Source organism: Glycine soja, chromosome 14, assembly GCF_004193775.1.
Source record: "Glycine soja cultivar W05 chromosome 14, ASM419377v2, whole genome shotgun sequence".
In the NCBI taxonomy this organism is placed as follows: domain Eukaryota; kingdom Viridiplantae; phylum Streptophyta; class Magnoliopsida; order Fabales; family Fabaceae; genus Glycine; species Glycine soja.
In genome coordinates, this window is record NC_041015.1 from 26,601,350 (window position 1) to 26,673,438 (window position 72,089).

A 72,089-nucleotide genomic window follows, 5' to 3' on the forward strand; every position below is an offset into this window, starting at 1 on the left:
TTTATTTAAAATAAAGTTTTATTTTGAAGTTTCAGTAATGACTTTTTGTGATACCCATTTGATAATTTATTTGACGTGTTAAATTTTTTTTTTTGTAGGTACACGATGAATTCGGTTATAACAGTGTTGTATTTCAATGGAAGGGTATATGAAGATAATGATGGTGTAATATTTAAAGGCAGTAAAAAAGCGATTCAGATTAAACGTGGAATTAGTTTCAATGCTTTGAAGAAAAAAATTGGAGATAAGGTAAAGTTACAAAATAATGAAATTATTTCTGCTATCAGCTGTAGATTTTTAGTGTCAGGAAAATATATTGCCTTGCAAATTTGTGATGACGAAGACGTTGAAACGATGCTGGAAAGTTTTAAACAACAAGACCAAATGTCAGTTCTGGAATTGTACATAGAAAAGGATGTGGCTGGTGGTTCAATGTTTCATTCTGCAAATTCGCTTACATCAGGTGGAAATTATTTATCTAATGATGAGACACAACCGACAACAAATTTGAGCAATTTACATATTGACGAAGACGATGATGATGATGACGATGATTATGTTGTGTCTAACTCATACGTTGAAGAGTCTTTAGACGAAGATGACAGTCTTGACAGTATATCTGATACAGACGATGAAGTCACCGACATTCCTCAACCAGTAAGAATTGTTCACCCAGCAGAAGGTATAATTTGCTGTATAAAAAAATTACACAATATATTTATTATTTAATGACAATTGTATTTAATGTTAAATAAGTATTATTTGATTTTTTATTTTGAACTGTTAGGTGCACAACGAATTGAAAATCCATTTTGGAATGATGCTTTACATTATAACAATATCAACTGGAGTTATCTTGATGAGGAGGACATTTGCGGTTTGGAGATGCCGTCGACCTTTAATGTTGGCCAAGAATTATATGTTGGCATGGAATTTGATAGTAAAGATGCGGTCAAAAATGCAGTCAAACAATATGTTATGAAGGTGCATCAAAGCTTCAAAGTTGTTGAAAGCAAAACGAACAAGTATGTGGTTTGTTGTGTGAATAAAAATGCAGAGTGTCCTTGCCCTTTCTATATGAGGGCAATTATATCTAAAAAAATAGATATGTGGAAAGTCACACAATGGGGTGGACCACACACATGTCTGAATATGACCATGACACAAGATCACGAGAAACTTGATTTAGATTTAATTGCCACTTGTGTAGTAGGTACGTATTTTATGTTCATATTATGTTCATTTTTTGTTAATTATCATTTAAATTTTGTTATGTTATTGACAGGCATGATCAGAGAAGATCCATCAATAAAAATTTCTTTGATTCAAGAGAGGATTAACAGTGAATTTGCGTACAAGGTGTCGTACAAAAAAGCTTGGTTGGCGAAATAGAAAGCCATTGCAATTGAATATGGCGATTGGGATGAGTCATATGCGAAACTTTCGTCGTGGCTAACACACATGCAAAATCATTCTCCTAGATCATATTTTCAAGTACTACATGACGATTTTATCGTTGGGAATACGGTTAGTCGCGAACACCGTCAGTTTTCATAGAGTTTTTTGGACTTTTGGGCAATGTAAAGAAGCTTTCAAGTACTGTAAGCCAATCATACAAGTTGACGGCACACATTTGTACGACAAATACCGTGGGACCCTCTTAATGGCCACATCACAAGATGGAAATGGTGGCGTCCTTCCTCTAGCATTCGTGGTGGTTGAAGGTGAGACGTTGACAGTGTGGTCATGGTTTTTGGCACACTTGCGTGAACACGTCACTGATAAAAATGGTATTTGTCTCATTTCTGATCGACACGCGAGTATAAAGTCCGTTGTCGCTAACGAAGCACTTGGTTGGCAACCTCCTCACGGTTATCATGTCTATTGCGTGCGACACATAGCAAGCAACTTCAATCGAAAATTCAATAACGCCAAACAAAAAGAAATGTTGAAGAAGTTGGGTAAGATTTCATATTTGATGGTCACGTTTATTTAACTTCCATATATACTTAAAATTGTTATTCATAACTAATTTTATGCAGCCTACACTCCTTGCAAGCACATTTTTAATCAAAATTTAGAAAAATTTCGTGAGCTAAGTCCAGCCATAGCAACATGGATTGATCGCATTTCAAAGAAAAAATGAACGATGGCTTATGATAGAGAACGACGTCGATATGGCCACATGACAACCAACCTCTCAGAATGTATCAATAAGGTTTTGAAGGATTGTCGCAACATTCCCATAACAACATTGGTCAAATCAACGTATAGTAGGTGTCGAAAGTACTTTGTTGAGCGTGGCCGCCAAGCCCAGAGACAGTTAAATGAAGGGCAAGTATATTGTTCAAAGCTTGTTAAAGAACTTCAAAAAAATCAAGAACAAGCTTGTTCGCACATCGTTCGTGTGTATGACATCCACTCCACAAGGTTTGAAGTTGAGGAGACCTTCAATCCTATTACGCAACATGGCGGACAAAAGTGGACAGTTAACTTGAATGCTCATTATTGTCAATGCGGAAGGTATTCTACGCTTCACTATCCATGTTCACATATTATTGCAGCTTGTGGTTACGTGAGCCTGAACTACTACCAATATATAGATGTTGTTTATACAAATGAGCACATTGTAAAAGCTTACTCCGCACAATGGTGGTCGCTTGGGAATGAAGCGGCTATTCCTCCTTCTAATGACGCATGGACACTTATCCCTGACTCAACAACAATTCAAGCGAAAGGTCGGCCAAAATCAACAAGGATAAGGAATGAGATGGATTGGGTCGAACCCTCTGAGCACCGACAAAAATGCAGTAGATGTGGAGCCGAAGGGCATAACAGGCGTCGTTGTCCAATGCAATCTGAGCGTTGGAGTTGTTCAACTCGTTGATTTATGTATGTTAGTCGAGTGACTTGTATTTGTTTAAGTTCTCTTCAATGTATTGAATTTGTGGGGTTCAATAAATTTATTTGTTAAAAACATAACTTATTTTGGTTTGTGTACATTAGCTATTTGTGGGGTTCAATGAATTCGTTAGTTAAAAACATAATCTTAATCCCTACTTGTAAACCCTAAGCCTTAAAACATAAGTTCCAAACCCTAACTCTACCACAAAGACCTCAACCCTACCCCTAACCCTATCCCAAAACATCCTTAACCCTAATCCCTAACACTAAACCCTAACCATAAAACCCAACCCTACCCCAAAACATCCATAACCCTAAACCCTCACCCTAAAACCCTAAACCCATAAGCCCTAACCCTAAAACACTAAGCATTAAACCCCTAAGCCTCTAACCCTAATACCCTAACCATAAACCCCTAAGCACTAACCCTCAACCTAAACCCTACCCATAACCCCTAACCCTAAAACCCTAAACCCCTAAGCCCTAACCCTCAAACTAAACACTAAGCATTACACCCCTAAGCCCTAACCATAAACCTAAACCCTATCCATAACCCCTAACCCTAACCCTAAAACCCTAAGCCCTAACCCTCAACCTAAACACTAAGCATTACACCCCTAAGCCCTAACCATAAACCTAAACCCTAACCATAACCCCTAACCCTAAAACCCTAAACCCCTACGCCATAACCCTCAACCTAAACACTAGGCATTACACCCATAAGCCCTAACCCTAAACCTAAACCCTAACCATAACCCCTAACCCTAACCCTAAAACCCTAAACCCCTAAGCCCTACCCCTCAACCTAAACACTAGGCATTACACCCCTAAGCCCTAACCCTAAACCTAAACCCTACCATAACCCCTAACCCTAACCCTAAAACCCAAAACCCCTAAGCCCTAACCCTCAACCTAAACACTAAGCATTACACCCCTAAGCCCTAACCTTAAACCTAAACCCTATCCATAACCCCTAAACCCCTACCCATAACCCCCAACACTATACAATAAACCCTAACCCATAACCCCCAACCCTAAGCCACATCCATAAACCCTAAAACCCAACCATTACCCCTAACCCTAAAACCCTAACCCCTAAGCCTACAACCCTAACCCCCAACCCTAAGCCAAATCCATAAACCCTAAAGGGGGACGTCCAATGCTGTAGTTAAGGGTATTCAAAATGATACTAAAGGACAAATATCTACAATGATGAACTATGATCTAGTTTTGTTTGGATTTAGTTACTAAAACTACTTATTTTTCGTTTGTCAACTTTAGTTTTATTTATTTTTAAACTTTGTTTATTATTATAGTTTCATGCGCCACAAAAACTCTATACATTAGTAAGCCAAGATAAATGAGATGCGATACATTAACTGTCAAAATCAAATGTCTTACAAACAATAACAAATTTACACAGAGACATCAAAATCAGTCATTATGGTGTCCGTGATGTCGTGAGGATGTGCCACATGGTCGATCCCATCTTCGCGCTTGACGATCAGGATTTCTTCTGCCACGTTGTCTCCCCGCTTCTGCTTGCTCAGCCTCAGCAGAAAACTCCTGACGCAAATCAACACCTAATAAGTCGCCCATATCAGGTATTGCTCCGGGTACATTCCATTGCGGAGCAAATGGGGCGTTAGGTGTTGCCATGGGGGCATCGTGCTGCTGTGAAGGAGTCATAGTGGGTCATGAAAAAAGAGGTTGTGTTTCCGCAACACCACCGAACGAATGTTCGCTCGCAGAAGTATCAGTGTGATGACCTTCAAAAGGATACTGATACATCTGTGAAGGATATTCGGAAAATGTCACTGGCGTGTAATACATTCCATGACCACGCTCCATCATTTGTTGGGAATATTGTTCCGCTTCAACAAGCTCCCTTCGTCTGCCTATGCCCCGAGTTTCAACACTTGACTGAAGAATGTGAAACTCTTGTGCTGGAAATTCACGCTCTGATGCTAGACCATGTGACACTGGCTCAGTGATTCTCTCTTGCTCTTCTGATATAATCGCTAACTTATCCACATAAGGCACGAGATCATGAACTGTCCATGTGTTTTGACCTTGTGGTGACACCATATACTGTAGAGTCTCCACAACGTCACCCTGCAATTATTAGCGTCAACAAATTAATGCTCATGCTTAAGAAAATAATTAGAAGTTAAACATTGAAAAACAGATACATACCAATGCAGCTGTGTTTGCATTGTTTGGGTCGACAAACATCTTTGTTTTACGCCTATACCACACCATGTAGTCCGAGTTATAACCCATTAGGCCCTCCTGTCGAGGATAAACGTCGACCCTAAACTCTGTTCGATTGTTCCACTGACTAATCATTGGGGCCAACAGGTGGAACCAATTCTCATCTTGTTTGCCTTTGAGCGTTATGTCATGGAGATTCTGCGGTAGCGAAGGACACCCGGGAATAGGTTGTTGCAATCCAAATTGCCGTAAAACTCTATTGGGTTGGTGCCACTCAACAACATGGAAACAAATCAGTGGCACCACCGCGAACCAGGCTACACTTCCAACCACACAAATTGGAGGCAACGCTGCCATCACAGTTGGTGTGTATGGCTCCCAGACAAACTGCATACAACAACACACTTGTCAATTTTCAGTCAAACATAGCATATTAACATTTCATTTAACCAATACATTACGATGTTCTTACCTCATGTCGTTTCATCAGATCCAATTTGCGACGGAAAAGTCTAAGATCATCATTGCCAATATGCTGATTTCCACGTCGCAGCCACCTACAATAAAAATTAAATCATCATTGTCAACACGTTCCATCATTAAATATTTTCAATTCAAATCTAATTTTTTAAACAACAAACTTGTGTCCCAGTGGTTTATTTTCTATGACGGGAGACGTCCTCTTTGGAGCCAAAGTCATGCATCGTTCCCATGCCCACATTTGGATTAAGATGCACATACCTCCGATTGATTTAACTTTGTAATCGGTGGCGCTGCACATCTCTCTATATAAAGACGCAAGCACGGTAGGTCCCCACGCATACGTGCTGCACTGTTCAAAGTCACGTAAAAATTGTAGGTACCTTAAGGAAACTCTGCTACTGGATTTGTTAACAAAGAGGACACCTCCTATGAATCGAAGGATCCACGCACGGGTAAACCTTTGTAATTGCTCAACGTTACCCTCATCAATATTTATGTGAGAAAAATGGTGAGCCAACCAACTTAATTTGACGACACTGCCTTCAATTTCGCTTTCCTGTGGTCTAACTCCTAATAATTCTTCACACAAATCGGCCCAAACAAGATTTGTTGAACCAATTAATGGTGCCCCGTCAGTACGTAGACCTAACAAAACTAACACATCTTGAAGAGTAATGGTTGCCTCTCCGCATCTCAGGTGAAACGTGTGGATTTCGGGCCTCCATCTTTCAATGAACGCAGTAATTAAGGCCGCATTTATCTTTAGGTATCCCATCTTCATGATCCAATAAAACCCACATTGCCGAAGCAAAGGAACAATTTCCTTTGGGATTTGTTCTTCACCTTGATATGTAGGGACTGCTCGTCTGATGTGTAGTTTCCTGTCTGGTTCCCCATTTCAAACATGTTCTGAAACATGCTTGGGTTGCATCCACAACACGTCACCATCAAGTGGACCAGACCTAGTTTGTATACTTGAGGGGCATGACGACGAAGATGCCATTGATCCTACAAAATAAAATAAAATACAATTAATTGACGATAAAAATTATACATACTCTCCAAATTTCAAATAAATAACAAATTATATTTTTCTAATTCCAAATATTTCAATAACAAAATATATTACACAATCAATAAAATTTAAATATTTTACAAATAAATTAAAACAATATATATATATATATATATATATATATATATATATATACAAAATTAATAACTTAAAATACTTACGAGTCAAATAATTTAGCATCAAATATTTAAACTAGATGTAATGTACCATATAAAAAATTTAAACTAAATCTAATCTAAAATTAATAATTTACGAAGCATATAAATATTTTTAATTTACTATATAAAAGATTTTAACTAAACCTAATCTACCATATAAAAATTTAAACTATTTCTAATTTATCATATCAAATATTTAAACTAGATGTAATGTACCGTATAAATTTTTTAAACTAAACCTAATCTAAAATTTATAAGTTACGGAACCTATAAATATTTTTAATTTACTATATAAAAGATTTTAACTAAACCTAATCTACCATATAAAAATTTAAACTATTTCTAATTTATCATATCAAATATTTAAACTAGATGTAATGTACCGTATAAATTTTTTTAACTAAACCTAATCTAAAATTTATAAGTTACGGAACCTATAAATATTTTTAACTTACTATATAAAAGATTTTAACTAAACCTAATCTACCATATAAAAATTTAAACTATTTCTAATTTATCATATCAAATATTTAAACTAAATGTAATGTACCATATACAAAATTTAAACTATACCTAATCTAAAATTAATAAATTACGGAACCTAAAATTACTTTTAATCTACTATATAATTTTTTTTAATTAAACATAATGTATCATATAAAAATTTAAACTATTTCTAATTTATCATATTAAATATTCAAACTAAATGTAATGTACCATACCAAAAATTTAAACTAAATATAATGTACCATACAAAAAATTTAAACTAAACCTAATCTAAAATTATATTTTTCAAAACCTCAAACTATTCTTAATCTACTATATAAACAATTTTAACTAAACCTAATGTACCATATAAAAATTTAAACTATTCCTAATTTATCATATAAAATTAATAACTTAGATTACCTAAAACTATTCCTAATCTACCATATAATTTTTTTTAACTAAATCTAATCTACTATATAAAATACAAAACTCAAACTAATAATATTAACAAATAAACTAACTCTAATGTATCCTATAATACAAATACTAACATACTAACTAAAATTATAACATATACATATAATATAAATAATATCAATATTTCAAATTACAACTTAAAATTTATAAATAACACCTAAGCATACATAACATTAACATATAAAACAAACTTAACCTAAACATATTTAACACATAACACTTAAAATTTATAACCTAAACATGCATCAAATTTATTATCAATTAAAATAAACTTACCAAGAAGTTACAAGCAGTAGAAACCAAAGATGCAAGGAACCAACCAAAGGAAGCAAGCTTGAAGAAGGCTGAGCAAACGGGTAGCACAATGCAGCACGAGAACTGCATATAAAAGGAAGAAAGCGCTCCTCGTGATGGCGCGTTGGACTTGCAAACGCAACCCGCAGGCTCCAATGGCGTTTCCTTCCTGCTTCCTGCAGCTGCAGCAGTCTGCTGCAGCACTGTGCACCCTGTCACCTTCTGCAAAGCTAAAACGCCAGTTTGACTGGCGTCTTTAGTCTCCCATGCACAACGCGCCAATGCACCTTGCACGTCCCACTCCATGTAAGCAAAAGGCCAAGCCGCTGCTGCTACTTGCGCGTCCCTCTCCACATGGCAGCTCCTACGCGGAAGCGCCAATGGTGGTGGCGCCATGCATGGCATTCACGTACCAAAAGAGCACCTGCCAGGAAAAACTTTTAGAAGAACCCCATTTGGGGAATTAGTTTGTAAAAGGGCACCAGTTGAGGATTTTTGCCCAACACTTTCACTATTTTTTTAACCACCATGGAGTCAATCACTCATCTTTATTGGAGAATATAGGTGACGGTCTTTAATAAGATTATTTCCTTTCAATTATATTTATTTCATGTATAAGACTCGAATCCATAACCTTACTTAAAAAGATCGAGTTCAATATCATTCAAATCAACGGTTTATTGATAACATTTTTCACTATTTATGATATAAAAGTACTCACCGATAAACTACTAATAATAAGATTCTCACATTGACCGTAAGATTAACTTGAACTTATGTGTTTGTAGGATACAAGTCCGATTATTATACCTTTATTGATAATATATCATTTTTTAAAGATTAAAAAATAAAACAATTCCGATTAGTATATTAATTTATATTTTTTTATTACTTTTACTAATAAGGTAAAAAAATAAAATAGGTATACTACTTTGGCAAGCTCATCATTTGTTTCGGCGAAGTAATGGCATACATTAACTCCCGGCCCGAAGGAAACTCAACCTTTTAATTTGATCATTAGTTAGTGAAATTAAAAGTCTCTAATCATTCTTTTCACTCTCCATAAATTCTAAAATTGGTCAATTTCATTCCTTCCGGCAAAAGGCAATGCTTTCCCGGATTCCTTGAGTTTCCAAATCGATCGCACGACAAAAGCCACAATATTAAAAAGCCAATAAATTCTTCATCTCCTATCACACCCAACCTTAAATTGACACACTTACGAATTACATATACCAAACAAAACGCTTATCTAAAAAAAATAAACATATACCAAACAAAAGATTGTCGACTCTGAAATCAAACCTAAACTATATTACCAAAATAATGAAAATCGTGTGTGCTCCTTCCTCCATGCCGTGGACTATATTACCAAAATAATAAAAATCGTGTAGCCACTATGCTGCCGAACTCCTTGACCAAAAATGTTAATGCATGGTAGTGCCATTTTGATAATGAAAAAAGTTTTAATTTTATACCGTAGTGTAGTGCACATTCTCTTTCCTAACTGGCCCGTACCGACTATGAGACCTTCCGTACTCATATACCCTAGAAATTTAGAAAACGACAACCAAATAAATTGTGGGGCCAATTGAATTGGATAGTATGCATTGTTAATAGCACGATACATGCCCTCTCGAAGTGACCTCTCATGAGAGCCATGCATGCATTTGGGAGTTGGGAGTTAATTGGAAACTGTCTAGTTAGTGTCATCTCATTCTTGCAAAATAAACAAATGATATGGTGTAACGAGTGACGAATTGTGAAGATATTGAGACTGTGATGGGGCAAGATGAAGTATGGGCTAAAGTACACTGAATGATTTTATATTTGCAAGGTTGTTGGGTCAGGGGAATGAAGAGGCAAAATCCATGTGGGGAGAGGGGAGTTTGATGAAAATATTCTTAAACTTATGAGTATTAAATCTCAAATTCCCTGTTTTGCTACAGGGAAGGGATATAGAGTGAAACTTCCAAGAAAAAATGTAGTACTACCAATGGTGTTGTCATATCAACAACCATATCCATAGTGATAGCCAGTGTTTGATAGCTGTTTTTATATCATGCAATAATATATGTCTTATGGGGCCAACGACAATAACTTCTTGAATCTTGATCCACTAGCAATAAGTGAGCTTCATATGCTACTTCGTACTGCACAAGATGATCCATTTTTTATTTTAAAATAATATCATCCCCTTTTCTTGTTATCCCATTATTAACATTGTTTTGTTTAAGTTGAAAGTTGGAGGGATGAAAATGAAAGAAGATTGAAAAGAGATGAAAGTTGATTTTGATTGTTGTTTGACTAGACTGAATTAGAAATAAAATATTTAAAAATTTGGTGGATCCACAAAATTTACTTTGTTTGCAAAAGTGAGATGAATATCGAGTTTTGGATTCTTTGCTGCCCTATAGTCCCTCCCCTGCAACAACATCTCAGTAATTTATAATTAACTATAAGAATATTATTATCCTTCACAATCAAATGTAAATCCAATGGTCAAGATTACTACTGTAGAGGCAGCACGCTTTAGAGACAGGGTCGGCTTAAGGCCCAAACAGCTCAAGAAAGGATTTTAGGTTAAAAAAAAGTTCTAATTTTTTTTAGTATTAATATACCTAAAAAAAATTTATTATAAAATTATATTTAAAATAAATTTTAATTAAAATATTATAAGTAATTGTTAATTTTTTTAGTGGTAACATAAGTAACAGTTAATGAATAATAACTCTTCACTAATATCTTATCTTGATTTAGAAAAAAAAGATTTAATAGTTAATAGTTAAAAAAACCTAAAAGTTTTTCTTACTAATAGATAGATGAACATTAATTTTAATAAACTATTCTATAAATAAATAAAAAGCGTCATTTTTAAATTTATTTTAGATCTTTCAAGTTTTTGAGTTGTCCAGTATAAAGGATCCATAGGATGAAAGATTAATGAAATGCATTATGCCTCCTTAATTCCAAAATTGTCCCTCCTTTATTCCTTATGCTCCTATCTCTTGTGGTCACCATCAATTGCATACCCGTAAGCTTTGCCTTTTTTTTTTTTTTTGTTAAACCGTTATTTTTGCCTTCTCCTAGAACTCTCCTCGCAAATCCTGTTAAATAAAATCAATTGTTTACAAAGGCACATAATAATCGATTATGTCTTGACTATATCCTTTTATATATTTTAACTAATAATAAAAGTTTTCAGAGGCATATAACTAATTATGCCTGGATCGATTATATCTCAATGGAAACTTTTATTACCAGTTAAAATAAAAGGCATATAGTCGATTATGCCTTATAATCGATTATATGACTATTTATTAAAAAAATCATATAAAAAATGAAATAAATATTTTTTAGTTGAGAGTAAAACAAGAATTTGATTAATGCTTAATTTTTTTTTCCTTTTCTTATCTACTTAGCCCTTTAATCCAAATATTTTATCTTTTATTCACTCTCTTTTATCTAAACCAAACAACCTTACTTTTTACTCTCTTTCAACTCTTTTTATTCCTTTTTTTTGTTCTCACACTTTCATTCACTTCTTTTCATTCTATCAGACACAAGCTAAATGAAAGGAAACTAAGAATTTTTTAGTTTGAAAAAAATATTTATTTATTTTTATTGTAAAAATAATAAATAGTGAAAACATAAAATTAAATAAGAAAACAATGAAAAAATGTTGGCTATTTCCTATTCTAATTTTTGAGAAGAAAATAATATGACATTTATAATTAGAAGTAAAAATAGAAAACAAAGACAAGAACATTTTACCCAACCTAAAAGACCCTAGCATTCTCTTAACCAGTTAACCTTGTGACTTTTAAGATAGATTAGTAATTCTTGTCGTATACCTGTAAATAATGATTAAGGACTTTCCTTTTTAGTTTCTTCTTTTTCCATATTCTCCTCGTCTTTTTTTTTTTTTTTTTCCATTTGTCTGGACATAAAAAAGTGAATAAAGATGTACAAGAGTGAAAAGACAATATAATACGAAGACATGAATAATGACATTCGAACTAACATAGATGATATTTTTTACCAGAAAAGTTCATGCACGGAACAAGTCCTAGTTCATCTTTTTGACATTTTTCTTGTGAGCTATCGTAACTATTAGTGTTCGAGCTTGGAATCAGTCCCAATTGAGTTCCACTTATAGTTCAAAACAGAATAATTGAACACGAAAAAAAAAAATTTGGGTAACAAATTTTGATGGGAAAAATACGATTTAATTAAATTTAAGGTTAAGATTGGAATTTTCTTGATATATAAATGAGGAAGAGGGGGAATGGACTACTGAGGATCTTGCTTGATGATATGGTGGGGACTGAGGTAAGTCCATGCGCTCCAACAATGCAACCTAGAGTGTTGACGCTGCAGTTTGATTCGATTTTTAAATAAAAAAAATCATATGAATCAAATATAAAATAAGAATATGATTTGATTTGATTCAGTTTAAATATAAGATTAAATTCAAATGAGATTAAATTAAACCAATCTTTTATGATTTGATTTGATTCGGTTGTGTGATTTTTTTAAATCTATTATCATAATTTAAATTTATCAACTAAACTTACAAAATTATTATATATGCTATAGAAGTTTAAAAAGGAATTTTATTTTTACTAAATTTTGTTTAACATATTTTAGTTGAATATTATTATCTTCATTTCTACTTAGCATTAATATAAAATAATATTACCAACTCTTTTTGTAACATAATAGTAATTTGTGTATCACTTGATATTTAATATTATTTTTAATAATATTAGTACATCCTTATTAACATATGAAAGTAAAATATGCATTTTCATTATAAACCAAATGAAAAGTAATAATTTTTTAATACTTATTATTAATTATCACAATAAAAATAAATATAAGATTGTTCGGTTTGGTCCAATACATTATAATAAGATCCGAAAATCAAACCACAAAAAATATGTGATCTTTTAGATTTTTATTTTTATAGTTTTCAATTTAAACGGTTTTTGACTTTTTTTGGTTCAATTTGATTGCTTTTTATTTGATTTTGAATACCCCTATTGCAACCTACAATTGCTTCTATAACAAATATAGAGGTACAAAGGATGTAGACAATGCTTTGAAATTGTTTGAGATGAAGGGTGTTCGTTTGTGCTTGCAAATCTTGCACACATACATTTTGTTTGGGACGATGAACGAGGATCATGAAATTAGAAGAGGAAAGCGCATTCTCTAACCTAAAAGGTGAAAATGAGTCACCATGGAGACGGGAGAGAATGAATTTCATAGTGGCAATTGCTAGGGGCACCCAGCAACATTGCTGGTGCACCCAACAATTTTTAAAAAACCCAAAAAATGCCCCTGTACGTTTTTCTTTTATAAAAAGCTATTTTTTTTATTTCATGCTTCCTTTCTGCTTTCTCTTCTGTGTTTTCTCCATTTTGGTGTGTTTTCTCCATTCTAGTGCTTGTGCTGTGCGATTTTTGTCGGTGCTGGTTGTGCTTGTGCTTTGCTTTGGTGTGATATTTGTCAACTAAGGTACGTAGCTGCTTTTCTGTGGTTGATTGTTTATTTTTGGTAGTAGAATGGTGTAAGCGTTTCAGATTCGACCCAAGAAATTTTCTTCCAGCGAAGACATTACAATTGCGGAAGAAAAAAACTTCTTCCGTGGAGTCTCGCGGAAGACGTCTTCCGTGAGATTCAACGGAAGAAGGTTTCTTCCGTTGTTGAAATTACACCTGCAGAAGAATGCTTCTTCCGTGGAGTCTCGCGGAAGACGTCTTCTGTGAGACTCCACGGAAGAAGCATTCTTCTGCTATTGACATTACAACTGCGGAAGACAGCTTCTTCCGTGGAGACTCACGGAAGACATTTTCCGCGAGCACTCATGGAAGATGTCTTCCGCAGTTGTGATATCAACAGCGGAAGAAAGCTTCTTTCGTGGAGTAATTCGTTTTATGATTTTTTAGTTTTAAGATTATTTTGAATGTTATTTTGGTTAATTCTATTTGTAATTTATGTGAAACATAAAAATATATTTGTTGGTTGAAGTGTTGATTTTTTTTGCCTAGGTTGAAGTATTTTTTGGTTAAAAGAACTTTGTAGGTTATAATTTTGAAATTATGTAATTAAAAGTTGAATTTGGTTATGTATATGTAGATTAAATATTTGTGTGAGGTTGTCAAATGTTGAATTAATTTGATATTCGTAGTTTGTAAATTTTTTTGGGTTGCTGTATTGTTCAAATTATTTAGTTGAATGTTGAATCAGGTGATAGTTATAGTTTGAATTAAGATGGACGAAGATCAATGGGCATATTACAGTGCGATGTCCGAAGAAGTTGATATGGATTTTCAAGATGAAGAAGATTGTGGTGTGAATGAAGCACATGTTGATTGTTCAGATGCTTTTAATACTTCTCAGGTAATCATGTCGATTAGTTTTAATTGTTTGGTCTAATGTATGATTTGTGTAAAAATTAATATGTCGTGGTTGTGTTAGGTCTTTGCAACCCGAGAAGATGTTTTGAAGTGGGCTCGAACGGTTGCCCATGAAAATGGTTTTGTTGCAGTAATTATGAGGTCTGATACATATACTGGTAGCAGAGGAAGAACTTCATTTGTGTTAATTGGGTGTGAAAGGAGCGGTAAGTACAATGGTAGGAAGAAAGAATTTGTTAGAAGAGACACAGGTACTAGAAAATGTGGTTGTCCCTTTAAGATTCGTGGAAAACCAGTGCATGGAGGTGAAGGTTGGGCGGTGAAGCTAATATGTGGGATTCACAACCATGAATTGGCGAAGACCTTAGTTGGACATCCATATGCTGGGAGATTGACAGATGATGAGAAGAATATCATTGCTAATATGACAAAGTCGAATGTGAAACCAAGAAACATCCTGCTAACGTTGAAGGAGCACAACAGCAGCAGTTGCACCACAATCAAACAAATCTACAATGCAAGAAGTGCATATCGTTCTTCAATCAGAGGAGATGACACTGAAATGCAACACCCAATGAGGCTCCTTGAACGTGACCAATACATTCATTGGCATAGATTGAAGGATGAAGATGTGGTGCGTGATTTGTTTTGGTGTCACCCAGATGCAGTTAAGTTATGTAACGCATGTCATCTTGTTTTTTTGATAGACAGTACCTACAAAACAAATAGGTACAGGCTCCCATTGCTTGACATTGTGGGGGTGACACCAACCGGGATGACTTTCTCGGCTGGGTTTGCATATCTGGAGGGTGAGCGCGTGAACAATCTTGTATGGGCATTGGAACGGTTTCGAGGCCTTTTTTTAAGAAACGACCGCCTTCCTGTTGTTATTGTCACAGACAGAGACCTAGCCCTGATGAATGCTGTGAAAGTTGTGTTTCCGGAGTGTACGAATTTGTTGTGCAAGTTTCACATAGACAAGAATGTGAAGGCAAAGTGTAAATCGCTAATTGGTCAGAAGAATGCCTGGGACTATGTAATGGATAACTGGGGTAACCTGGTAGATTGTCCTTCGGAACAGGAGTTCCCTGAGCACCTTCAAAGGTTTCAAGTAGCGTGTTCCCCGTGACCAATGTTCATTGACTACGTATGTGAGACATGGATTGTCCCACACAAGGAGAAATTTATCTTGGCCTGGACGAATAAGGTGATGCACCTAGGCAACACAACAACAAATATGTATTTAAATGTTTTATTATTTTAGTCAAGTTTCTTTTAATGATTGTTTGGAACATTATTGTTATTAATTTGTCTTCTCTGTTGTGTGTTTTAAATGTAGGGTTGAATCTGCTCATTGGTCTTTGAAAAGGATATTACATAATAGCGTTGGAGACCTCTGTAGTGTTTGGGATGCAATGAACAACATGATGATGCTGCAGCACACTGAAATTAGAGCATCATTCGAAACAAGTACACATGTCGTTGGTCATGTTTTTAAGAAAACCTTATACAAAAGGCTTCTGGGAATGGTGTCAAGGTACGCTTTAAATGAAATTTCGGTTGAGTTTGAGTGCGTACGTCATTTGAAAGACAATCTGTCTTCTTGTGGGTGTGTCTTGAGAACCACGCTAGGTCTTCCTTATGCATGCGAGCTACAAAGGTATGATGGTGGCAGCATCCCACTGGATGCAGTCCATATGCACTGGAGGAGACTTGATTTTTCAGACCAGGGGCTATGTGAGGCCGAAGTGAGCATCAAGGAAGAGATTGATAGAATACATAAAAGATTCGAGGAACTTGATGTTTGCGGGAAAGTTACTTTCAAGAGTAAACTCCGAGAATTTGCGTTTCCCGATGAGACCTCTATGTGCCCTCCTCCAACAAAGGTTAAGACGAAAGGTGCCCCGAAAAAGGTAATGAAAAGAAGCGAAAGATCGACAAAGCGTGATCCATCTTATTGGGAGTATGTTGATGCTTATCATTTGGTTCAAAACAGAAACACCTCAGTCAGACCCAGTGCATCATCTTTTAAACCACCGAAGCCAGCAAGGATGATCCCCATGTTGGATCAATTTCCGCCATTTATGCATGGTTTCATTGAGGATGTTGTTGATGTTGTTAGACAAGTGGCCTCAGATATCTTAAGAAGGGGGGGTTGAATTAAGATATTACAAACTATTTCCCCAATTAAAATTCTATTTCACTTTCTATTCAAGTTATAAATTCCCTTAATAATGAACTTCTTAAATATTGATTCAAATAGAACAATTTGAATATGAATATAAAACAATAATAAATAAAGGAGTTTAAGGGAAGAGAAAGTGCAAACTCAGATTTATACTGGTTCGGCCACACCCTTGTGCCTACGTCCAGTCCCCAAGCAACCCGCTTGAGAGTTCCACTATCTTGTAAATTCCTTTTACAAGTTCTAAACACACAAGGACAATCCTTCCTTTGTGTTTAGAATTCTTTTACAACAAGAGACCCTCGGTCTCTTAATCCCTTAGAGAATTAGAAAGAGAAGAAGAATGAATCTCTCTTGAAAGAGATAGATTTTACAATCTGAGCACTCAAATGATTCCTTAATGAATTGCAATTGAATTGGCCAAGGAATTCTTAAGAGGATAAAACGATTTTGCTTTTTGAGAGAATAAACACTTGTTGTTCTGAAAAACTCTAAGCAAATTCGTGTTCTAAGTCACATATATATAGACCATTGGTGGTCATGTAAAAGCCTTTTGAGAAGTTGTGACTCTTAGAAATATTTTTCTGAAAATATTGTCTGGTAATCGATTACAGGATTTGTGTAATCGATTACAACTTTTAAAATTTGAATTAAAGCGTTCATTAACTGCTGGTAATCGATTACCAATATTGTGTAATCGATTACATAGTTTAAAATTTGAATTCAAATATTTTGTAGCTGTTGTAAAGCATTTTTGGCCACTAGTAATCGATTACATCCTTTGGTAATCGATTACCAGAGAGTAAATCTCTTGAAAGATACTTTTTAACTTAAATTACTTGGCCAAACCTTTTGCTAAATCAATTAGGAATTCCCTTCCTAAAATACTAGTGATCATCTTGATGCTGTGGCGTGTATTCTTGAATCTTTGTCTTGAATTTAAACTTGAAAAGCCCATTTGCATCATTTACATCAAATCATCATGATCATCATCAAAATACCAAAGGCATTTGCTTCTACATTCTCCCCCTTTTTGATGATTACAATATAAGTCCTGAAATCAAGATTCAAGCAAGCAATGTATATATTTAAAATTTGTGTTTTACTCCCCCTATGTTTTGGAATTGATGATCACTTGATTTCTAACTTTTATCACTTGATTTCTAAGCTTTTTCTAAGCTTTTCTACACCCCATTTTTCTCCCCCTTTGGCAACATCAAAAAGCCAAAGTACATGGGCATCAATATCAAAGTATAAAGCATAACCAATCAATCTCACAAATAAGACACAATCAAACCAGAATCCAAACAATTTAAAACCAAAACCACAGAGTATCAAAGCACAAAATCTGAAATCCAAATACTACAAGCTAAATAAAGTACTGACCATAATGATCTAAGTAGCATAGCCAAAATACACGGCTTAAAAGAGACATATAATTAGAAAGTAAAATCTAAGAAGGTGGAGGTGGCAGTGGAAGATCGAAACTCTGAAGAATGTAACCTACATCCTCTTCAAGCTGTGTGAGGCGAATATCCATGCCGGCAAAATGTGTATCCAATGAGTCGAAACGTTCACCAACATAAGAACGAAGACCTCGTAATTCCGTAAAGACTTCATTCATGAGTGCTGAATCTTCTCGCTGAGGAGGAGGTGAAGGAGTACGCTCATCTTGAGGAGGGAGTGCGTCCTTCTTTAGCCATTGACCATTCCGATCCTTACGGTAACCAAAGGAAGTCACTGCACCAGCACCAATTGCAAAGGAACGCTTGACTTGAACAAATGGTTCATCATCAAGCGGAATTTGAAAATGACGCAGAAACAAAGTTATCAATTGTGGGTAAGGTAGAGGTGCATTGGCCCGTAATGCCTTATGCATTCGGTACTGAACCAAAATGGGCCCAGTCGATCTGACGACCGGTAAGGAAAGCCCACATCAGAATCAAATCCTCCTCAGAGGCTTGTGCTAAATTTGAAGACCGAGGAAGCAAAATTCTAACAATTATGTAGTGCATGATGCGATTATCAAATGTGAATGACCCGGACAGCAATCTACCGATCATTTCAGCCTGGTCATTGCAGACCATACGACGAGCATCATGACTAGAATAATCAAATTTCCAGTCATCAACAATGGTGCCCTCAAAAGGTGCACCTTGACTGGGTAAATGAGTTAAAGAAAAGAACAATGACTGATCAATGACCATAGGAATACCATGCACCTCAGAGGTAATAGTGCCATCCTGAATTTTTAAATTGCAGTAGAAGACCTTTACAAGTTCAGGATAATGTGGCAATTTTAATGACATGAAATCAACAAGGCCAAAATTTTGAAACACTTGATAGCAATCAAACGTTTCATCATTAAAGAACTCTATGTCTAGGTACTTAGGGTCTAAGATGATCCTAGAAGAAAATTGAGAAAGGTACCGTAGACGCTGATCATCGGAAGAAAACAATGTGAATGATCTTAGAGATGACAAAGATGGATGAATAGGTGCTGTGGGTGCTCCGGATGGTCCGTGGCGGCGATGGGCAGCAGCAGCGGCGGTGGAGGATGATCCCTTTCTCTTGTTTGATGGCTCTGCCATTTGATGAAGTTTTAGTGGATTTTAATCAGTGAAAGTGAAAGAGGAGTGAAAAAGAGGAAGATTGGGCTTTACGGGACGTGATTTGGTGAAGAATTGAGTGAGATACGAAGGTTGGAAGATTTAGGTATGGAGGAGGCGTGAGAGAGAGCCTTGGCTGCGCAGCAACTCTAATTTCGTGAGTATTTATAGACGAGGACGAGTTGTAATCGATTACAAGGCTTGGTAATCGATTACAGGAGTAATAAGCCTTCTGGTAATCGATTACAGGATGTTGTAATCGTTTACAGGCTGCCTGTTCTTGTGTAATCGATTACACTGGATGGTAATTGATTACCAGAGCATAAACTAGGCTAGTTTCTTAAAAAAATACCTATGTCTATACTAAACACATCTAATATGATTAATCATCACTACTAATGCACTTAATTCAATCATTCAACTATAAAACACACAGGAATACATAAATTCTATCATAATAACAAGAATTAAACAAAAACAATCAAAGTAACATATAAACAATCAATCATAAGAATAAATTAATCAATCAATCCTTATTTGTCCAAATCACTAACATCTAGGAGGCCTAATTCCCTTCTAATAGAGAATAATGCTTCTTTGGGGAGAGGTTTTGTGAAAATATCAGCAAGTTAGTTCTTAGTATCAACAAACTCTAATACAAAATCTCCCTTTAGGACATGATCTCTAAGAAAATGGTGCCTAATTTCTATATGTTTGGTTCTAGAGTGTTGAACTGGGTTCTTGGAGAGATTAATTGCACTTGTATTATCACATCTAATAGGTATATGGTCAAGAAGAATTCCATAATCAGAAAGTTGTTGCTTCATCCATAAGATTTGTGCACAACAACTGCCGACAAAAATATATTCCGCTTCTGCAATGGATAAAGCAACACTATTTTGTTTCTTACTGTGCCAAGAAACTAGAGCAGATCCAATGAATTGACAAGTTCCACTAGTGCTCTTTCTATCTATTTTAGAACCGGCAAAGTCTGAATCAGAATATCCAATTAATGTGCATGTGGAATTTCTAGGATACCATAAACCTATGTTTGTAGTGCCTACCAAATATCTAATGATCCTTTTAACAGCACTAAGATGTGATTGTTTAGGATTTGATTGAAATCTAGCACACATACACACACTAAACATTATATCAGGCCTGCTAGCAGATAAATAAAGAAGCGATCCGATCATACCTCGACATTGCTTAACATCTATTGACTGACCGGTTTCATCTTTATCTAGATAGCAAGCAGTGCTCATTGGTGTAGCCATGTGCTTAACATTTTCCATGTCGAATTTGTGGATTAACTCTTTGCAATATTTGGATTGATTGACAAAGATACCATCCTTAGTTTGTTTAATTTGCAATCCATGAAAGAAGTTAAGTTCTCCCATCATTGACATTTCAAATTCACTTTGCATGTCATGGGAGAAGTCCTTGCACAACAATTCGTTAGTGGATCCAAAAATAATGTCATCAACATAAATTTGAACTAATAAAATATCATTTGATTTTCTTTTTATAAAAAGAGTAGTATCCCCTTTTCCTCTAGAAAAGTCCTTTTCTAAAAGGAACTTACTTAAACGCTCGTACCAAGCCCTAGGGGCTTGTTTCAAGTCATATAAAGCCTTTTTCAATTTATAAACATGATTTGGCTTATCCAATATTTCAAAACCTGGTGGTTGTTCAACATATACTTCTTCTTGAATTAAGCCATTCAGAAAAGCACTTTTAACATCCATTTGATAAAACTTAAAGTTCATTATGGATGCATATGCTAAGAGCATTCTAATGGCTTCTAATCTAGCAACTAGAACATATGTTTCCTCATAATCTATACCTTCTTCTTGATTATACCCTTTTGCAACTAATCTAGCCTTATTTCTAATGATTATTCCATGTTCATCTAACTTATTTCTAAACACCCATTTTGTTCCTATGATGGGATAATTTTTAGGTTTCTCTATAAGTTCCCACACATTGTTTCTTTCAAATTGATTCAGTTCTTCTTGCATGGCAATGATCCAGTTATCATCTACTATGGCTTCTTTTATATTTTTAGGTTCAATCATAGATACAAAAGCCATATTATTGCATAAATCTTTAAGAGAGTGTCTAGTTGTTACCCCTTTTGAGATATCACCAATAATGTTGTCAAGGGGATGATCTTTTGAAGATTTCCATTCTTTTGGAAGTTCATCATTGGATTTGACTTCTTCTGGAGGATCTTCATTGTTTCCTTTACCATTTCCTTTAGAATCTTGTCCATGAATATGCATTTGTTCTAAAGAATCTGCAATATCATCTAGCATATTCTTTCTTGACAAGATAGCATCAGATTCATCAAAGGTAACATGAATGGATTCCTCAATATTCATAGTTCTTTTATTATATATCCTATATGCTTTGCTTTGTAATGAATATTCAAGAAAGATGCCTTCATCAGATTTTGCATCAAATTTTCTTAGATTATCTTTACCATTATTAAGCACAAAGCATTGCAATAAAAAACATGTAGATGTGAAATGTTGGGTTTTCTACCATTATATAACTCATATGGGGTTTTCTTTAAAATGGGTCTTATTAAGGCCCTATTCATGATGTAACATGCAGTATTGACCGCTTCAGCCCAAAAATATTTTGGAAGAAAAGTATCATTTAATAAAGTTCTAGCAATTTCTTCCAATGACCTATTTTTCCTCTCAACAACTCCATTTTGTTGAGGGGTTCTAGGTGCAGAAAAATTGTGTTCAATACCATGTTCTTCACAAAATGATTCAAAATCTTTGTTTTCAAACTCACCCCCATGATCACTTCTAATGGATGCAATCTTAAGATTTTTCTTGTTTTGTATAACTTTAGCAAGTTTTCTAAATGCTTGGAATGCATCACTTTTATGAGTAATAAATAATGTCCAAGTATATCTAGAGAAATCATCAACTATAACAAGGGCATAGTAATTTCCTCCAAAACTCATGGTTCTAGATGAACCAAATAAATCCATATGCAATAATTGTAAGGGTTGAGTGGTTGAAACAATATTTTTAGGTTTGAATGAGACTCTAGTTTGTTTGCCCTTTTGACATGCATCACATAGTTTATCTTTTTCAAATTTCAATTTAGGCAAACCAACTACTAAATCTTTTGAAATTAATTTATTTAAGTGATCCATGTTTATGTGAGCAATTCTTTTATGCCATAACCATGGATCATCATCTTTGCTAAGAAAACAATGATTGTTTTCTAGTTTTAGGCTTAAGTCTATCATGTAAACATTGTTGACTCTATGTCCTACATGCTTTATATTAATGTCATGCTTATGTTCTATAAGACATTTTTTAGAATCAAATGATACTAGATAGCCTTTGTCACATAATTGACTAACACTAAGCAGGCTGTGCTTAAGACCTTCAACAAGTAGAACATTTTCAATGGAGTTTGAAGAATTTGTACCTATTTTACCAACTCCAAGGATTCTACCTTTGTTGTTGTCACCATATGTTACATGCCCGTTTTTCTTTGGAGAGATATGTGTAAACTTTGATGCATCTCCAGTCATATGTTTTGAGCATCCGCTATCTATGTACCACTTCTTCCTCAAAGACACCTACATAATCAAGTTTTTGACTTAGGTACCCAAACTTTATTGGGTCCTTGTGTGTTAGTATAAACTGAGGATCCTTTTGGGACCCATATCATTTTAATGTTGCTGTAATTTTTCTTAAAGTAGCAAGTAGATATGCCATTTCCTTTTCTTCCACAGTAAAAACAAGTGATAGAACTAGAATTATATTTTTGTGTGGAAGTAGAGAAGTTTTTATGAAAATTTTGTTGTTTTTCAGATTTATACCCTAGTCCAGCCTTATTGGAAACATATCTTTGTTTTCCTAATATGACATCTAAATTATTTTTACTATAAGAAAATTTTGCAAGTGAGTTTTTCAATTTTAATTTTTTTTCATATTTTTCACAACAACTTCAAGAATCTGATATTTTCTTGTCAGAAATAGTAGAGATATGAACTTTTTCATTTGTTTTAGAAATTGAGACTTCATTTCTAAGATGATCTAATTCTTTGTTTAATTTTGAAATTTCATTTTCTAAATTTGAAATTGTTTTCTTAGAAGATGAAACTAACTTTGCAAGTTTAATTGACTCTTTATGCAGATCAGCAAATGCATCTTGCAATTCATCAAAAGAAATAGATAAGTTATTTGAAGATGTTACCTCTTTATCACTTTCATAACTTTTAGCCATAAGGCAGAGATTTATCTCTTCATTTTCTAAATCTTCAGAAGATTCCATATCGTTTTCATCCCATGTGATGCATGCTTTCTTCAATTTCTTTTCACTAAGATTTTTCTTTTCAGACTTCTCCATCTTTTTCTTGAAGATGGGACAATCAACCCTCAGATGTCCAGGTTGATTGCATTCAAAGCATTTTAGAGTAGAGGATGAAGTTTCTGTCCTTCTCTTAGATTTAAATTGGGTCGCCTTTGATTTCCTCTTACTTTAAGAAACTTGTTGAATCTTTTTACAAAAAGGCTTAGATCATCATCATCATCTAGATCATTTTCCTTATCACTTTCTTCTTGGATTGAAGATGATGCTTTAAGAGCAATTCCTTTCTTTTTCTTGTCATTTTCTTCATGTTGGCGTAATCTCAATAATTCCATCTCGTGTTCCTGTAACTTTCCAAATAGAGTGGCAAGAGACATGTTAGATAAATCTCTTGATTCAGTAATGGCCGTTACTTTAGGTTGCCATTCTCTACTTAAACATCTTAACACTTTGTTTATGAGATCCTCATTTTGAAATTCTTTACCTAAGGCTGCCAGATGATTTACTATATGTGTAAATCTCTTTTGCATGTCTTGAATGCTTTCATTTGCATTCATCCTAAACAGTTCATACTCATGGGTTAGTTTGTTTATTCTAGATCTTTTAACATCTGTTGTTCCTTCATGTGTTAATTGTAGAGTGTCCCACATTTCCTTAGCACTTTTACAATTTGAAACCCTGAAATATTCATCCATTCCCAGGGCAGATGTTATTATGTTTTTGGCTTTTAGATTGTATTGAACTCGTCTTCTATCCTCTTCAGACCATCTATCTCTAGGTTTTTCTATTGTTATGCTTTCACTTGATGTGCTACCATCTATTGTAATTCTTTCTACTGTGGTGGGTATATATGGCCCTATTTCTATGGCTTCCCAAATACTTAAGTCTATTGCCTCAATAAAAATTTGCATTCGGGTTTTCCAATAGTGGTAACCCTCTCCATTAAAGATTGGAGGTCTATTGATAGAATTTCCTTTTGGAAATAAGGAGTTTGCTGAGGCCATTTTTCTTGAAGCTTCTAAACTTTATACAAGAATGAAGCTCTGATACCACTTGTTAGACAAGTGGCCTCAGATATCTTAAGAAGGGGGGGGGGTTGAATCCCCAATTAAAATTCTATTTCACTTTCTATTCAAGTTATAAATTCCCTTAATAATGAACTTCTTAAATATTGATTCAAATAGAACAATTTGAATATGAATATAAAAAAATAATAAATAAAGGAGTTTAAGGGAAGAGAAAGTGCAAACTCAGATTTATACTGGTTCGGCCACACCCTTGTGCCTACGTCCAGTCCCCAAGCAACCCGCTTGAGAGTTCCACTATCTTGTAAATTCCTTTTACAAGTTCTAAACACACAAGGACAATCCTTCCTTTGTGTTTAGAATTCTTTTACAATAAGAGACCCTCGGTCTCTTAATCCCTTAGAGAATTAGAAAGAGAAGAAGAATGAATCTCTCTTGAAAGAGATAGATTTTACAATCTGAGCACTCAAATGATTCCTTAATGAATTGCAATTGAATTGGCCAAGGAATTCTTAGGAGGATAAAACGATTTTTCTTTTTGAGAGAATAAACACTTGTTGTTCTGAAAAACTCTAAGCAAATTCGTGTTCTAAGTCACATATATATGGACCATTGGTGGTCATGTAAAAGCCTTTTGAGAAGTTGTGACTCTTAGAAATATTTTTCTGAAAATCTTGTCTGGTAATCGATTACAGGATTTGTGTAATCGATTACAGCTTTTAAAATTTGAATTAAAACGTTCATTAACTGTTGGTAATCGATTACCAATATTGTGTAATCGATTACACAGTCTAAAATTTGAATTCAAATATTTTGTAGCTGTTGTAAAGCATTTTTGGCCACTGATAATCGATTACATCCTCTGGTAATCGATTACCAGAGAGTAAATCTCTTGAAAAATACTTTTTAACTTAAATTACTTGGCCAAACCTTTTGCCAAATCAATTAGGAATTCCCTTCCTAAAATACTAGTGATCATCTTGATGCTGTGGTGTGTATTCTTGAATCTTTGTCTTGAATTTAAACTTGAAAAGCCCATTTGCATCATTTACATCAAATCATCATGATCATCATCAAAACACCAAAGGCATTTGCTTCTACAGATGTGAAAGCGGATGGTAATTGTGGATATCGGTCAGTTTCCGCTTTGTTAGGTATGGGAGAAGAGTGTTGGGCCATGATGCGTAACGAATTGATTAAAGAAATTGGCAAATGGTCGCAAGACTACACAAAGATCTTTGGTGGCACAGAGAGATATGAACAACTGAGGTTGTCCCTACACGTGGATGGGTTATCCAAGGTATGTGTTTTATGCTTTTTATTTACATAAGTAATGTTTACATGACTGACACGTGTATTTGTTATGTGATTTAGGTTAGTATGGACAAATGGATGGATATAACAGATATGGGATATGTAATTGCGTCATGATATAATGTAATCCTTGTATCGTTGTCACGACAACAAAGATTCACATTTTTCCTCTCAGAAGTTGACCACCGGCCGATTCTGCTTCGCACCGCATAATATGCGTCGATCATGTGTTTGGCAGTCATTTTGTTCAGGTCCATTGAAAATTCGTTTACTCAAATAATTTCAATTATTGAATGAGTTGGTTTGTTTGTTTAACTTATTATTGTAATTTCACTTACAACAAGTTTATCTGAAAGATCGTTGTCCCTTACCGCCTATGGCGTTGTTGTGGTCAAGCAATGCATATCCGGAGGCAAAACAATGGTCAACTGCATATGTAGGCAGAATGTAGCAATACTTAAGCCTAATGACAATTAATACAACGCATGTAGACCTAAGCGGACACTGAACTTGTAATATTTATGTATCTATATTTACATTGGATTTATGTTCATGTAATTAATGAATTGTTCCGTGAACAAGTGTTAGTGTGTCAAATTGTTATATTTGTGTTGAACTGAAAGCTAGTTATATGTTTCTAATAGGCCGAAAACCAACTTTTTTATTTTTGGTGCCTCGATTTGAGGTGCGATTCGATGGAACGGGGCGCTGCTTTTATTTTTTTGTTGGTTCTTTGACATGCAAACATGCCAAATAGCGACCCTGTACAATCTCAAGCGGCTCCCACATAATTTTAAAAAAAGCCCGAACAGGGGTACTTAGGCATGTTTCTAAAAGACCCAAAACCATTTTTTTTTATTCTTTACTGTACGTATATATATGGTTAAAGTTTCTTAGTGACCATAACATTGTATTACTTTAACATATTTTTTCCAACATGACAATAAGTTTATTTTACATATTTTTTCCTTTAATAAAATTGTCATGTCATAATTTTTATTTTTTATTTCCATATTTGAATGAATGGAATAACATATTATTTTCAACATGACAATTTTTTTTATTTTCCTAATATTATCTCCTTGTTAAATTATTTTATCTTCTTTATTTTATATATTCAAATACCATTATAAATGTGACTCATGTGTGTGGTTTATATTTAAATTTCAAACCATATATTTATAGAGAGACAAACATAAATCATAAATGATGTAAGTAAATGTGTTTTATGACATACATAAACAAATACAAAAATTAATAATTTAAGTACAATAAAAATATAAATCCTAATCTATGTGGCGTCTCTGGCACGGCCTAAGACTTCCATCTGCGGCATCACCTCTAGCTCTCCTCAGACAACGAGTCATGATGTCATGTAAGTCAGTGCCCTCAGTGACCATCATGAGGTTGATGACCCGCTCCAAATCCTCAACAATCGCTCCTAAATCCTGAGCCATCCCCTGACATCCTTCGCAGTGAACCTGTCACAGTCAAAATATCAAAGTCAGTATCACATTTTAAAAAAAATTTAAATTATGAACAACTACAGAAGTTATGCTTACCACTAAATGCGTAGGGAGATCGGTCGCGACTGAAACCTCGAGGATGGGTGGCTCGACGAACTCCTCATGATGAGGAGGAGGTGGATGTCTCGACGCAGCAGTCTCCTCGGTCCGCGTGATGAATGGGTACGATATCCGAAAAACCACTCCATGTAGTCTGGCGCTACCTGTCCAGGAACTACACAGAACTCCCCTGAAGGCACCAAATGGTCTGAAAAATGCAGCCACCGATCATCTATATCATCACCCGTCAAAGAATCACAAACCAGTGGCGGAGGGACCGTCTGAAGGTAGCCAAACTGTCAAAGAACCCACTCAGGTTGAACGTGCACCACAATCTGACCCCATCTGAGCTGGCCGGTGTACGACGATATCAAGTCAAAGGCCTTGACTCCCCGGTGTTCACCATAGGGCATCCAGCACACGTCAGTCACAGTCAGGGCATCCAAACGTCTCCGATACGGGGCTCCCTTGATCCCCGTCATATGAGCCTTACCCGTAAGCCACCTACAGGCCCGTGGGCTCCTCTCATCATAAGCATCATGAACGACGGATGTATGCACTGTAGGAAAGTGCTCGTATATCCAGCACTACAAACACATAGTCAACATCAATAAAAAAAAAGAGATTCAATGCTACTTCAATTTAAATTATCAGTGATAATACATACCTAGAGAAGTGTAATATAACCGCCCAGCTGCCGTGTAGAGGCCTGCGACGCGTTGTTCAGATGCTCGTACATGTGGACTAATGCAGCCTCTCCCCAGGCGAATCCCCCTGCCTGGGCTAGGTCCCTGAAAGCCTCCAAGTGCACGACATGTACATGGGTTGAACTCTTGTTGGCGAAAAGAGTACAACCCACCAAGTGGAGCAGATATGTGCGGGCTACTACAACCCATCGTCTGGCCCTGCACTGGCTCTCATACAAGTCTCGAAGCCACCCCAACCGGACATGAGGCCCACCAGCCTGTCGGGTCTCAAATATAGCCTCCTCATGACTGACCTCAAGAAGCTCCGTCAGTAGACCAATCGCGTCTGAAGTAACAAGCGGCTCGAACGTATGCAGCGCGCCAGTGATGGGAAGGTGTAGGAGTGACGCCACGTCATCCAATGTGATCGTCAACTCGCCTACTGGCAGGTGGAACGTGCTAGTCTCGCGATGCCACCTCTTGACGAAGGCGGATATGAGTCTAGGATCAGTGGTGATAACAGAATACCTGATCAGTGGACTCAATCCGGTGCCAACAATCAACCCTTTGATCTCAGGCGTTGGTCTCCCAATTTTATATACTTTTCTACCGTGGGAGACCAACTTCAGATCGGGTCGTTCCTAAATTGAATAATAATTTATAATAACGTGTATATAAAAAACAATCCAACTATAAATAATTTTTATGTAATTAGTCAACATTAAAAACTGCGTACCTGTTTACTCCAGATGCTGTGTGCGACATGCTCAGCAAAATCGGTCAAAATCGATGGGTCACGTGGTCCACCGGGGAAACCCTCATCTGCAGCAGGTGACCCCAAGCTCCCATCAGTAGCCACTCCCTCTGTCTAAACAGCATCGGCGGCGCCTGTCATCTCTGGAGTGGCATCAGACACATGAGGAACATCCTCATGCAGCTGAGGCACATCCTCAGGTCTCTCTGTGACGTCCTCACACAGACGAACCCGTTGCCTATGTGTTGAAGCAGTAGGTCTACGACGCAGAGGAACATCAGCCTCATGCGCATCCTCACTAATGCCTCTACCTCTACCAGCTCCTAACGCATGACCTAAACCTTGTGTTCTAATCATGAAGAACATTTATTTTTTCGGTCAAATTAAATATTCAAATTAAATCATTACAAATTTGTTCAAACACATGTTTTGTATGTTTCTTACTAATTTGGTCAAATTAAGTTTTCAATGTTTCTTGGACATGATGTTCTCATGATATGTGTGACATTCTCATTTATGATATCTGTGACATTATGCTTCATTATGAGGGACATGTAGAATCAAGGCATGCTTTTTGTTTTTTGGTTTAGTATTTTGAAAATAGGACAAAGAATTTAGGAGACACAATTATCCTAAAAGCTGAAATTGAATAATGAAATTGTTTGCTTCCAAGGGAATAATCAAATCAAACATTATAAGATTTACTTCCAAGGGAAATATAATAGGCAGAATTTTTGGTTTCTGTTTGGATCATGTTTAAATTCTTTTTACAGCTCCAACAGGATTAACACTTACCCTTCTCTCATTAGTAACACAAAGCCCAAGATGAATGATGAGTGGTTCAAATCATGAGCTGATCCGAAGGGGGGGGGGGGGGGAAATGGCCTAGAGGATCACTTAAAAAAATTCCCACTGTTTTATCTCTATCTAACACATTTATTGTTTTCAATGAAGAAGTTTGAGTTCCATATTGTAGTTGGTCTAACAATCAGAGATTGGATTTAAGTTGTCTTAATTGATATGATATTGTGGAGCGCGTGCATGTTCAGAAGGAATTCCAAAGAAAAGAAAAAAGCTCATGGCACTTTCTAGGTTTCTTTAGATCAGGGAAATGGGTATTTTATATGTTTCTGTTCTTTGGTTTTGTATTTTCAAGATTGCTATCTTGTTAGCATTCAGTGTGCATGCGTGCTTGATTGTAGCACTCTCATTAGCATGAACTATGCTTGTGTAAGTGTCGTTATACATTTTTAGTGAATGATCAATTGATCTTTTGACAAAAAAAGAAAAAAGAAAAAAAGAGAGGAAGCATTTACATAAAAGAGATGGATAGCAGCAGATTGATGGCAGAGGAGTTTAAGTTCATTCAATTTTCGGTCATATGGTATCAGCTTTGAATTGCCATGCTTATAACATTGCTTAGATTGTGTAGGTGTCAGATTAGACAAATTTGTTTTCAATATCAAAAGAATTCCCATTGTCATTGACAGGTTGCAGGCTATTAGATTAGATTAGACAAATTTCTTTTCAATATCAAAATAAATTTAGAAACAGAGTAACACAAGAACTTTGTTTTCTTGTCTCATATTTTTTCCTAATTACAAGTCTAACAGTAGTCTGATAGTTGCATATTAGTATCCTAACTTACCTTGTTTTTTTTCTTAACCCTCTCATTCATCAGGGAAAAAGAATCCTAACTAATCCACATAATTTATGCAGTGTATACAGTCATTTAGACATCCTAACCAAATGACAACAAATAACAATTCAATTTAGACATCCTAACCAAATGAAAGCAAAATACAATAGGTGATGCATCAAAATTAGGGAGTTTGTGTAAGTTAAATACCATATACACTTTGTAATAGCAAATAAATTAAAAATAATAATTACTAATATCAATAAATTGGTGGTTCAGACAAAATTTTCAAGAAAAAAAACAAAAAAATAGCAAAACATGGTCCGCGAAAGAAGTTTCGCATGTTCTTCCGCGAGAAGGATAGGTAGCCTGCGGAAGAAGGTTCCGCAGGTTCTTCCGCGACCAGGAAATGTTGCCTGCGGAAGAAGGTTCCGCAGGTTCTTCCGCTGGATCCTATAGAAGAATTTGCAGAACCTTCTTCCGCTGGACCTAGCGGAAGAACCTTCTTCGCCTTCTTCCGCCGGAACCCGCGGAAAAGCCTTCTTACCTTTCTTCCACAGGATCCCGTGGAAGAACCCCTTCTTCTGCTACAATATCCAACTTCCCCTTCCACACGCGCAGAAGAAGGTTCTTCTCGCGGAAGTACCTTCGTCTTCAACCTCAGCCACCACACATCACTCATGTCGTCTATCCTACGGCCATTAACGCTTCCAAATGAAGACATGAGGTTAGAACACTAACCTGGATGGCGGAAGAAACATACAAAGCTAGCCAATGGAGGATGCCAATACCTGTGGAGGAGAAGAAGGGAACCAAATTTCAAAGCGCGGAAGAAGAAGCTTGCTATCTGATACACAGAAGACGAAGGAAGAAGACAAACCTTTTTGGAAGGAGAAGAACGAAAGCACGGAAGAAGAAGCTTGCGGGGAGGTTGCTGGGTGCACGGGAGAAGAAGGAAAGCGCAGAAGAAAACATTTTTTAAAACGGAAGAAGAAGAAAATGTTTTTTTTTTTAAAATATATTAACTTTTATTTTTTAAATGAAGGGTATTTTTGGAAGTTCATTCAATTGCTGGGTGCACTTGCAATTTTGTTGGGTGCACCTAGCAACACCCTTTCATAGTGCATACGCATGTCCGTTCAAGTTGTCAAATAGAACTTTTATTAACATTAACCGACAAATTAACGAGAACTGGCTAATAGATTAAAATTTTTAAGGGCCTTATGAACAATTGAGTTTTTAAAAACTACAGTCTAAATAACCAACGTCCAATCTCTCAAACATCAAAATGATTAATTACTCACTATTAATCAGATTAGAAATGTTAGCCATACACTTTTTTAAACACACTATTATTAATTAAAATTGTCACTTATTTAATGGGTTTTACTTACAATTTTCTAATTTTTAATAAAATTTAAAAGATAATAAAGAGTGTCCAAAAAATGTTTGAAAGTGTTGCTAACACTTCTCATTAATCGGATAGATACATTTCTCTAGCGCACAACCGCCTGTGTGTATAAACCAGCAACTCCTTTGACATACTTGTATAAATTAATATATGACGCTTATATCAAACTAAAATAAACATTCTCTCTTAAATGTGTGAACACTTTTTTCAACCACAACTTCACCTATTTAGTATTTATCGTGGTAACCATTGTTTTACTTCTGAAGATTTTACATTGCATAGAAGGATGAAACTTATAGAGAACAGTAGAGAATTGGATCCTTGGCCCATGATAGGCAACCATCAATGATTTAACATTAAGGACCAAAGAAACTTCAGAGAAAAAAATTCTACAATTTCTAAAAGTACAATAATAAGTATGTACCATCCCATCCCCAGTCCCTACCATGAGCGAATTGAAACAACAAAGGACTTTTTCTTTTCTTTTCGTTGAGGCGTTGGATATCAATGTTGCTATTTATGGTTCCACACCACTTATTATTTGGGGGTGGGGTATCCAATGCTCAGGAACCTCAATGATACAAATGACAGGGGGGGTATGAATGACACGGGGGGTCTACAGGAAGTAAGCATTACAAGGCCCAAGAGGAAGGTTAACAACATATTAACAGGAGACATCATGCATCATGCATAATACGTAGTAGACATCATGCAATAGGCATACCAAATCGCGCCATTTAGATAATGTAGAATATTATGGATATGATTCTGTTAGGATATTCCATGATTGCTCTTATTCTTCTGTTATTGCTGTCGGAAGTTTGTTCCTTAGCAGCTAGCAATATATATATATATATATATATATATATATATATATATATATATATATATATATATATATATATGTATGTATGTATAAGGCACTTCTCTTTGGAATATAAGAAAGAAATATCAGAAAAGCTCTCTCTTCTTCTCTCTCAGGAGGCTTGTCTTGGTCCTCGAATTTCAAGACGTAACATTGATGCTTTCATTTAGAGCCCATGGTTGCTATACCAGCTTCAACTACCGCAACCCACACCACCCACCAAACCACCTCTCCTCATTGCTTCCTCTCCACACTACCCTCCATCAACAACCACCTTCCTTTCCATTTCGGCACACACCTCGAATGGCGGATGCCGAACTTTCTGCCGCTCGCGAGGATCGCCTCGAGGCCGCCATGGCCAAACTTGCTACAGCTCAATGTCGCCTCGAATCCACACTGGATGCCCTTCTTCTAAAACTGCTTCCGAGAACCAGCCACCATTACCCATCGTCCTCCGTGCAGTCACCACCATCGCCTCCGCCTTCTAGGCTGACTGCACCTCCATGCCCCGTACCGATGCAACACAACCAATCACCCTTGCCGACTCCGCTGCCGACGCCGACTCCGCCGCCCGTGCCACCTCCGCCGTCCATGCTGACTCCACCTCCACTCCCCGCACTCATACAGCCGCATCCCACACCCTTGCCGGCTCCGTTTCCCATTATGGTCGTTCCCTTCCTTGCTAACAGCAACCCCCACGCGTCCTCTGATCGTCGCTAGATCACCATTTCCCAAGTCCGCAAGGAGTTCTCCAGCCGCTGCAACAACCACTCCTTCCTCTTTTATGCTACTATCGATGCCGCAAAATGGCTCGACTTCCACAACACTATCTTCATTTGCTCATTCCTTCACCCATTTTAATTTGGGATCCCGGTTCGATTTTGTCGAGGCTGGTTGTGACTTCGGGTGGTGAACTTAAGTGTCTTACTTGGGTGCCAAGTAGCAAAACTTGGACCACGTTTTAGTACACGCCTAAGAATCAGTGTGATGGCTACAGAGCGTGTGGTCCTTATGGGTTGTGTGACTACCAACGCTTCATCGGTTTGCACGTGCGTGGGAGTGTTCAGACTGAGGAACCAGCAGGCATGGAATTTGAGAGATGGGTCTGATGGGTATGAGAGGAACAAGAATTTGGATTGTGGGAGTGACAAGTTTTTGCATGTAAAGAACGTGAAGTTACCGTAGACAACCTATGTGTTTGTGAACAGGAGCATGAACCCAAGGGAGTGTCAGGATTTTTGCCTCAGGGATTGTTCTTGCACTGCTTATGCCAACATTCAGATCACAAACGAAGGAAGTGGATGCGTGACGTGGAGTGGTGAACTCATAGATATGAGGCTGTATAGAAGCGGATGCGTGACGTGGAATGGTGATTTGTAGATATGAGGTTGTATTGTTACGTCTTGCTTGCTCGGGAATTTGAAGCCATAGTTTGAAAATCCAACACCTTGAGGACAAGGTGTTTTTGATGGGCTCGGGAACCAATGTTACGTCTTGGAATTCGAGGACCAAGACAAGCTTATTGAGAGAGAAGAAGAGAGAGCTTTTTTGATATTTCTTTCTTATACATATATATATTGCTAGCTGCTAGGGAACAAACTCCCAACAACAATAACAAAAGGATAAGCGCAATCATGGAATATCCTAATAGAATGATATCCATAACATTCTACACTATCTAAATGGTGCGATTTGGTATGCCTACTACATGATGTCTACTACGTACTATATGCATGATGCCTCCTGTTAATCATGTTGTTAACCTTCCTCTTGGGCCTAGTAGTGCTTACTGCCTGCAGATCCCCTGTGTCATTCATACCCCCCCCCCCCCCCCCGTGTCATTCGTATCACTCAATCAACTGGGGGCATTTAATGTGAAGCTTTTGTAAATGTACTCAAGGAACTTATCAAAACTCATATACCTGAATTCCCTTCATGAACACAATATCTTTTAAGTGCTGCAAGCAAAAAGTCACAGGAGTTAAAAAAAAAACTAGAGTAACAGTTCATGTGGAATGAAATGAGAATTGCATAATAATAAAGAATCGAAAGAATTGTTTCAACCTCATTGTGGTCATGAAGCAAGATGGGAGTATTCTTCATTGGGGAGAAACTGAGCACAGGAATTCCTTTCTGTTTGAGGTATCGAGCATTAGTTGTGGATGCAAGAATTTCAGGCCTTGAAAGTTTTTCTCCAATAGATGATATAGCTTACTTGAAATCTGACCACCGTGGATAGGAATCATTGGTTGCGGTCATTAATAGGCGTCCAATGTAGTCTCTAAGGGGTCCTTTCTCTATAATCAGCCAATTTTGGTTGCCCAAAAACAAGACAAAAAAATTACAGTCAAGAAATTAATGGAAAAGATGACGGCGTTATGTTTTAACAACAGAGTGACAACTGATACTATAAAGGAATAGAACAAGACCTCATAGAATAAAAGAGCTTACAAGCTCTTGTACTATCCATGGTATTCAATCCCAAATAGCACTACAGAGTGGCTAAGCCTGAAAACCCTATAGTAAGATAATGGGTAGTGGGATGGTTGCAATTCAAAAGTTGAGACGCACATTATATACTTTATATTACACAAACATATATATGCTGATTTTTTTTTAAAAAAATGCCTAAAATTAAAGACATTCATGATGAATGATAAAAAATTAGAATTTGACACATGTTGTCAATAACAACAATCAATATCAGGAATCAAATAAGTTCAAGCCTCTAAAACTTAAAGCAACTAAGTATTCAAATTCAACTGGGAATACAGTAGCCAATTAGAAATAAAATAAATAAATAAATAAATTGTATGAGTCACTAATCTATGAGTAAATAGATTGTACGCATGTATATTTACTATTGCAAAAATAGCCTATTTTAATGTTGAGATTTTCCAGCACTAGTAAAGTCTTTTAATGTTGAAGTAGCTTTAAAAACCTCCAACGGTGACAGTGACACTGTGATGCATATCTATCTTTTTCTAAAGAGTCTCCTGTATTGTGTATGTAATCACCATCTAATGATTTATGCCTCATTTTTTGTAGTTTGATATCAGCATCAAGTTGTTTTTCTTGGATCATTGTCCCATATCCCATATCCCATTTATTGCAAGGACCTTGTAAATTTATGTGAAGCAAGATATTGAACGAATGAAAACCAATATATATTCCCTTGTAGCATTCAACCGGTTCATCTTAGATTGTGATATAGCAACATGTGCTACAATTCCATTCAGCCAAAGAACTAGTAATTGTTTGAGATCACACTTTTCTTGAAGCCTCTGGTGATTGTGGAGTTTCTGAGCCTGAAGTAAACCACTAATCATTAGCATCCATTATCACTGCATCTTCTTGAACTGCAGCCATAAAGGCCTTTATACAGGTGAAAAATTACAAACCGCTCATATATATTCTAATTGCTTCATCCTCATTTTCCATACATCAGTTATCCTATTGAAAGCATCCACAGCAGAGACAACACCCACAATAGCTTTATTTATCTTCATTTAGAAGCACCTTATTAATTGTTCCCCCTGGTGCTGGTAAGGCAAGATAATCCAATTGCAAGGTATAGGAATTGAGTCCCATTTTAGAAGTATGGGACTTGGGTGTGGGGTTTAGAAGGCATCGGGCTCTTCAATTATAATGGCTAGCTCTTGTTAATTTTGATGTGGTTCTCCCAAGGGTTTTATCAAATGGTATCAGAGTTTTGCACCATGTCTCTCAATTGCAAAGCAATGTGGTTCGCTGTGCACTAACCCTTTTTGACTAGTCTCACATGGACTGATGGACATTGCAATGTTCTTGTGCGAATGGTATCACGAAGAAGAGAAAATAAGGAATTTGCAGCAAAGGACCAAATGAAAGAGAGAGAACAACCAAGGGAAGCAATGGTAACTGGGGTTTGAGACAAGAGGGGATAGAATACAACAAACTAACATAGGCTGGCAGCAGGATGCTAGAAAACACCAGAAATACTACTAGAGAAGGGTGGGTTGGTGTGATTTGTTTAGATGAAAGAGTGTTTCATGGCGGGAAAATTAGGAAAAATAATGTTTTTCCCTACGCTCTAGAAGGGAGGAGAGATAACAATTTTTGTCCTTGAAAAACCTCTAAACAATGGTGTTACAGGGGGTTGAAAAGGGTTTTTGAAACACCTCACGCCCATAGAGGTTGGCTGTGAACTAGCATTTGGACTAGTCCTAGACAAACACTACAATGCAAGCACCACCACCTGCACCGCTCATTTGCAGCATAGAGACATGGTAAGAAGCTCTAATACCAATTATTAAGACCCTGGGGAGAACTACACCACAAAAGCAAGCCATTGTAGTTGGAGAACTCAAGGTTAAGGCCTAATAAACCCTACATTAGAATGCCAAACTTTCATTGTGATACTCAACTCTCACACCTTGCAATATGATCCTAACAATAATCTGAGATACATTAAAGATATTGCGACATTCTAATACTTTGTAACAAGCGTGATGCTAAGTGAACTTTGGTTTAGGGGAGGGGAGTTAGAATATTAATATTACTATTGATGTTAGGAGTGTTATTGGGCTAAGCTTGTACCAGTTGTACTATGCTCGCATTTGACTTAAATTCTTAGTATAAATATTAAATACAAGTATGAAGTTTAATTAGTGTTTTGTATCACAGCATCACACACGTACACATCTTCTCTTTTCTACCCAAATTCAGTCCAATTCTTAAATTTCAATATGGTGCATCCAGAATCAAGACTGAAACCAAAAAAGAAAATCTATTAATATAGTACTCAAAAGCCATAAAGACATAAGTGCAGACAATTCTTTGCAGGGTGTAAATCAACCAGCAGATCTCCCAACCCCATAGGCAGTCAATCAATTCCAACAGACACAAATTCAGTAAAATCAGAATTTCTTCAATTTCAACAGAGAAGGCTTATAGTAATAGTCATATACATACATATTGTAATCTAATAGAATTAAAACTTTACAACATGCATAAAAAATGCTTATTAACAAACCTTCCAAACATCTTAGTTGTTAGAAATGCAATCCCTAGGCTGTGGTTTATTGTTAATCGATTTGTTGTACTAACCAACCAGTCTCTTGGAAGATTATGTAGCAATGATAATCAGTCATGCTATAGTGCTAGTTGAGTATCTGTCGTTTAGATGGATCTTTAGTATCATAGACATAAAATAAAAAAGCTATACAGAAGGAATGGAATTGTAAATATATAGCAAATGTGCTCATACTCTGTTATCATAAACGACAGGGATGTAAAACAATCTAAGACTACAGTACCAGACTCAGTCAGTAGCACCCAAGCAAGGAGAATCCAAAATCCTACTTGAACAAAAAATGCAGCCAATGACAACATACTGGATAAATGCCTGAAACTAACAGCAACATTTCCCATTAAAAATCTCACCTCATATGACATATTCCTAACAGCCGGCGCCCATTCCTTTGCAATTCTCCTCCTCATTTCCTCCGCATCTGTCGTTGGTGTCAGCCTCAGATCAAACCCAGCTTCTGCCCCTAAAGGCTGGACGTTCATCACAAACCCCTGCACAAACACACACCATCCATTTCAAAAACAACCACAACCAAATTCAAATAAACCATCAATCAGGTTCTCAAAGTATTATTACCCTTTCTCTTAAATTAATCCCTTTAGTAATAAAACTACATAAATAATCCCAAAATATTGAATATCCATCTATTTAATCTCCAAGTTGATATATTTTACAAACATTTAGGTACTAATTTGAAGGGTTTTCCAATACTTAAAAGGACTACTTACCATCATTTCTAATACTTGAAGAATTACTTACATAGTTATTTTTACTTTAAGAATCAATCAAATTTAATTAAAACATAACCATGCATTCCCAAACTCACATCTTTAGAAGCAACCCCAACCTTAAAATAAAATAAACCGGATTTACCGACACAACCTCAGCATTCAATGCGTTCCCCGCCTTCACCACATCAAACTGACTCTCCATGAACCTATTCACTACCTCCACACTCTCCATCAAATTCTCCATCGCACTCCCATCGTACATCCTCGACCCGTGCTCGGGCAGTCCCCTTGCCCTAATCTTCACGTTCCACGGAACCCTATCCGAGTAGAAAACCCTAAATTCGTCGCCCGGCGAGGCCTGCCCCTCGCCGAGCGCGAATCCGACGTTGAGCCCGTCGAATTCCTCAGACTCAACAAACTTGGCGGCGCTGTCGAAGCCGCCGATTTCCTCGTCGGGGACGAGGGAGATGTGGATTGTGCGGTGTAGGGTGAAGGACTGAGATTTGAGGTTGCGGATGGCTTCCAGATATTGAATAGTGATGCATTTGTCATCCTGGGAGCCGCGGGCGAAGATGGCGCCGGAGGAGGTGCGGTGGACGGAGAAGGGAGGGTGGAGCCATTTCTCGGGCTCGGCAGGGACGGAGTCGAGGTGGGAGTTGAGGAGGAGGAAGGGGTTGGAGCCCGACCTGGTTGGACGAACTCGAGGGTTTGGGTTTTGAGGCCCAGGCTTTGGGCCTGGGCTTTGAGGAAGAAGACCACGGAGGAGTCGTCTGGGGAAGGGTGGGCCGTGTTGATACGGAGGTAACGCTGGAAGCGCGTGATGGGAGTGTCTTCTTGTGCTTCGAGGAGGAGTTTGTGTTGTTAGGTTGTTGCGGTTGCGAAGTGGGGAAGAAGGAGAATGAGAGTGAGAAAGCGAGGATAGGAAAATGGGACTGTGGAGTGGCCATGGAAATGGACATGGGGACAAAGCAAGTCAACTCAGGTGCTTGGTACGGTTCCACTCAACAACACATTGTGGAAGATCTGGATTAGCGTAATAGATTCAAGTAAAGGCTAACTAAAGTCTAAACTCAATATAAAATCAAGACATGCGATCTGCCAACGTATCCTTACTTTTTTAGTATGAGATACTAAAAAAAACAAAGATTGTGTAAATTAGAAAATCTTACGCACAAATTACTTTGCCAAGTAAAAAACACACAAACTTTTCATTTTATGGCGGCTTACAAAGTCATTTGTGGCAGCTAAAGCCACCACAATATTTTAAAGAAACAAAAAAGGCTGGAAAGTAAAATATTATTTTAAATATTTTAAAGCCACGGCAAAATACAACAACCTAAAGAATAAACTTGCTCAACTAATTCACATTTTGCTTAAAGAAATATGTTATTCAAACCAACATAAGAAATTACCCAAAATCAAAGATATAAATTATTCGAATATCAAATAATTCCAAATAAAAAAACATTTTATGATTTAAATATCTTAAACAAAATATTTTTTTAGCCCCAAAAACCAAATCGTAATAAAATAATAATAAAAATAAGTGCCACGACATCATTTAATGATGGAAGGGACAAAAATGATCAAAAGTTGTGACAAAAAAAAGTTGGAGGACATTGATCGATCATCAAAAAAATTAAGGAGCAAAATCATAAATGTTAAAAGTTTAGAGACTAAAAACATATTTTATCCAATCATAAATAAAATAAGAGAAAATAGTTATTAGGTAAATAGTTGTTATACTATTTTTTAATTATAAATGAATAATAAGTTTTTTAAAAAAACTTTTGTACTAATTAAAGAGTTGTCTAAGTAATTTTAAGTGGAAGTAAGGTTAAAGAATCTCATCCTAGGTGGTCCAATCTAATTTTAAAAAGTGCATTAAAAATTGGACTATTTTTTAGTTCACCTTCTATAAACAAATTTTGCTACCAATTATCCCATTATTTCAAATATATATATATATATTAGATTTGGATTTAAAATCTATATCCATTTAATTGGATAAAATTTGTTCCACTTTCTTTGAAATCGGTTTATAGTTTAAAACTAGTTTGATTTTAAATCTAGTTTTAATTTTTAAACAATTTTGTCCCACTTAGGGTGGGACTACTTTTGGTTGCCCTTATTTTGGGTTATTTTTATTCAACATCGACCAGAACAATTTTGTTGACCTTGATTAGGGTTGTTTTTGCCTGATCTTGGTTAGGGAATTTTTGATCAATGACGATTGAGAGAATTTTCGGTTGACTTTGTCCAGGTTTGTTTTTTTGCCGATCTTGCCTAAGGTTATTTTTAGTCAACGTCAATCCAAGCAAATTTTAACCGATCTCAATCAAGACTATTTTTTACTAATCTCGGATAGAGTAATTTTGGCCAACGTCAGGCAAAGTGTAATGACCCATCTCGTCGCTACGATATCACCATCCTAAATCGCGATAAATTCAATTTTTAACTAAAAACTCCCTTAATTTTTGCTTATGAAAATGAAGATAATTTTTTTTTTTGTCTTGACATACATTCACCAAACCATACACATTTACTTAATAGAATATATATATATATATATATATATATATATATATATATATATATATATATAGGAATAGTAACTCAGTACACTTCATACATATAATTGAAATATGAGATTTACGTCTTTAGTTCAACAAAAGGAATCATGAACCATCTATGGAGGAATTGATTAACAAAACACAACTCTCTCCCAACATAATCCCAACATCATCACATCAGCTTGGCGGCTCCTCAACAAAATCTCATTCTTGCACCCTACTGCTGTCATTCTGCTCCCACAAACGAGGTTCGCGATCATCACAGGTATCAACCACACGATACAAAATTGCAAGGGTGAGTTCATTATAAAAAGAACCAATGCTAAATCCAAATATTCACAATTAGCAAGAAAACATAGGCAAACATCGTGAGCTTACACAACATTCATTATTCATGATCCACATTCAACAATTATTCATGATCCACATTCAATAATTATTCATCATCCATCCATGGATCAAATCAATACTACTCAGAATGATGCATGCACCTGACCTCAACTCTCAGATGCAATGTGGTACATACCATCAACCAAGGAAATAGCCTAAGCGTGTCCAGACGACATCTCACTTAGGGAAACTATGCATTAATTGTCGAGGCCACCTAGTCGTGCACCGTAACTCCCCCCCTTGGTGATCAGCCTGGGCCACAAGGGAGTTCCCTACTAGGTGACGCACAGGCATGAAACATGGGCACCATCAAGTGTAAAAACCATGGATGAATTAAAGATCCTAAGCATCCCTTTAGAGATGTTTAAACTCTTTAACCACTTTATATTTCCCCCACCAGGGACATCCGATAAGGTCAATGCACCCCCCATGGACATACACAACATACGACGTATGAACGTGAGCACCATCATGTACAAAGACCATGAATGAATTAAAGATCCTAAAAATCCCCTCGGAGATGTTTAAACTCTTTAACCACTCTATTTTCCCCCACTAGGGACATCCGACAAGGTCAATGCACCCCCCATGAACATACACAACATCCAATGTATGAAACATGGGCACTATCAAGTACAATGACCATGGATGAATTAAAGCTCCTAAGCATTCCCTTTAGAGATGCTTAAATTCTTTAACCACTCTAGTTTCCCACACAAGGGACATCCGACAAGGTCACTTCACCCCCCCATGAACATACATAACATGCACATCTCAATGTATTTCCAACATCATCAACATTCTATTTCAATATCATTCTCAACATAAACATCATCTCATCTCAATGACGTTATCAACAACCACAACAACAACCTGATTTCATATTCTCATAATCATCAATAATAACATCAATTCACGTTGACATGATCTTCATTAGCAACGTCATCTCAAATCAATATCACCACATGTAAATTAATGTCATCAATAGCAACATCAACAGTAAGTCGCATTCCGCATATACATATATTTTTTTCATTCCTGAGATTCACACTTCCCAGGTTTTCAAACAACGCAAGTCAAATAAGGAAAATTATTTTATTCATCAACAATAGATTTATTGCATCCCATTCGTCAAAAGCATTGTTTTCTAAAGAAAAACTTAGCATGCAACAAGGACAAGCATGTATTCCCTTAGTTAGGTTCCCTAACCCTAACTATGGTATCAAAAATGGTAAATTTTATAATAAACTCCCTTCACCTATCATGAGCTCTTGGTCAATTCCTCTTTGCATTACTCAGAGGTCTCTCTCTCGTTCATGCTCGTCAGTCCAAACGCAAGTCTCTATATGTCAAATTGAAGGAAAAATCAATATAGATTTCAAAAGCAAGGTAAATGACAACATTTGGGGTCAAATACCCCTGTCAAAACATAAAGGGCTAAGGGGTGTTTCGGATTTTACAAATGGAAACATCATTTTGAAATTCCGATCATGCCAATGTGACCAGGGTTCAGTGAATGCCGCAAAAATAACCTCAATGTTATAAAAAGATAACTTTTACAATGTCCCATTCTCTAGGGTTTCTCAAAAGAAGTGTAAAAACACCTTATTACAGTACCTAACACATAAGAGACACTAAGAGGAACCCAAACTAACTAGGAGAAGGTTTAGAAGTCAAGATTACCTCAAGGAAACTTTGAAATGGAGGATTGAGGTATTTTCTCCACTGAATCCTTGAGGAGGATTCTGAGGATTCCACTACGATTAATGTTCCTCTTGGTGTGGGGGTTCAATGGCAAGCAACGGCGGCTTACGGTGATCACCGGTGGTGGAAAAATGAGGTTTTATAGTTTGGGTGGCGTTTTTGAGAAGAGAAGAGTGAAAAATCGTGTTTTCACACTGAGGATGTATATATAACCTGCAAATCGTGCTTAGCACACCTCTGGGTGCTCAGCGCCATTCCCTCTCTATTGGAATTGGGCTTAGCGCACCTCTGGGCACTCAGCGCCATTCCCTCTCTACTGGAATTGCGCTTAGCGCGCCATTCGCGCTTAGAGAGAGACCAGAAGTTGTATTTTTAAATTCTCAATGGTAAGACTGTGGAAACATGTCTTAGAAAGCTTCAGACAAAATTTGGAGATGATCCAACGGTTAACAAATCCGGGATCGCGATTTTACTAAACTAGGTTTTGGTAAAATCTAAAATCTCATAATTTCAACTTTGCTCAACAAAACTCCACATAACTCAACATCTACATCAAGAAATTCACACACGACTAATTCAAGGCATACTTCAACTCATTTGAGTCAACCATTTAGTCAAATAACACAATAAATACAATTAAACATCAATTTATAACTTGTAATATTTCAGGGTGTTACACAAAGAAGTTTTTGGTTGACTTCGGCCAGGCTTGTTTTTGGTTGACCTCGATTATGATTGTTTTTGTAATTTTATTTTCCTTTAGACTCACTTGCATGTGAATGAGCTTCATTGTCTCTGCTACTATAGCTTCTTCTTTCATTATCGTCTTTCTGATGAGGTATATAACATTCTACCAGGATAAACATGAAGAATGAAAGCTCATGGCTTTTGTTTTTTCATGTTCATCCCAACATACTCGATATTACCATCATTTATTATCTTTTGTATATATAAGCTCATTGTTTCCCACTCTTCCATTGCAAGTAGTCTACATTGAATCACAACAAGGATTAGGATGAGTTTATAAACTCGACTATTTTAAAACCTAAACTCATCCAAAAGGAAATGAGGACAAGGAGAGTGAAATCCACCCTAATCTCGTTCTCATGCCTATCTTATTTATAGATATTTTAGTGTATATAATTTTTTTGAGAGATATAAATTGAATGATAAATAATAACATAAGAGTAAATTAAATAAAAGTGTGATATATTTTCTTGAGATTTGTTAAAACTATGTCATTTGTTAAATGCAATAAAACATTTTTTTTTAAAAAAACTTCAAGTTTATTTTTAAAGCAAAATATATTCCTATAAATATTTATATACTTTATGTCTATTGTCATTTGAGGATTTTTATCTTCCTTTTCTTTTCATTATAACTATAGAGGTAACCTTCAAGATTATAACTACCTTCTTTATTACTTCTATGTTCTAACTATGAATTTCATTACAAAGAGATACAACAGATAATGTTTCCAAAGAAATTCTTATTAGTTAATCCAAATAACATATTTGACAAATGAAATTCATAAATAGTACATAAAATAGTGGCACTTAACAAAAAAAAAAGTAAGTGTGAGAATTAAGTCAAATGAAATCATGTTTTCTTTCTATTAACTTTACATGCATTCCTCAAAATGACTGATTAGAAAGGAAAAGTCCAAAAAAAGTGAAACTTCTCCACCACACTTCATCAAGCAATTGCAAATTCAAGATTCAAACATAATATAAATGTAACACGTAAGAAAAAAATTAACAACTAACAAAGTGATATTTTTAAATCACGTGACACATTTTAATTTGAATAAAAATGGAGATGTGAAAATAAAAACAACAATTTTAGTTTATTTATTAAAAAATATAGATAAATTATTATACAATTATATAATTTTTTGAAAGTTTGTTGGGCCTCTTATAGCCATGAGTCATAGGTTGTTGCACCTCCCAACATGGCCCAAGGTCAACCCTTACATCTAATATAAATTCCATTTTTCTAAACCTATGTCATGACTACTTTGGTGCATTGCAGGTGGTTCCTCATTTCCTGATGCAATCCTCCCTAGGAAGGGACCAGTTACCAGAGCCATGAGCAAGAGGCTCCAAGAGGATTGAGCTAGAGTTGTTGAAGAAGGCCCGAGAGTTCTCATGAACCTCAGGGTAGATTTTTGAGCCCATGGGCCAAGGTTGGGTCCACTTATCTTTGTACATATTTGATGTAAACCCATTTGCACAAGGGTTGAAGATGGATCTTCAAAGGTTTTTCTTTCTTTTTTTTATGAAATTTATTGAATGAGAGAGAAAGTGACGAGTTTATGGAGGTTGAATGTAAGGTATTTGGTTCAAAGTTTGAATGTGTTTGGATGGAAAATGAAGATGATAACAATGGTGTTCAAGTGGGATTAAAGAATGAAGGTTTAGAAAGATGAAAAAGGAGAATGAAGAAGGGGGTTGGAAGAATCACTCCTCCGGAATTGGTGTCACACACAAGGTGGTGTTCTTTGATAAACCAATTTCTTGAATCACTCAAGTAACTAAGGAGATTCACTCTCACACTTTAGAAGGTGATTAAAAACTCAAATTCAAGGACTATTTTTTTATTAGAAAATGTGCAGCCTATAAATAGGAATGACATCAAGTTGGTTACACAAGTGAAATGATCACCAATAACAACAATTGATGGTGTTATTAAACCTAATTAAAACTAGAATTGATAACAACAATTGATGGTGTTATTATACCTAATTAAAACTAGAATTAAGACACATAAACATATGGAAAATTGTGCAACTCCTTGGTCAGCCAAGAGGCAGCCACAATCCTAGAGTTTTCACCTTATTAAACCTTAATTTCTTTAAATTAAAACAAGCCTATAGGTGGTGCAAATCCCAAGAGAATTGATAGACAATTTAATACAAGTTTGGGCCTTTATTTCAACTAACAAAATGCTAATAAAACCACTCAACAAAAGTGGCACCCTCTACGCTTCTTGGAACATGGTGCAATTAACAATCCGAAGCTTCTCCACTTGTAACATGGGCCTAAATTCAAATAGCATGGTTAACACTTGTTGAAGAGCTTCCTTGGCCTTCTTTGTTCTAGCCTTTGCCATAGGTCCTCCAAGTCCTTCTAAAGGTTCCTTGCCCTTATTCCTTGCCTTGTCCTCATCACTCTCTCCCTCTTCAAAAGGATTTGTCCTCAAATCGGATTCTCCATCTACATAAAAAAGAGTTAAGTCAGACATATTAAATGTAGTACCACCGGGCAATTCAATCTTGTATGCATTGTCATTTATCCTTTCAAGTACTTGAAATGGACCATCCCCTCTTGGTTGAAGCTTGGATTTCCTTTGCTTCGGAAACCTCTCCTTTCTCATGTGAACCCAAACCCAATCTACGGGTTGGAAAACAACATTTTTGCGCCCCTTGTTTGCTTGTTTAGCATAGCTCTCATTCCTCTTTTCAATTTGGGCCTTGACTCTTTCATGGAGCTTTTTCACATAGTCCATTTTGGCTTGTCCTTCCTTATGCTTAAAAACTGAAATATTAGGCATTGGCAACAAATCAAGAGGAGTTAGTGGATTGAAACCATAAACAACCTCAAAAGGAGAACAACTAGTGGTGCTATGCACAATCCTATTATAAGCAAATTCAATGTGAGGTAAGCAAACTTCCCAATTTTTAAGATTCTTTTTCAAAACGGTCCTTAGCAAGGTACCCAAAGTCCTATTCACGACCTTCGTTTGTCCATCCGTTTGAGGGTGACAAGTTGTAGAAAATAGTAGCTTAGTACCCAACTTCCCCCATAAGGTCCTCCAAAAATGGCTTAGGAACTTGGAGTCCCTATCACTAACAATGCTTCTTGGTAATCCATGGAGTTTCACCACTTCTTTGAAGAACAAATCCGCCACATGATTAGCATCATCAAATTTCCTACAAGGAATAAAATGAGCCATTTTAGAAAACCTATCAACAACAACAAATATGGAATCCTTACCATTACTTGTTCTAGGCAGCCCTAAAACAAAGTACATTGATAAATCAATCCATGGAGAATCCGGAATTGGTAAAAGGGTACACAAACCATGAGGCATTACCTTTAACTTGGCCTTTTTGCAAACAATACAACGCTCACAAAATTTCTGCACATCTTTCTTCATGTTAGGCCAATAAAAATGCTTTCAATGTATCTAAGGTCTTTTGGACCCCAAAATGTCCCATCAACCCTCCTTCATGGGCTTCACACACAAGCAAGTTTCTAGTAGAACACTTGGGCACACATAATTTATTTTTTTTGAAAAGATAGCCCTCATATTTATAAAAACCATCTTTAGAAAACTTTTCACAATTTTTGAAGATTTCACCAAAGGTGTCATCTCCTTCATACATTTCTTTCAAGCAATCAAATCCAATCATTTTTGTTTCAAGCATAGAAAGCAAAAAGTGTCTCCTTGACAAGGCATCCGCAACAATATTTCCTTTTCCCTTTTTATGTTTAATAACATAAGGAAATTGCTCAAGAAATTCCACCCATTTGGCATGCCTTTTATTTAGCTTACATTGTCTTTTTAAGTATTTTAGGGACTCATGGTCTCTATGGATCACAAACTCCTTGGGATAAAGATAGTGTTGCCATGTTTTCAACGCTCTTACTAAGGCATACAACTCCTTATCATAAGTAGAATAGTTAAGGGTAGGACCACTTAATTTTTCGCTAAAATAAGCAATTGGATGACCTTCTTGTAACAGTACAGCCTCAATCCCAACATTTGAAGCATCACATTCAATTTCAAAAGATTTTGAAAAATTTGGCAAAGCAAGTATGGGGGCATTGGTTAACTTTTTCTTAAGAGCATTGAAAACTTCTTCTAGTTTCTCCCCCCATTTGAAAACAACATTTTTCTTAATTACCTCATTCAAAGGTGCTGCCAAGGTACTAAAATCCTTCACAAATCGTCTATAAAAACTTGTTAGGCCATGAAAACTTATCACCTCGGTCACACTTTTAGGTGTAGGCCACTCTTGGACAGCCTTTACCTTTTCTTCATCAACTTGAACCCCTTTGGAACTCACTACAAAACCAAGAAACACAACATGGTCTTTGCAAAAAATACATTCTTCAAGGTTAGCATACAATTGTTCCTTCCTAAGCACACACAGCACCGATTTTAAGTGTGCAACATGCAAATCAAGGGTTGTGCTATAAACAAGGATATCATCAAAGTACACCACCACAAATTTACCAATGAATTCTATCAAAACATGGTTCATTAATCTCATGAAAGTGCTTGGTGCATTAGTCAAACCGAAAGGCATAACCAACCATTCATATAATCCATATTTAGTTTTGAAAGCAGTTTTCCATTCATCTCCTTCTTTAATCCTTATTTGATTGTAACCACTTTTCAAATCAATTTTGGAAAAGAAACAAGCACCATGCAATTCATCAAGCAAATCATTAAGTCTAGGTATTGGATACCTATATTTAATGGAAATATTGTTTAAAGCTCTACAATCGGAGCACATCCTCCAAGAACCATCTTTTTTTGGAACCAAAATTATCGGGACAACACATGGACTCAAGCTATCTCTTACCCATCCCTTACCAATGAGTTCCTCCACTTGTCTTTGGATCTCCTTGGTCTCTTGAGGGTTACTCCTATAAGTTGGCCTATTAGGCAAAGAAGCTCCCGACACGAGATCAATTTGATGCTCAATTCCCCTCAATGATGGCAACCTACTTGGAACACTTGATGGAAACACCTCCTCAAATTCCTGCAAAAGAGTTTTCACACTAGAAGGCAATTCAAAGTTGTCAAAAGTGTTAGTGGTCAAAACATAATTTTTGCAAATCAACAAGTATAAGGGCTATTTTGAATGAAACAACCCTTTGACCTCTCCTTTTGTAGCTAGAAAATTCTCCCTCACTTCAAGTGTTTCACTCATCTTTTTCCTCTCTTGTGTTTCCCTCTTTTTGTCCTCACTTTTTGAACTCTCAAGTGTTTAGCTCTCTTTCTCTTTTTCTCTCTTTTCTTGAAGAATTTTCTCTCTCATTTTTCTTTGATCCTCACACACTTCTTGTGGACTCAATGGTTTGAGCACTATCTTTTTTTCCTTGATACGTGAAAGGGATCTTGTTGGTGAAACCATCATGATTATCCCTCTTATCAAATTGCCATGGTCTCCCCAAGAGTAAGTGGTTGGCCTCCATAGAAACAACATCACAAAACACCTTATCATTGTACTTTCCAATCGAAATATCCAACTTCACTTGCTTCCTTACTTGCACCTCTCTATCCTCACTAATCCATTGAAGCTTATACGACCTAGGATGTGGTTTTGTGAATAAATTCAATTTAGACACAAGTCTTGCACTTTCCACATTGGTACAACTCCCTCCATCAATGATCATCATGCAAACTTTGCCATTGATCAAACATCTAGTGTGGAAAATGTTTTCTCTTTGACTTTCCTCCATAGACTTCAATTGATGGCCAAGTAACTGCCTAATCATCAACAATTCTCCCTCTGGTGTTTTCTCCACTTCCTCCTCATCATCCTCACTCTCTTTTCCCTTTTCTACTTCGGACTCACTAATGTACTCTCCGTCTCTAAGAATCATGGCTTTCTTGTTAGGGCACTCATATGCATAATGTCCCAAGCCTTGGCACCGAAAGCACTTCACATTCCAACCTTTTTTTTAGGATTGTTCTTGGAATTTTGGAGGATTTTTTGATGGTATAGGTGTTACATTAGAGGTGGCAACCCCTTTACCCTTGTCCTTCCAACTAGAAGAACCATAATTGGTGGAACTCCTTTTGGCTACATCTTTTCTTTTCAATTGTTGCTCTACTCGGATTGTTTTGTGAAGCAAATCCTCCATTTCAATAAATTCCTGTAGCTCAACAATATCACGAATATCACTATTTAAACCATTAAGAAATCTAGCCATAGTTACCTCTTCATCCTCTTCTATCTTGGCTTGAATCATGAGTACCTCCATTTTTTTTATAGTATTCCCCAACGCCTTTGCTACCTTGGGACAACTTTTGAAGTTTGAATTTTAAGTCCCTAGTATAGCTTGCCAACACATACCGCTTCCTCATGATCCGTTTCATCTCAACCCAAGTTTCCACCAAAGGCTCCTCATTTCTAGCTCTCTCCCTTTGTAATTTGTTCCACCACACAAAAGCATAATCTGAGAATTCTGCAACTGCTAGTTTCAATTTTTGGGCCTCTGTTAGTTGGTGAATACGACTAAATTTTGTGTATATAACTTGTATAAATTGTATCAAACTCTTCCAATTTATGGTTATTTTGTAGTGTTATAAGTAGTTTCTATTAAGTATAGGTAATAAATACTTAGTACTTCCATTTTGTGTGTTTAATAATCATTTTCTCTCAATTTCAGGTTAATTAGGCAAGCTTTGAAAAGTGATGTTTTTCACCTTCTCGCTAAACCAATCTGCTGGCTTAGCGAGCTTCCGCTAAGCGCAACACTCATGGGCTAAGCGCGAGGAAGACTCTGGAAGAAGATGAGCTGCACAGGTTCGCTAAGCCTACCGCTTCAGTTCATCTGCTAAGCGAGAAAGGCACGCGCTAAGCATACGAGCACGAACAAGGCCACCTATTTAAGCCTGAAATTAGATTTTAGAGAGGGAGTTTGGACTGGGATTCAGAGCTTTGCATGTCTAGGGTTTCTAGAGAGAGAAAGGTCCAAGTTCCAGAGAGTTTTGAGAGATTTTGCTATGTAAAGATCTGCAAAGCCTTAATGCGGTCCTGGTTGAGTTTAGTCTTACAAGAGGAATCTGTGGATGATGCTTGATCAGGATAAGGCTAAACTATCATGAGGAATCGGGGTTTAGTATCTTAGGAGACACCATAAGAACACATGATCATTGTTAGATAGAGAATATCTTTTCAGCATCAGGCACCTATTAGGAAGACCAACGTGTTTCTACTTATTTTTACACATCATTTCTCTCGCGTGATTTTCTTTCTTTTTGCACATATAGTTTATACACCTGTTCATATTCACACTTATCTTTACACACCAGACACTTATTTGATGAAATAGCTTACCAAATAACACAAGTTCCTCGAGAGTTTGATACTCGGTTCTTACCGTTTTATACTACTTGTGCTATCCAGTACACTTGGTGGCCGTCGAACAAGTTTTTGGTGCCGTTGCCGGGGAACTTCTTTTTATTTGGGAAGTTAGTTCGTCTTTAGGTGTCTATTCTTTATTTGTTATTCTTTGATTGTTTTTGTGAATATTTGTTCTTAATTCTTATTTGTCTCTTCTTGTTAAACTATTTAACCGTTGTTCTGGTAGTATTGTATATACATAGATCTCCCATAGGCAATTTAGTTCCTCTGGACTTAGAAATTGAGGCTACATTGTGAAGGAAAAGAGTCGAGAGGAGAAGGAAACTTCTGCAAGCAGAACAGTTGCATCCATTCTTGAGGAACATACTCATTTCTCTGACTTATTATCACCTGATTCACCATCATCAAGGGAATTTGCCACTCAATTACCTGAAGTCATTACCATGGCAGAAGAGCATGACCAGAGGATTACCCTTGAGGATTACTCAAGTAGTTCAGTACCACAATTTTTCACCAGCATTGCACGTCCTGAAGTGCAAGCTAACAACATCAACTACCCACATTCCTCAATTCATTTAATACAGGGGAACTTATTTCAAGGACTACCTAATGAAGACCCCTATGCACACTTGGCAACGTTCATTGAAATATGCAACACTGTTAAGATTACCAGTGTACCAAACGAAGCCATTAGGCTCATCCTTTTCTCATTCTCATTGGCAGGAGAAGCCTAGAGGTGGCTCCACTCATTCAAGGGTAACAGTCTGAAAACCTGGGAAGAAGTTGTTGAAAAGTTCCTAAAGAAATGCTTCCCAGAGTCCAAGACTGCTGAAGGGAAAGCTTCAATCTCTTCATTTCATCAGTTTCCTGATGAATCTTTGAGTGAAGCATTGGAGAGGTTCAGAGGCTTGCTAAGAAGAACTCCTACTCATGGGTTTTCCGAGCCAATCCAATTGAATTTGTTTATAAATGGGCTGAGACCACAAACCAAGCAACTGTTAGATGCTTCTGCAGGCGGAAAGATAAAACTGAAGACCTCGGAAGAAGCAACTGAGCTAATTGAGAACATGTCAGCCAGTGATCATGCCATTCTACGAGACAGAACCCATCAACCCACGAAGAAAAGCTTGATAGAGCTATCATCACATGACGCTTTATTGGCACAGAACAAGTTGCTTTCTAAGCAACTTGAGATTTTAACAGAAACACTCGGTAAGCTGCCAACTAAGTTCTCTATGGGTCAACCAACGCATTCTTCTGTTTTGCAGGTCACAGGTTGTACCATCTGTGGTGAGGCTCATGAAACAGGCCAATGTATTCCCACTGAAGAAAACACTCAAGAAATTCATTATATGGGAAATCAATAGCGACAAGGGTATACTCAAGGAGGATTTTCAAGCTTCCAACAGGGTCCCTATAATCAACAAGGACAGTGGAGGACACACCCTGGTAACTAGTTCAACAAAAACCAGATTGGACCTTCAAACAGGCTAATCCAACAAGGACCTAACATATTCCAGAGGACTACTAAGCTGGAGGAGACCTTGACTCAGTTTATGCAGGTAACAATGTGAAATCATAAAAGTACTGAGTCAACACTAAAGAACCTTGAGGTCCAGGTGGGACAACTGGCCAAGCAGATAGCTGACAAGTCATCCAACAGTTTTGTGGCAAATATAGAACAGAATCCTAAGGAGGAATGGAAAGCTGTGATGACAAGGAGTAAAAGGTTTATGGAGGCTGAGGATGAGAATAATGTTGTGCATAAGAAGGAAACTGCTAACAAGAAAGGTACTGATTGCAAGAAAAATGAGGTGAGAGGTGAAAGTAATCAAGAAAAAGAGGAACAAATAATGGTCAAGAATAAAGAATTGAAGGACCAAGAAAAAGAAATAGACAATGAAAAAAATGAAAAAGAAGAAAAAAATATTAAGAATGCAAAGAAGAGTAGAAGTGAAAAAGCTGTGGATGAAGGTGTGGAAGTACCATATCCTGTGGTACCTTCCAAGAAGGAAAAAGATCGTCATCTGGCGAGATTTTTAGACATTTTCAGGAAACTAGAAATAACCATGCCCTTTAGAGAAGCTTTGCAGTAGATGCCACTATACTCTAAATTCTTGAAAGATATGTTAACAAGGAAGCATAAATATATTCATTAAGAAAACATCATAGTGGAAGGAAGCTACAGTGTTGTGATCCAAAAGATCCTTCCACCCAAGCATAAAGATCCTGGGAGTGTAACTATTCCTTGTTCAATTGGAGAAGTCAATGTGGGAAAAGCTCTTATTGACCTAGGAGCCAGTATCAATTTGATGCCACTCTCCATGTGCAGAAGATTGGGAGAGTTGGAAATAATGCCCACTCGAATGACTTTACAATTAGCTGACCGCTCCATTACCAGGCCATATGGAGTAATTGAAGATGTGTTGGTCAGAGTAAAACATTTTATCTTCCCGACAGGCTTTGTGGTAATGGATATCTCTAAAAAATTGATTTTGATTTGTTTGTTGATGACAAGCCTGCTCCAGAACACAATGTCTACTTACAGGTAATGGAAGGAGGTCAAGAGGTTCTGAAAGTAAGAACCAAAACATAAGATCACCCAGTGAGGTAAAAGCGTCAAGCTAATGACATTAAAGAAGCGCTTCCTGGGAGGCAACCCAGTTTTTAATTTTTGCTATTTTTTGTTTTCATGGATTAGATCACTTGGAACTTGCTGTATAATTTATACATAGGAGTAAATCAGCCTATCTTTGAATGTTTAACATAAGGGTTTCGATTTGTTGAGAAAAGGATTGATATATAACTTAGAAAACATTTTTCTGAAAAACAGTCCTTTCGCTAAGCGCGAGCCTCGCACTAAGCGCATCTTTGGTCATGCGCTAAGCCGCGAGTCTCACGCGCTTAGCACCCAACCCTTGCATTTGAGGCTGAGCTGGTCCACTAAGCTGGCCAAGGATGAGCTAAGCCAACTTCAATTCGATCTGAATTCGGCTAAGCTTCAGCCTGATCACTAAGTTGATGCAATCCTATCCCGCAAGGGCATTGGGTAGAAGACTCCAAGTAGATTGGGCTAGAGATCCAAGGGAAGGCCCTAGGGTTCTCATGAGCCTTAGGGTAGATTTCGAGCCCATGGGCTAAGTATGAGCCCGCTTATCTTTGTAAATATTAGAATAGGTTTTTCCTTCGGTTGGGCCTTGTATTTTGACCATTCTAGTAGTATAGGGTTTTAGCCTTGTATTTCGGGGCATTTTTAGTAGTCTTTGTAGTAAGGACTTTTTTTTGTATTTTCATGTTTTTTGTCATGGGGGTGAGCTTAGCTATTATTGGGGGTGTGTAGCTAAGTTCTAGCTTCTCATCTCAAGGAGGTGAGCTTAGCTATTAGAGAGGTATGTGTAGCTAAGCTCTAGATTCTTTAGGAATCTTCTTAAGGAAGCTTCTCAAGGAGGTGAGCTTAGTTATGAGAGGGGTGTGTGTAGCTAAGCTCTAGCTTCTCAAGGAAGTTTTCTCAAAGAAGCTTCTCAAGGAAGTTTTCTCAAGAAAGCTTCTTAAGGAAGCTACCTAGTCTATAAATAGAAGCATGTGTAACACTTGTTGTAACTTTGATGAATGAGAGTCTTGTGAGACATCTTTCAAAGTTCCACTTCTCTCCCTCCTTTATTCCTTCAATTTTGTGCTCCCCCCTCTCTCTTTCTCTCCCTCTTTCTTTTCCTCCATTGAAGCATCCTCTCCAAGCTTCTTATCCAAGGCTCATCTTGGTGGTGAAGCTCCTTCTTCCATGGCTTATTTCCTAGTGGATGGCGCCGCCTCTTACCTCTTCTCCTTTGTCTTCCACTGCATCTCCATGGTGGAAAATCACCATTAAAGGACCTCATTGAAGCTCAAAGATCCAGCCTCCATAGAAGCTCCACAAGCAAGCTTCCATCATAAGTGACAGCTGATCCTTGGCTAAGCGTGACCTATTGTCGCCAAGCTAAATTCCTTATAGCCATAACTAAGGTCCATGAAGCTAAGCGCCAGTCATGGCAGCTAAGCTGAATTCCTTGCGGCAATATGATCGCTAAGCGAGGTCTTATCAGCTAAGCGCATGCTCCTCTGTACTTATGATGCATCATTTTAGCTAAGTCATCCATAGCTTGGCTTAGCGAGAGTTGCAGCTTTTCAGATCTGCAAACCTCGCTAAGCGGTCTTATCTTCACGCTAAGCCAAGCCTGTGTGTAAAAAAAAAAAAACTGATTTTGAATTTGAAACGTTGCCTAAGTGCCTAGGTCCGCTAAGTGAGCCTAGTTGAGAAACCAAACGTCTCTCTGGCTCGCTTAGCGTAGCGTTCCGCTAAGCGAAAGTGTCGAAAACTGCTTAAGTGAGTGTAACAGCAGTTACACTCTCACTTTCCAGATTTCGGAAACTCTTTCTCTGCACTCTCTCTCTCCAAAAATTTGCGCATTTTGCATTTGTGCTTTTTCTTTGTGTTGTCTACTTCCAATCCCAAAGCATTAACAATCCAAGTAAGTTCCTTGATTCTTTTTCTCTTTTTCTTGTCTAAACTTTAGGGTAGAAGACTTCAACTGTAGTTTTAGATTTTTAGGGTTTTTATGTTTTGTTAAAATTAATTTAAGATTAGGACTATATACGCTTATGTACTGTATTGAGTATGATGCACAGATTGCATGTCTGATATGCCTTTTAAAGGTTTGAAAAGTGCAAGAAAATGAACTGCGTTTTCTGGAAAAGACGATGAACTCGCTAAGCGAGCATGCTACGCTAAGCGAGTTCATCAGTACTCATTATGTATATAGGCGTTCTTGGAAGAACTTGTGGCGTCCCTAAATGATGACTGGTTTAATAGTAATAAATTAAATAGCAGAAACCATGGGAAAATTTTTTTCTCTCTCTCTTTCTTTTTTTTCTCACTGTTATTCATTTCACGATAATTAATTTCAGAAGGAAAATTATCATTATAGAGTCCTGAATGGCCAGTTCACAACTCTATTCGGATTCATTTCTTTCTGATCACTCATAACCTCAAAACTATTTTTCTCTTTCAAAAATATACCAGCCATCATTTTAGGTCGTCACGTGAGAAATAATAAGGTGCGGTCGGTAAACTCTTTTCAAATAAAGTTCGTTAACATTTCTTTTTCAAATAACAAGATAAAACATAATTGTTTCCATCATCAAAAACTGTCCAAAATATGGGAGTTTGCAAAATAGTACAGTGACATCCAGAGCAAAGGTAACAACTGTGGTGGCTTCAGCTACAATATATATAATCATCAAAATTTTCTATACAAGAGGTCTACCCACCCAAAAATCAAAAGAGTAAACCCAGCATTCTGAACTAGATACACCCACCCACAAAAAGTATGTACGCCTAATCTAAGGAGTCGTCTGCTATGATGAAGAGTCGTCACTATTCGCTGTCCCTCCAAGGCCGCTCTCCTCTATGGAGTCTGCCTCAGATGCTGACATAATATCCTCTGGAGAATCAACATCAAGGAGTGGGTCCTCATCATCCTCTGGTAAGTCAGGGGCATCCATAGTAGGTGCAAGAGGTAACTCCTCTGGGTCCTCTTCAAGATCCTCTTCAGAGGATGACACCTCTATCACTTTAACCGACTCAACTAGTCGATATGGAGTAGGTGTAGGTAGTACCCACTCCACAGGCTGTTGAAGTGTGCGTGCGGGTTGCTCCGGATGTACCAGCGAAGTAGCAGTGAGTCGAATTGTGCCACGGAATCGGCACCTCTCATTGCCTTCGAGGGTCTCCCAAACACCCTCTAGGCACTCCATCACAATACGATCATGGATCAACTACGCTGCCATCGCGATCTACAAGAGATAAAAGAAAGGGGTAGACTCTTTCACAAGAAATCTAACTACATAGGTAACAATACCATGCGTCCCATAACGGCTGCGCATAGTCAAAATGTCTTTTTCAAGGGATTTCCTCTCTGGTAATCGATTACCAAAGTATGTAATCGATTACCAGTGCCCAAAAATGAATTACAAAAACCTTTGCACATTGGAACCTAAAAGTTACACTGTGTAATCAATTACACATAAATGGTAATCGATTACCAGTAGCATATAACATTGTGTAATCGATTACACACAATTGGTAATCGATTACCAGTAGCATATAACACTGTGTAATCGATTACACCCCATTGGTAATCGATTACCAGAAGCTACTGAATGTCCTGTTTCAATTTTTAACCCCTGTAATCGATTACACACAAATGGTAATCGATTACCAGAGGGTATTTTTCAGATAAAACACAAGATAGATAGATGGCCAGCCGCCACACAAGCCTCCTTGCTTTGTGGACTTTTGTTCTTTTATTGGTTGACTGCCAGGAGCTCGCCTGCTTAGGTACGTCACAGGTTCTCACTGACTGACTATACCCGGGTTGGGTCGGGATTGGTCAAGCTTGGTTTTGGGCAATAGCACCCTACCTGGCGTCCCCAAGGTCTCCTGACCCCCGCGACATATCCCCAGGTACCACTCTGTGGTCAACTAATAAAAGTTGGAAGACTGACTCTTCCACGCTTTCTCACACCGAGCTTATTGGGTTATGGGGCACCCGTCATATGTGGTACTAGGTGGCGATCGGGCGATGGCGCAAAACAAACATCCCATTTCCACAAGCCCAGGCATAAGCACACCATCCCCAGTTGCCCACCTTTAAATTTAGCTCATGTACACGTACGTAGCCTTCTCCTCGTTCCTCTCATCACCGGGTCCCCATCAAACTCTCTAAGCTTTCACAATATCCAAACAATTCAATTCCATTTGTCATGAAACTACCTTAAAAACAGAGTGAAGGCAGAAATCTTTACACAAGATTCATTCAAATTCCACAGAGTTTTTCCTACCCACATACCTCAGTAAAATCCTCTTCGTTCTGATTTGTTAACCATTGGATCGCCTTGAAATTTTAATTGAGGATTTCTAATACAGAAATCTAAGTTTTGACCGTTGGGATCTGCTAAAGAATGTCTAGAACGCGAGATATACTACCTTTCTCATGACAGCAAAAACCAACACTGCACAACCATTTTTTTTTCCTACATAATTGGCAGATTTGGTGCACAATTAGACAGCTTTTTCTGCATAATTTTGCAGATTTTCGAAATCTAACTTACATGCATCCAATTCCACTAAAATTGGATCCTACAAGTCCTAAACCATGTATGAATCATGTTCAAACCAAAAAACAAACTTCAAACCAAGGTAAAGCAAAACATAGGTATCCAAAACCCACCAAATTTAGTGAATTTTCAAGGTTTGAAAAGTGAAAATGAGAATTGGGTAATTTTGGGGTAAACTCTCATCTTCATCAAGTCTATAACATTGAATTAGACTTGCTCAAACTGATTTTAAGGTAAAATCTCCACCTATTCAAAATTTGACCTCTCAACACTCAATTTACACTATAAATGACTCTTTTCTTTCACATTTGTCACTCATTTTCCTCATTTTCTCTGACCAAGCTTTCCTACATGTCCTAATTAACATTCTAAACTAGAATCAACTCACTTTAGACTCCAATTTCCACTAACCCCAAATTTGGCTTTCTAACCCTCAAAATCTCACACTTTTCCACCTACAACACTACCATTCTCACATTTAACTCTAAGTTAACTCTCCCCATCCTCTCTACCAGTTTTCTATCTACATTTTAAGCATACATATATCTCAAAGCATCATTATTAAACCCTAAATCAACATGGGTAGTTTTGCTTACATCAAACATGTCAAGTTTAGCATAGTTACAACAATTTCCTTCACAAACAATTACCCTAAAGCAATAACCTAGTAGAACTACCCATTATAGCTCCCAAAAACCCAACACCCACAGATTTCAAGTGAGAAAAAGTCCACCCTTACCTGAAATTGAAGGTCCCCTGAGGTAGAGGTAGGCTCCTAGACTCCGAAAATAGCTTTTCCTTGCAATTTGGTGTGGAAATGAAGGGGAATTTGGAGCTTCAAGAGAGACAACAATGGTGGAGAAGAAGAGGAAGAAAAAGCAACGTGGAGGGAGAAAAGAGAGCTGCTGGAATTTTCTGAAGAAAGAGAGAGAAGATTTGGCTTTTTATAAAAAATGATTTTTCTTTTCTTTTTCGTTTTCTTTTCAAAAGCAATTCCACATGTCCTATTTTAATTGGAGCTAAAAGGGCCCACCTTTTCCTTTGATTTGACCTCATACTCAGCCATAAAGAAGAAAAAACTGGACCTTTTTGGATGCTAAAATCCTGCCTCGGTTTGCGTGCCGCCTCTCTGATTCCAGTTCTTTGCGTTTCTCTGCATCAGTCGGGGCCCGTTTTCAAAAGTAGGCAATATATATATCAAAACGCTCAGAATGAGACCCTGAGCTTGGTTCAGAGGTTGGTTTTGTTTTATTATAAGTTGCATGCAAAACGATAATTTTTAGACTAATTAATTGCGAATTAATCTATAATTGTCCAATTATGGATTACTCTTTGTTAATTAGTCTAACCTGCGTATTTCTCCCCCAATCTACATACTTCTACCAAGAATATATATATATATATATATATATATATATATATATATATATAGACACTAAATAATATATATTTATATAATTATTTAAATGTAATACTTACAAAATTCCAGTTAGAAATTCCAGGATGTCACAGAACTCGCTAAGCACGCTTACCACGCTAAGCGAGTTCATCCTTTGAGGATGAACACTCATCCTCTTGCTGAACTACCTGTGGCTAAGCGAGGCTGAATCACTAAGCCCAAGAAACTTAAACATTTTTTTTGATGATAGCCGTGCGCTAAGCCGAGCTTTTGTGGGCCAAGCGCGATTTGTTGCGGCATCCGCTGAGATAAGCGAGCTTCTCTCGCTAAGCTCCCAATACTTAGTGGAATTTTTGAAGAGTTGGTGCCGCTAAGCACAACCTTTAAGGAGCTTAGCGCATATCCTTGCGGCAGATGTTCAGCTTAGCGGGTGTTGTCCAGCTAAGCTAATTCTGCAGAAGCTAAATTTCTGCAACTTCTACTAAGTGGCTCATCATGTCGCTAAGTGGTAGTGTTTTTTTTTGTAAAGGCCAGCTAAGCGGACCATGTCTCACTAAGCAACCAGTGTTTTTTTCAGTTTTATTTTTTAGTTTTGATTTTGAATAACTTGAGTCCTCATCAACTGTTTGATTCCTTTGTCTGTAGATGGCTTCCAAAAAGAGAAAGAGTATTGGTACGAGGCCCACAACTCAGTATGACACAAGGAGATTCTCTTCCTTAGATGCTTGGACTAGATACACAGATAATGTTCTAGGGAGAAACATTTTACCTGAAAGGAAGGTAGAGCTCTATCACACTGAGCTAGATGACTTTAAGGATGAATTGGAGAGGCGTAATTTCCATAAACGCCTCACCAATTTAGTCAATGGGAGCATAGATCTGGCTTTGGTGAAAGAGTTATATGCAAATATATACAGTTCTGAGGACCGTCCACCAAAGCAGTCCAGAGTCAGAGATCATTTGGTGAAGATTGATGCTGATAGTCTCAACACATTACTGGAGACACCTATGGTATTAGTTGAGGGAGAGACTCTACCTGCATACTCCAGATATTACAGGTAGCCTACAAACTTCAGAGAGATAGAGGCTGCCTTATGCATACCTGGTCGAGGGTTCATCTTGAACTCTGAGGGCCATCTTGGGAAGTTTCTTAGGAAGGATTTGACTACAATAGCTTAGGTGTGGAGTGTCCTCTCATACTCCAACTTTGCCCCCACATCACATACCTTTGATCTGACAGTGGATAGAGCTAGGCTGATTTTTGGCCTAGCCTCTCACTTGGATATGAACATAGGAGCGTTGATCTCTAGCCAGATGACCTCTATAGCCCAGTCTAACACTTCTAGACTTGGGTTCCCTGCTCTGATCACCACATTATGTAGGGCTAGAAGGGTTGTCTCTGACAGCCTTACCTTTGAGCGCCTGAGCCCGGTCATTAACTTGGCCTACATTAGGAAGAACTGTTGGAATCCCGAGAATCTAACTGTTTCTATCCGAGGGGCTAGGAGGGCGAGGGCAAGGCCTGCTGAGCTTCCTTCTACTTCTACAGCTCCTACTCCAGCATCCACTTCAGCAGCCCCTTCTGTCCTAGCTCAGACAGACTCTCAGCGCTTTGAAGCCATGCTTTAGAGCATTCATCAGGGACAGATCATTTTACTACAAAGTTTATAGGTGGTGGCGCCTCCAGGATCTATTCCTTCAGTTGAGCAGTTCAAGGAGATGGTAGCCTGGCCCGGGACCCAACCTTCTCTTCATAGGGAAGATGAAGGTCCTACAGCCCAGGTACCTTAGCATATGGAGGATGAGTCATCTGAGGCCACCATCCCAGAGCCATTTGATATAGGAGAAGAGGCAAATGAGACATGGGTGAGATAGGTAGCTGCTGCCACTCTTGAGCGATCCCTTGAGGCTACTTCAGAGCCTTCTGCACTAGTGGTAAACCTACCCTCACCTCAGCTTGCAGCAGACCCCTCCACACCTCTTCTAGAGATGCTAGAGGACCCGACTCCACCAGTCCTAGCTATGGACACTTCTCCTCCAACTACTACAGTGCTTCAGCTGACAAATAAGGAGGATGGTCAGACACAAGACACCCAGGACCAGTCACAGGAATTTTGATTCCTGATGACACTTTTTGTTTTTTGGTTTATTATTATAATTATGGTTTTAGTACAATATTTCTTTTATGATTACATACACTGCTAGTTTTATTTATAAATAGTTAGTTTGCTCATCCTGAAGCATTTTGAACAGTTTAACTTGTTTTTGATGACATGGCAGTAAAACACTTTTATCTTTTTGTGAAAATTGGTGTATTTCTTTATTTTGAATTGAATGCATGATTGTGATGGAGTTTGTGTTCCTTTTCATGATTTTGAGCAAGTGTGTATGTTAGACAAAGAAAGAACAAGAATGTGAATTTGCAATTAGAATTATTAGTCAGTAGACAGATTGATTGTGAAAGAAAAGCTTGAACCAAAACCGGTGAGAGTGTGAACTTAAACTATGAGTGAACGACTAGCTGTGAGTAATAATCTTTGCATGAATCTCTGAATTTTGGAATGAAAAGTATAAATGAGAACATGATGAAGGCCATGATTTGTGTATACACAATCCTTTTGACCAAACAACTTACCTTGCAAAATAGTTGTACCCTTTGCTCCCTTTATAATCTGAATGATTTTGTCATAAATTGAACCCTGAACTTAAATAATTATCTCCTGATACCTTGCTTAGATTCTAGGAGAGAATATGGTTCAAGGCAAAATTTACTCCAAATTTGGGGGAGTAAAAAGTCAATTAAAAATGCAAAGAAAAAGGTAAAGCATCAACACACACAACAAATAAGTTGTATGTTATAAAAAAAAGAAGAAAGAAGAAAAGTGTGCTGATGTAACAAGGTCAAAAGCAAATGAAAGCGAAAAGCTAGTGAGCAAGCCAATTGTATTAAAAAGACCATTGGGATAGTCTAGGATTTGTGCTCTCTTAGAATCTAAACCTTTGAATCCTAGAAAAACCAATGAATTTTTGTAGCCAAGCCTCACTATAAGCCTGAGAAAGTCCTTCTGATTTTGTTTATACATTTCTGACTTTATGGCATTAGATGAAATTCAAAGATTGGACCTCTTGCTAGTTGTTATTAATGAATAGCTTAAACACTTGTGATTGAGTGAAACAGTAGCCGTGAAACTGTGGTTTAAGCTACTTTCCTTAATATCTGTCTTATGATTAGCTCCATCTAATTGTTCAGGTCACATTTTATTCTTCTCTTTGGATAACTGCATACCTTGTGAAAGACAAGTGATGAGGGCATTTAACCTCATTCTCTTATCATGCAATCAGTAACTTTTGTTGCATACACCTTTGTACATAGTCACTGCATGTTATTGTCACTTGAGGACAAGTTAGTTGTTCTCTTTTTGCTTGAGGACAAGAAAAACTATAAATTTGGGGGAGTTGTTAGTCGGTGAATAAGACTAACTTTTGTGTATATAATTTGTATAAATTGTATCAAACTCTTCTAATTTATGGTTATTTTGTAGTGTTATAAGTAGTTTCTGTTAAGTATAGGTAATAAATACTTAGTACTTCCATTTTGTGTGTTTAATAATCATTTTCTCTCAATTTCAGGTTAATTAGGCAAGCTTTGAAAAGTGTTGTTTTTCACCTTCTGCTAAGCCAATCTGCTGGCTTAGCGAACTTCCACTGAGCGCAACACTCATGGGCTAAGCGCGAGGAAGACTTTGGAAGAAGATGAGCTGTATAGGTTCGCTAAGCACACCGCTTCATCTCACTAAGCGCACCGCTTCAGTTCATCCGCTAAGCGAGAAAGGCACACTCTAAGCCGAAATTCACTAATGTGCACTAAGCGTTCCATAATTGCGCTAAGCGCACGAGCACGAACAAAGCCACCTATTTAAGCCTGAAATCAGATTTTAGAGAGGGAGTTTGGATTGGGATTCAGAGCTTTGCATGTCTAGGGTTTCTAGAGAGAGAAAGGTCCAAGTTCCAGAGAGTTTTGAGAGAATTTGTTGTGTGAGGATCTACAGAGACCAGAGCTTGAAGCAGGAGCCGGTTTGAGAGCTTGAGATGAATTTGTGAGTGATTGTGAGATCCTAGAGGTGAAGGAGACATCCTCACCACTTGTATTTTTGCAATCTTTCATCTTGTTCTTCTCTTTGTTGTAAAGAAGGCTTCCTGGTATGAAAAGCTAAATCCTCTGTTGGATCTTCCTTGTAGGTACCAGATGTAAATATATTTTTATTTATTTAATGATGTTTTGTGTGTTCTCTGTGCTATCTGCTTTTCACTCCAGTATGCCTTTACCTTGATCACGTAGATGCATGCTTTGTTAGGGTCATTCAACAGTGGAAACTGGTCTGACTCTAAAGTCCTTGATAGTATAGGGCTAAGTTGTCGTACTATCACGAGGAATCGGGGTACGATAAGTTAGTTGTGTATGTGTGCCTTAATGTGGTCCTGGTTGAGTTTAGTCTTACAAGAGGAATCTGCGGACGATGCTTGATCAGGATTAGGCTAAACTATCATGAGGAATCGGGGTTTAGTATCTCAGGAGACACCATAAGAACACATGAGCATTGTTAGATAGAGAATATCTTTTCACCATCAGGCACCTATTAGGAAGACCAACGTGTTTCTACTTGTTTTTACACATCATTTCTCTCGCGTGATTTTCTTTCTTTTTGCACAGATAGTTTATACACCTGTTCATATTCATACTTATCTTTACACACTAGACACTTATTTGCTGAAATAGCTTACCAAATAACACAAGTTTCCCGAGAGTTTGATACTCGGTTCTTACCGTTTTATACTACTTGTGCGATCCGGTGCACTTGCCGACCGTCGAACAGCCTCCTCATAGGTGTTACATGAGAAAATATGCTCTATCTTGAGCTCCCACTCCAAATATGCCTCTAGATCACTTTTGCCTTTAAAGGGAGGAATGCTGAGCTTGACTCCTTCAATTCAGTTTGGCCTTGGACCACCACCATTTCCTCCTCTCCTTTCTTCCTCATGACGTTCATGATTCTCTAATCTCTCAATTCTTTCATACAACTCCTCATTGTTCTCCCTCAATAGTCTTTGTATTTGAGCATTGAGAGCATCCAACAAGAATCTTTGTGCCCCATCCAATTGATGTTCACCACTACCTGACATATTCAAAATAAAAATAATAAGTTATAAAGAAAATAGAACCTCACCACACTCAAGTGTATCTCTCAAATATGGCTTTTCTTAAAAAACAATTGTACACTCTTGCCTTTTTCCACTCTAGAATTCTCCTTGAGTTCTAAAGCAATTCAAGATAAAGTTTACACAAAGTTCAACCACCAATTTGTGACAAGGAAAAGGCTTAGGGTTAGGCTAACAAAAGCTTAGAACAAGGACGAAAATTCCAGCAACTACACAATGGCATGAACCATTCAGCCCAAATAATTTTTTTTAAAATAAGTTTCTATTTTTTATTTAATAAGAAATTAATGGCCTAATTATTGTAATGGTTCAGCCTCAATAAAAAAAATAGCATGAACAAGGTAATATAAAATGGCAAGGAAGAAATTAGAAGGATGCTACCAAGAAATTTCAACCTAAGCACTCTTGAAAAACCCTTGAACCGGAGTTCTGATACCAAAATGATGTATACCCATTTGCACAAGGGTTGAAGATGGATCTTTAAAGGTTTTTCTTTCTTTTTTTTATAAAATTTATTGAATGAGAGAGAAAGTGACGAGTTTGTGAAGGGTTGAATGTAAGGTATTTGGTTCAAAGTTTGAATGTGTTTGGATGGAAAATGAAGATGATAACAATGGTGTTCAAGTGGGATTAAAGAATGAAGGTTTAGAAAGATGAAGAAGGAGAATGAAGAAGGGGGTTGGAAGAATCACTCTTCCGGAATTGGTGTCACACACAAGGTGGTGTTCTTTGATAAACCAATTTCTTGAATCACTCAAGTAACTAAGGAGATTCACTCTGAGACTTTAGAAGGTGATTAAAAACTCAAATTCAAGGTCTATTTTTTTATTAGAAAATGTGCAGCCTATAAATAGGAATGAGATCAAGTTGGTTACACAAGTGAAATGATCACCAATAACAACAATTGATGGTATCATTAAACCTAATTAAAACTAGAATTGATAACAACAATTGATGGTGTCATTATACCTAATTAAAACTAGAATTAAGACACATAAACATATGGAAAATTGTGAAACTCCTTGGTCAGCCAAGAGGCAGCCATAATCCTAGAGGTTTCACCTTATTAAACCTTAATTTCTTTAAATTAAAACAAGCCTATAGGTGGTGCAAATCCCAAGAGAATTGACAACCACTTTAACACAAGTTTGGGCCTTTATTTCAACTAACAAAATGCTAATAAAACCACTCAACAAAAGTGGCACCCTCTAATCTTCTTGGAACATGGTGCAATTAACAATCTGAAGCCACTCCACTTGTAACTTGGGTCTAAATTCAAATAGCATGGTTAACACTTGTTGAAGAGCTTCCTTGGCCTTCTTTGTTCTAGCCCTTGCCATAGGTCCTCCAAGTCCTTCTAAAGGTTACTTGCCCTTATTCTTTGCCTTGTCCTCATCAATATTAGAATAGGATTTCATAATTTGTTTGTCTTTGTATTTAGGGCTCCATAATTTAGGTAGGGTACCCTAGAAATATAGGATTTTTCAGCCCTTGTATTTTAGGGCACCTAGACTAGTTTTTGTATTATGGGTAGTTTTGTAATTTCACATGCACTAAGTGAATATTTGATGTGTGTGTTGGGAAATAAATTTAATTGAATTGGTAGAACCCCAATCCAATTAAATTTTAGAGGGGGAGGTGAGCATTTGCTTACTACATCCCATTGCCACATCATATAGTCACACTTTGTGCATGTCCTTCATGCTTTACATGCCTCCTGACACCTAAGCACACTTAGTGGAGAATCTTGGAATTGATCTTGGATTAGTGGGTTGAACCATAACTAAAATTCACTAATCATAATTAGTGAAATTTTGGCTCCAAAATTTGGCTCCACAAATTCAATTTCAAATTCAAGTGAAATTTGAATTGAAATTCAAATTTTCCTCCAATTTTGTGTGACACTTAGGCTATAAATAGAGGTCATGTGTGTGCATTTTTTTCAACTTTGATCATTTGAGAATTAAACTTCAAAGTTCAGACTTCTTTAGAGGTACTAAATTTCGTGCTATTCTCTTCCTCTCACTTTATTCATATTCTTCTACCTTCAAGCTCTTATCCATGGCTTCCTATGATGGTGGGCTTCTTCTAGACTCATCTTCTACTTGAAGTGGCATCTCCATTCATCTTTCTCCTTCTCCATTCCACTGCAATCAGACCTCAAGAAGCAAAGGAATCCATTGATGAAGAAGATTCAGGGCCTACAAGCTCCACATGGAGCTACATCATTTCCTTTCGACACTTCTTTGTCTCTCTCTAGAATTATCTCTCTATTCATCTATTGTCTCGAACCATAAGACCACAAAATTGTTGGTGTGTTATTGATCTATTTGGAGTTTCATTCATTCTTGCTAGTAAGTCAAGATTGTTGCACAAAAGGTACTTTTTTTCACCCATGTTTGAGTTTCTTCTTGATTACTTCATTGCATTTTTTTTAAAGTTAGGTCAATACACTCAAGTTGTCTAAGTTCATACCACTCTCCCTTGCTAGGCCAATAAAATCTAAAGACTGGCTCGAAAAAAGGCTTTATCCTATTTGGTTTTGTTTTAATATCCTATAATGCAGATTAATAATGTGAAAAATTAGAACCTTGTTCCTATATATCTTTTCCATTGACATTGGTACTTGTTTGGCCCGACTTTTTTAAACTTAAAATCTACTTTTAATTTAAAGTTAAAATGACGAGCTTTTAAAAAAAAGTAAAAGTTGTTTGTTAGATTATTTTTAGCTTAAAAGCTTCTTTTAAGTTAAAAATTGTTTGGTAAATTTTTAAAAGGCTTTAGTTTTACTTAAAACTAGTTATCTCCCTTAATGAAAAGAACATATTTAAAAATATCATGTAAAATTAGCTTAATTTATAAAAAATTATTTTGATAATAATAAAAGTATATAACTTTTTAAGAAAGTGAAATTACTTTAATTAGTAAATTTTGATTTAATAATGCTTCATAATAATAATAATAATAATAATAATAATAATAACTTACATCACAACTCGTGTACATAAAATGAAAAAAAAAAAAAAGACATTTTGTTGATACATCAATGAGTCTTTTGATATTGAGAACCTAAAAAAGGCATAAATTAAAGAAACAAAAAATTGATACACGGATAAAATTATATCTCGTCATATATGAAGGGTGAAAAAAGATGATGGAATTCCATAAACCAAGAGGGAGGATGAATTGGTTTTCAAACAAAAGCATACTTTTAAAAACAGAGTTGCGGAAAAAACTTTTCTAAACAAATCATATCACAAAATAAGTATGAACCCAATGTAATCAATACTTAATCAATCCTTCCTTACACGTGATTCTTCATTAACTTCCTTTCTTTCAAAATAATAAAACTTGAATCTTTTCAAATTTTGAATAAGTTGGTTAAACCTTGAATGATTGAAAGATATGAATCGAGAGACAAAGACATAATCTTTTATATTGGTTCACTCTCTATTTCTAGATAAGCTAATCCAGTTATCTAATCCACAACCTGAATTAGATTTCCACTATGCATCAAGAATCCTTACAAGAAATCACAAGCAATCTACAATTCACACCCCATAAAAAGAGACTAAGGCATCCAACATTAGGACCCTCTATGAATATAAGCCTAAGAGAACCTTACTCTTAGCCCAAACTAGAAAACCATGTTCTAGCATGCTACAAGAAATTGATGCATAAACACAAGACCGTGTAAAAACCATACACATGACAAAAGGCCAAGTAAGAGAGATACAACCTCACCAATCTTTCCACAAAAACATTGTTGGACTAAGAAGTTGATCTTCTTCTACTTAAAAGAAACAACTCACTTCTAAGAAAAGATCTTCCAAATCAAAAGATTAAGTAGTTGTGAGTTACTATAAAGCTCTTTTCTCTCTATCTTTTGTTCACCAATGAAGGTACAAAATTTTGTTCATTCTGAGGCTAAGAGGTAATTTTTGAGATGTATTGAGTATTCTCTAATAATCTCATGATGTGTAGATGTGAACACAAGTTGGTTATTTATAGAGAAAATGGTTATAACCGCCTGTAATGATTAAATCTATAAGGTAATCGATTATTTAATGAATTAATTGATTATATTATCTAAGTAATCAATTAAAGTGTTCATCCAACATCTGGAAAAAAAACTCAACAACAATGTAATCGATTAGATGACCTAAGTAATCGATTAAAGAGTTTCTTGTTTACCACTGAACAACTTAAACAAGAGAGAAGTAATCGATTAATCCATCTGGTAATCGATTAAACTAGAGACTCCTGAAAAAACAGTCATTGTCTCAAACAACAATGTAATTGATTAAAGTACTACATTAATCAATTAAACCGATACGAGACATAACTCTTTAAGCTTTAGATAACTTGTTGTAATCGATTACGACAACTTTGTAATCAATTAAAATAGAGAGTTTTTTCTTTTGAAGAAATTTTTCTAACTTAGAAAATTTCCTTCACACACACTATGATGATGCACAATGCAAAACATATATCAAATGTACTAAGATGCAACAACCAAGTTAACAACCAATATAAATGTCACTCAAGGGAGTTAGGCATGTAAAAGCCAAAACATCTTCTAAAGCTTCTTCAAACTTTTTCTTGAGCTTCAAGCTTTAGCATTAGATTGTTCCATGCTTCTCATTTTGATGCTCCCCTTATCTCTAACAATCTCCCCCTTTTTGGCTTTGATGATGCCAACCTTTAACTATGACATTGAGTGCATTGGAGAGTATTGAGATGGATTGGAAACATGATCTTATTAACACTTAATAAAGGATTAATTCATCATGATTGATGCAACCCTACCCCCCAAGGGCATTGGATAGAAGACTCCAAGAAGATTGGGCCAGACAGGCAAGAGAAGGCCCTAGGGTTCTTATGAGCTTTAGGGTAGATTTTGGGCCCATGGGCTAAGTATGAGCCCACTTATCTTTGTACATATTAGATTAGGATTTCATTATTTTTGGGCCTTGTATTTAGGGTTCTATAATGTAGGTAGGGTATCCCAGAAATGTAAGATTTTTCAGCCCTTGTATTTTAGGGCACCTAGACTACTTTTTGTATTAGGGGTAGTTTTGTAATTTCACATGCATTAAGTGAATATTTGATGTGTGTGTTGAGAAATAAATTTAATTGAATTGAAAGAAGCCCAATCCAATTAAATTTTAGAGGGGGAGGTGAGCATTTGCTTGCTACACCCCATTGTCATATCATATAATCACACTTTGTGCATGTCCTTCATGTTTTACATGCCTCATGACACCTAAGCACACTTAGTGGAGAATCTTGGACTTGATCTTGGATTAGTGGGCTGAATCATAGCTAAAATTCACTAATCATAATTAGTGAAATTTTGCCTCTAAAATTTGGCTCCACAAATTCAATTTCAAATTCAAGTGAAATTTGAATAGAAATTCAAATTTCCCTCCAATTTTGTGTGACACTTAGGCTATAAATAGAGGCCACGTGTGTGCATTTTTTCAACTTTGATCATTTGAGAATTACATTTCAAAGTTCAGACCTCAATTGAGGCACAAAATTTCGTGCTCCTTCTCTTTCTCTCCCTCCACTCATCTTCTTCTTCCTTCAAGCTTTTATCCATGGCTTCCTATGGTGGTAAGCTTCTTCTTGACTCATCTTCTCCTTGAAGTGGCATCTCCAATCATCTTTCTTCCTTCTCCATTCCACTGCCATGATCTTCAAGAAGCAAAGGACTCCATTGATGAAGAAGATTCAAGGCCTACAAGCTCCACATGGAGCTACATCAATCATCATATAGATAATCTTGTAAAATGCAATGCTCAGCATGTTGTGCTATATGTATGCAATGCAATGTCTTTTTCTTCTTATATGGAATGCAGTATACAAATTGCAATGTCTTCTTCTCCCCCTTTGGACATTAACAAGACCAAAAAGTTAAGTAGACACAAAACAAACACATAGATAAACTAAGAAATAGAACATATTTCATTAATCGTTTGAAACAATACATAAGCCTTTTAATCATAAGACAAACAAACTTAAACATTATCAAATAGAGATTGAAAGAACTCAACAAAAAAAACTAGACATACCATCACACAACAATAACAAGCAATGAACATATCTAAGCCTCATCCTCATTCGAGTTTAGGAAATTACTAAGGGATAGCCTAGTTTCTATGTTCTCAAGCCTAGTGGTTATGTTCTCTAAAGAGTTGTGAACTTCGGCTTGATGATCTTGATTGAGATGAAGGATAACATCCATCTTTTAAATCATAAGGGACTCAAAAGGGTTCCATTTAGGAGTTGGCTCTTGCTAAGTTTCTTTTTCAACTTCTTCTTCCATCATATCAACATCCGCTATTGTTTGTTGTTCTCCTGCCATGATCCACTCATGATCAACATATGTCATACCAAGCTTCTTGAGATGCCTTTTAGTCATCTCATTCGAGGCTTTGGTAAAGTTTACGGTCTCATTATAAACATCAATATTGAAAAAAGCAATGTATCTTGAGGTCAAGACTATGGAAATTCATAATCCACCAGTTAATGGCTTTTCAACATGATATCTTCAATCGACAGTACCCAATTCATTTGAATACCTGATTTGAACCCATATATGATTTACAAGTCATTGTCCGTGACTTGAGCATGATTGCTGGATCTTGGTGCTAGAATATACGTAATGATATAAACCAACATTTTGTCTTCAGCTATCAGACCACCAACACCTAGTCTGTTCCTCAATGCTCTTGCAGGATTAAGAAGCTCACTTATGTACGTCTGTATTTTGTTGTAGCCATCCATAGATTCCTCACACTTGTGGACTCCACCCATGTCT

At 36.8% G+C, this 72,089-nt stretch overlaps 3 protein-coding genes and 1 pseudogene across 3 annotated transcripts; 2 read left to right on the plus strand and 2 right to left on the minus strand.

The window, feature by feature from the left end:
• Window positions 1-12,366: 12,366 nt before the first annotated feature.
• Window positions 12,367-15,648, plus strand: LOC114383953. The gene is made up of 4 exons (XM_028343649.1): window positions 12,367-12,426; window positions 14,581-14,660; window positions 14,742-15,007; window positions 15,227-15,648. Exons 1-4 carry the CDS (start codon window positions 12,367-12,369, stop codon window positions 15,646-15,648), a joined length of 828 nt encoding a protein of 275 aa, XP_028199450.1.
• A 286-nt stretch (window positions 15,649-15,934) lies between these two features.
• On the plus strand, window positions 15,935-26,116 carry LOC114383954. The gene is made up of 3 exons (XM_028343650.1): window positions 15,935-16,610; window positions 25,840-25,985; window positions 26,060-26,116. Exons 1-3 carry the CDS (start codon window positions 15,935-15,937, stop codon window positions 26,114-26,116), a joined length of 879 nt encoding a protein of 292 aa, XP_028199451.1.
• Window positions 26,117-27,156: 1,040 nt separating this feature from the next.
• LOC114383955 (protein MAIN-LIKE 1-like) lies at window positions 27,157-31,367 on the minus strand. Its single transcript, XM_028343652.1, has 6 exons — window positions 31,060-31,367; window positions 29,236-29,353; window positions 28,987-29,118; window positions 28,232-28,891; window positions 27,562-28,151; window positions 27,157-27,480 (listed from the first exon to the last, which is right to left on the minus strand). The coding sequence occupies exons 1-4, from the start codon at window positions 31,365-31,367 to the stop codon at window positions 28,232-28,234; spliced, it is 1,218 nt and encodes a 405-aa protein (XP_028199453.1). The 3' UTR covers window positions 27,157-27,480; window positions 27,562-28,151.
• Window positions 29,118-39,582, minus strand: LOC114383956 (annotated as a pseudogene).
• Between the last annotated feature and the right edge of the window lie 32,507 nt (window positions 39,583-72,089).

Excerpts from the sequence above, each read along its gene's own strand:
- LOC114383953 (XM_028343649.1), top strand. The coding sequence starts at position 12,367 with ATGAGGAAGAGGGGGAATGGACTACTGAGGATCTTGCTTGATGATATG. Across the intron at positions 12,427-14,580 it reads ATGATATGGTGGGGACTGAG|GTCTTTGCAACCCGAGAAGA; the intron begins GTAAGTCCATGC and ends TGGTTGTGTTAG. Across the intron at positions 14,661-14,741 it reads TTTGTTGCAGTAATTATGAG|GAAGAAAGAATTTGTTAGAA; the intron begins GTCTGATACATA and ends GTACAATGGTAG.
- LOC114383954 (XM_028343650.1), top strand. The coding sequence starts at position 15,935 with ATGAACAACATGATGATGCTGCAGCACACTGAAATTAGAGCATCATTC. Across the intron at positions 16,611-25,839 it reads ATTTCCGCCATTTATGCATG|GTATGGGAGAAGAGTGTTGG; the intron begins GTTTCATTGAGG and ends CCGCTTTGTTAG. Across the intron at positions 25,986-26,059 it reads ACGTGGATGGGTTATCCAAG|GTTAGTATGGACAAATGGAT; the intron begins GTATGTGTTTTA and ends TATGTGATTTAG.
- LOC114383955 (XM_028343652.1), bottom strand. The coding sequence starts at position 31,367 with ATGTCTTCATTTGGAAGCGTTAATGGCCGTAGGATAGACGACATGAGT. Across the intron at positions 29,119-29,235 it reads CTTCAACACATAGGCAACGG|ACAGAGGGAGTGGCTACTGA; the intron begins GTTCGTCTGTGT and ends GATGCTGTTTAG. Across the intron at positions 28,892-28,986 it reads ACAGCATCTGGAGTAAACAG|GAACGACCCGATCTGAAGTT; the intron begins GTACGCAGTTTT and ends TATTCAATTTAG.